General features: G+C 39.7%; 2 protein-coding genes across 4 annotated transcripts in view; one reads left to right on the top strand and one right to left on the bottom strand.

Moving 5' to 3' along the window:
* Nucleotides 1-26,773: 26,773 nt before the first annotated feature.
* Nucleotides 26,774-51,486, bottom strand: LOC114654118 (uncharacterized). 2 transcript variants are annotated; one of them, XM_028804537.2, is made up of 6 exons: nucleotides 51,269-51,486; nucleotides 50,972-51,121; nucleotides 49,446-49,718; nucleotides 45,451-45,571; nucleotides 39,887-39,991; nucleotides 26,774-27,163 (listed from the first exon to the last, which is right to left on the bottom strand). In XM_028804537.2, the coding sequence occupies exons 1-6, from the start codon at nucleotides 51,339-51,341 to the stop codon at nucleotides 27,028-27,030; spliced, it is 858 nt and encodes a 285-aa protein (XP_028660370.2). In that variant the 5' UTR covers nucleotides 51,342-51,486; the 3' UTR covers nucleotides 26,774-27,027. The 2 variants fall into 2 exon arrangements, with proteins under 2 accessions (XP_028660370.2, XP_051785798.1); XM_051929838.1 differs by lacking the exon at nucleotides 39,887-39,991.
* A 4,766-nt stretch (nucleotides 51,487-56,252) lies between these two features.
* The window catches only part of LOC114654536 (5,6-dihydroxyindole-2-carboxylic acid oxidase-like), a 16,493-nt gene continuing 851 nt past the window's right edge, over nucleotides 56,253-71,894 (top strand). The window contains exons 1-8 of one of the 2 annotated variants that reach the window (XM_028805148.2): nucleotides 56,253-56,384; nucleotides 56,467-56,598; nucleotides 56,689-56,802; nucleotides 57,659-58,017; nucleotides 58,938-59,257; nucleotides 59,392-59,596; nucleotides 61,843-62,010; nucleotides 65,992-66,171. In XM_028805148.2, coding sequence (XP_028660981.1) covers nucleotides 57,663-58,017; nucleotides 58,938-59,257; nucleotides 59,392-59,596; nucleotides 61,843-62,010; nucleotides 65,992-66,171 — 1,228 coding nt within the window. In that variant the 5' untranslated portion in view covers nucleotides 56,253-56,384; nucleotides 56,467-56,598; nucleotides 56,689-56,802; nucleotides 57,659-57,662. The remainder of the gene's footprint in view (nucleotides 56,385-56,466; nucleotides 56,599-56,688; nucleotides 56,803-57,658; nucleotides 58,018-58,937; nucleotides 59,258-59,391; nucleotides 59,597-61,842; nucleotides 62,011-65,991; nucleotides 66,172-71,894) is intronic. The other variant, XM_028805149.2, reaches the window with a different exon arrangement.

Below are 71,894 nucleotides of genomic sequence, written 5' to 3' on the forward strand. Positions count from 1 at the left end.
TTAATTCACGACGGAAAAAATCAAGTGAAAAAGAAGGGTTAATTCAGGAGAGCAAAAATCATGTGATTTAAAAAAGGGTTAATTGACAATGGAAAAAATCAACTGAAAAAGAAGGGTTAATTCAGGAGAGCAATAATCAAGTGAAAAAGAAGGGTTAATTCACGACGGAAAAAATCAATTGAAAAAGAAGGGTTATTTCAGGAGAGCAAAAATCATGTGATTTAAAAAAGGGTTAATTCACAATGGAAAAAATCAACTGAAAAAGAAGGGTTAATTCAGGAGAGCAAAAATCAAGTGAAAAAGAAGGGTTAATTCACGACGGAAAAAATCAAGTGAAAAAGAAGGGTTAATTCAGGAGAGCAAAAATCAAGTGAAAAAGAAGGGTTAATTCATGACGGCAAAAATCAAGTGAAAAAGAAGGGTTAATTCACGACGGCAAAAATCAAGTGAAAAAGAAGGGTTAATTCAGGAGAGCAAAAATCAAGTGAAAAAGAAGGGTTAATTCACGACGGAAAAAATCAACTGAAAAAGAAGGGTTAATTCAGGACAGCAAAAATCAAGTGAAAAAGAAGGGTTAATTCACGACGGAAAAAATCAAGTGAAAAAGAAGGGTTATTTCAGGAGAGCAAAAATCATGTGATTTAAAAAAGGGTTAATTCACAATGGAAAAAATCAACTGAAAAAGAAGGGTTAATTCAGGAGAGCAAAAATCAAGTGAAAAAGAAGGGTTAATTCACGAAGGAAAAAATCAAGTGAAAAAGAAGGGTTAATTCACGACGGCAAAAATCAAGTGAAAAAGAAGGGTTAATTCACGACGGCAAAATTCAAGTGAAAAAGAAGGGTAAATTCAGGAGAGCAAAAATCAAGTGAAAAAGAAGGGTTAATTCACGACGGAAAAAATCAAGTGAAAAAGAAGGGTTAATTCAGGAGAGGAAAAATCATGTGATTTGAAAAAGGGTTAATTCACAATGGAAAAAATCAACTGAAAAAGAAGGGTTAATTCAGGAGAGCAAAAATCAAGTGAAAAAGAAGGGTTAATTCACGACGGAAAAAATCAAGTGAAAAAGAAGGGTTAATTCACGACGGAAAAAATCAAGTGAAAAAGAAGGGTTAATTCAGGACGGCAAAAATCATGTGAAAAAAAGGGTTAATTCAGGAGAGAAAAAATCAACTGAAAAAGAAGGGTTAATTCAGGAGAGCAAAAATCAAGTGAAAAAGAAGGGTTAATTCACGACGGAAAAAATCAAGTGAAAAAGAAGGGTTAATTCAGGAGAGCAAAAATCAAGTGAAAAAGAAGGGTTAATTCAGGACGGAAAAAATCAAGTGAAAAAGAAGGGTTAATTCAGGAGAGGAAAAATCAAGTGAAAAAAAGGGTTAATTCATGACGGAAAAAATCAAGTGAAAAAGAAGGGTTAATTCAGGACGGCAAAAATCAAGTGAAAAAGAAGGGTTAATTCAGGAGAGAAAAAATCAAGTGAAAAAGAAGGGTTAATTCACGACGGAAAAAATCAAGTGAAAAAGAAGGGTTAATTCAGGAGAGGAAAAATCATGTGATAAAAAAGGGTTAATTCACAATGGAAAAAATCAAGTGAAAAAGAAGGGTTAATTCAGGAGAGCAAAAATCAAGTGAAAAAGAAGGGTTAATTCACGAAGGAAAAAATCAAGTGAAAAAGAAGGGTTAATTCAGGAGAGCAAAAATCAAGTGAAAAAGAAGGGTTAATTCACGACGGAAAAAATCAACTGAAAAAGAAGGGTTAATTCAGGAGAGCAAAAATCAAGTGAAAAAGAAGGGTTAATTCACGACGGAAAAAATCAAGTGAAAAAGAAGGGTTAATTCAGGAGAGCAAAAATCATGTGATTTAAAAAAGGGTTAATTCACAATGGAAAAAATCAAGTGAAAAAGAAGGGTTAATTCAGGAGAGCAAAAATCAAGTGAAAAAGAAGGGTTAATTCACGACGGAAAAAATCAAGTGAAAAAGAAGGGTTAATTCAGGACGGCAAAAATCAAGTGAAAAAGAAGGGTTAATTCACGACGGCAAAAATCAAGTGAAAAAGAAGGGTTAATTCAGGAGAGCAAAAATCAAGTGAAAAAGAAGGGTTAATTCACGACGGAAAAAATCAAGTGAAAAAGAAGGGTTAATTCAGGAGAGGAAAAATCATGTGAAAAAAAGGGTTAATTCACAATGGAAAAAATCAAGTGAAAAAGAAGGGTTAATTCAGGACGGCAAAAATCAAGTGAAAAAGAAGGGTTAATTCACGACGGAAAAAATCAAGTGAAAAAGAAGGGTTAATTCAGGACGGCAAAAATCAAGTGAAAAAGAAGGGTTAATTCAGGAGAGCAAAAATCATGTGATTTAAAAAAGGGTTAATTCACAATGGAAAAAATCAAGTGAAAAAGAAGGGTTAATTCAGGAGAGCAAAAATCAAGTGAAAAAGAAGGGTTAATTCACGACGGAAAAAATCAAGTGAAAAAGAAGGGTTAATTCAGGACAGCAAAAATCAAGTAAAAAAGAAGGGTTAATTCATGACGGCAAAAATCAAGTGAAAAGGAAGGTTTAATTCACGACGGCAAAAATCAAGTGAAAAAGAAGGGTTAATTCAGGAGAGCAAAAATCATGTGAAAAAGAAGGGTTAATTCACAATGGAAAAAATCAAGTGAAAAAGAAGGGTTAATTCAGGAGAGCAAAAATCAAGTGAAAAAGAAGGGTTAATTCAGGACGGAAAAAATCAAGTGAAAAAGAAGGGTTATTTCAGGACAGCAAAAATCATGTGATTTAAAAAAGGGTTAATTCACAATGGAAAAAATCAAGTGAAAAAGAAGGGTTAATTCATGACAGCAAAAATCAAGTGAAAAAGAAGGGTTAATTCACGACGGCAAAAATCAAGTGAAAAAGAAGGGTTAATTCAGGAGAGTAAAAATCAAGTGAAAAAGAAGGGTTAATTCACGACGGAAAAAATCAAGTGAAAAAGACTTGTTAATTCAGGAGAGCAAAAATCATGTGATTTAAAAAAGGGTTAATTGACAATGGAAAAAATCAACTGAAAAAGAAGGGTTAATTCAGGAGAGCAATAATCAAGTGAAAAAGAAGGGTTAATTCACGACGGAAAAAATCAAGTGAAAAAGAAGGGTTATTTCAGGAGAGCAAAAATCATGTGATTTAAAAAAGGGTTAATTCACAATGGAAAAAATCAACTGAAAAAGAAGGGTTAATTCAGGAGAGCAAAAATCAAGTGAAAAAGAAGGGTTAATTCACGACGGAAAAAATCAAGTGAAAAAGAAGGGTTAATTCAGGAGAGCAAAAATCAAGTGAAAAAGAAGGGTTAATTCATGACGGCAAAAATCAAGTGAAAAAGAAGGGTTAATTCACGACGGAAAAAATCAAGTGAAAAGAAGGGTTAATTCAGGACGGCAAAAATCAAGTGAAAAAGAAGGGTTAATTCACGACGGCAAAAATCAAGTGAAAAAGAAGGGTTAATTCAGGAGAGTAAAAATCAAGTGAAAAAGAAGGGTTAATTCACGACGGAAAAAATCAAGTGAAAAAGAAGGGTTAATTCAGGAGAGCAAAAATCATGTGATTTAAAAAAGGGTTAATTCACAATGGAAAAAATCAACTGAAAAAGAAGGGTTAATTCAGGAGAGCAATAATCAAGTGAAAAAGAAGGGTTAATTCACGACGGAAAAAATCAAGTGAAAAAGAAGGGTTATTTCAGGAGAGCAAAAATCATGTGATTTAAAAAAGGGTTAATTCACAATGGAAAAAATCAACTGAAAAAGAAGGGTTAATTCAGGAGAGCAAAAATCAAGTGAAAAAGAAGGGTTAATTCACGACGGAAAAAATCAAGTGAAAAAGAAGGGTTAATTCAGGAGAGCAAAAATCAAGTGAAAAAGAAGGGTTAATTCATGACGGCAAAAATCAAGTGAAAAAGAAGGGTTAATTCACGACGGCAAAAATCAAGTGAAAAAGAAGGGTTAATTCAGGAGAGCAAAAATCAAGTGAAAAAGAAGGGTTAATTCACGACGGAAAAAATCAACTGAAAAAGAAGGGTTAATTCAGGAGAGCAAAAATCAAGTGAAAAAGAAGGGTTAATTCACGACGGAAAAAATCAAGTGAAAAAGAAGGGTTATTTCAGGAGAGCAAAAATCATGTGATTTAAAAAAGGGTTAATTCACAATGGAAAAAATCAACTGAAAAAGAAGGGTTAATTCAGGAGAGCAAAAATCAAGTGAAAAAGAAGGGTTAATTCACGACGGAAAAAATCAAGTGAAAAAGAAGGGTTAATTCACGACGGCAAAAATCAAGTGAAAAAGAAGGGTTAATTCACGACGGCAAAATTCAAGTGAAAAAGAAGGGTTAATTCAGGAGAGCAAAAATCAAGTGAAAAAGAAGGGTTAATTCACGACGGAAAAAATCAAGTGAAAAAGAAGGGTTAATTCAGGAGAGGAAAAATCATGTGATTTGAAAAAGGGTTAATTCACAATGGAAAAAATCAACTGAAAAAGAAGGGTTAATTCAGGAGAGCAAAAATCAAGTGAAAAAGAAGGGTTAATTCACGACGGAAAAAATCAAGTGAAAAAGAAGGGTTAATTCAGGAGAGAAAAAATCAAGTGAAAAAGAAGGGTTAATTCAGGAGAGCAAAAATCATGTGATTTAAAAAAGGGTTAATTCAGGAGAGAAAAAATCAAGTGAAAAAGAAGGGTTAATTCAGGAGTGCAAAAATCAAGTGAAAAAGAAGGGTTAATTCACGACAGAAAAAATCAAGTGAAAAAGAAGGGTTAATTCACGACGGAAAAAATCAAGTGAAAAAGAAGGGTTAATTCAGGAGAGCAAAAATCATGTGAAAAAAAGGGTTAATTCACAATGGAAAAAATCAAGTGAAAAAGAAGGGTTAATTCAGGAGAGCAAAAATCAAGTGAAAAAAAAGGGTTAATTCACGACGGAAAAAATCAAGTGAAAAAGAAGGGTTAATTCAGGAGAGCAAAAATCAAGTGAAAAAGAAGGGTTAATTCAGGAGTGCAAAAATCAAGTGAAAAAGAAGGGTTAATTCACGACAGCAAAAATCAAGTGAAAAAGAAGGGTTAATTCATGACGGAAAAAATCAAGTGAAAAGAAGGGTTAATTCATGACGGAAAAAATCAACTGAAAAAGAAGGGTTAATTCAGGAGAGCAAAAATCAAGTGAAAAAGAAGGGTTAATTCACGACGGAAAAAATCAAGTGAAAAAGAAGGGTTAATTCAGGAGAGCAAAAATCATGTGATTTAAAAAAGGGTTAATTCACAATGGAAAAAATCAAGTGAAAAAGAAGGGTTAATTCAGGAGTGCAAAAATCAAGTGAAAAAGAAGGGTTAATTCAGGACGGAAAAAATCAAGTGAAAAAGAAGGGTTAATTCACGACGGCAAAAATCAAGTGAAAAAGAAGGGTTAATTCAGGACGGCAAAAAAGGGTTAATTCACAATGGAAAAAATCAAGTGAAAAAGAAGGGTTAATTCAGGAGAGCAAAAATCAAGTGAAAAAGAAGGGTTAATTCACGACGGAAAAAATCAAGTGAAAAAGAAGGGTTAATTCAGGAGAGGAAAAATCATGTGATTTAAAAAAGGGTTAATTCACAATGGAAAAAATCAACTGAAAAAGAAGGGTTAATTCAGGAGAGCAAAAATCAAGTGAAAAAGAAGGGTTAACTCAGGAGTGTAAAAATCAAGTGAAAAAGAAGGGTTAATTCACGACAGCAAAAATCAAGTGAAAAAGAAGGGTTAATTCACGACGGAAAAAATCAACTGAAAAAGAAGGGTTAATTCACGAGAGCAAAAATCAAGTGAAAAAGAAGGGTTAATTCAGGAGAGCAAAAATCATGTGATTTAAAAAAGGGTTAATTCACAATGGAAAAAAAAAAGTGAAAAAGAAGGGTTAATTCAGGAGAGCAATAATCAAGTGAAAAAGAAGGGTTAATTCACGACGGAAAAAATCAAGTGAAAAAGAAGGGTTAATTCAGGAGAGCAAAAATCATGTGATTTAAAAAAGGGTTAATTCACAATGGAAAAAATCAACTGAAAAAGAAGGGTTAATTCAGGAGAGCAAAAATCAAGTGAAAAAGAAGGGTTAATTCACGACGGAAAAAATCAAGTGAATAAGAAGGGTTAATTCAGGAGAGCAAAAATCAAGTGAAAAAGAAGGGTTAATTCATGACGGCAAAAATCAAGTGAAAAAGAAGGGTTAATTCACGACTGCAAAAATCAAGTGAATAAGAAGGGTTAATTCAGGAGAGCAAAAATCAAGTGAAAAAGAAGGATTAATTCACGACGGAAAAAATCACCTGAAAAAGAAGGGTTAATTCAGGACAGCAAAAATCAAGTGAAAAAGAAGGGTTAATTCACGACGGAAAAAATCAAGTGAAAAAGAAGGGTTATTTCAGGAGAGCAAAAATCATGTGATTTAAAAAAGGGTTAATTCACATTGGAAAAAATCAACTGAAAAAGAAGGGTTAATTCAGGAGAGCAAAAATCAAGTGAAAAAGAAGGGTTAATTCACGAAGGAAAAAATCAAGTGAAAAAGAAGGGTTAATTCACGACGGCAAAAATCAAGTGAAAAAGAAGGGTTAATTCACGACGGCAAAATTCAAGTGAAAAAGAAGGGTAAATTCAGGAGAGCAAAAATCAAGTGAAAAAGAAGGGTTAATTCACGACGGAAAAAATCAAGTGAAAAAGAAGGGTTAATTCAGGAGAGGAAAAATCATGTGATTTGAAAAAGGGTTAATTCACAATGGAAAAAATCAACTTAAAAAGAAGGGTTAATTCAGGAGAGCAAAAATCAAGTGAAAAAGAAGGGTTAATTCACGACGGAAAAAATCAAGTGAAAAAGAAGGGTTAATTCAGGAGAGCAAAAATCATGTGATTTAAAAAAGGGTTAATTCACAATGGAAAAAATCAACTGAAAAAGAAGGGTTAATTCAGGAGAGCAAAAATCAAGTGAAAAAGAAGGGTTAACTCAGGAGTGTAAAAATCAAGTGAAAAAGAAGGGTTAATTCACGACAGCAAAAATCAAGTGAAAAAGAAGGGTTAATTCACGACGGAAAAAATCAAGTGAAAAGAAGGGTTAATTCATGACGGCAAAAATCAAGTGAAAAAGAAGGGTTAATTCACGACGGCAAAAATTAAGTGAAAAAGAAGGGTTAATTCATGACGGCAAAAATCAAGTGAAAAAGAAGGGTTAATTCATGACGGCAAAAATCAAGTGAAAAAGAAGGGTTAATTCAGGAGAGCAAAAATCAAGTGAAAAAGAAGGGTTAATTCACGACGGAAAAAATCAAGTGAAAAAGAAGGGTTAATTCACGATGGCAAAAATCAAGTGAAAAAGAAGGGTTAATTCACGACGGCAAAAATCAAGTGAAAAAGAAGGGTTAATTCATGACGGCAAAAATCAAGTGAAAAAGAAGGGTTAATTCACGACGGCAAAAATCAAGTGAAAAAGAAGGGTTAATTCAGGAGAGCAAAAATCAAGTGATAAAGAAGGGTTAATTCACGACGGAAAAAATCAAGTGAAAAAGAAGGGTTAATTCACTACGGCAAAAATCAAGTGAAAAAGAAGGGTTAATTCACGACGGAAAAAATCAAGTGAAAAAGAAGGGTTAATTCACGACGGCAAAAATCAAGTGAAAAAGAAGGGTTAATTCACGACGGTAAAAATCAAGTGAAAAAGAAGGGTTAATTCAGGAGAGCAAAAATCAAGTGAAAAAGAAGGGTTAATTCACGAAGGAAAAAATCAAGTGAAAAAGAAGGGTTAATTCAGGACGGCAAAAATCAAGTGAAAAAGAAGGGTTAATTCACGACAGAAAAAATCAAGTGAAAAAGAAGGGTTAATTCACGACGGCAAAAATCAAGTGAAAAAGAAGGGTTAATTCACGACGGTAAAAATCAAGTGAAAAAGAAGGGTTAATTCAGGAGAGCAAAAATCATGTGAAAAAAAGGGTTAATTCACAATGGAAAAAATCAAGTGAAAAAGAAGGGTTAATTCAGGACGGCAAAAATCAAGTGAAAAAGAAGGGTTAATTCACGACAGCAAAAATCAAGTGAAAAAGAAGGGTTAATTCAGGAGAGAAAAAATCAAGTGAAAAAGAAGGGTTAATTCAGGAGAGAAAAAATCAAGTGAAAAAGAAGGGTTAATTCAGGAGAGAAAAAATCAAGTGAAAAAAAGGGTTAATTCAGGAGAGGAAAAATCAACTGAAAAAGAAGGGTTAATTCAGGAGTGCAAAAATCATGTGAAAAAGAAGGGTTAATTCTGGACAGCAAAAATGAACTGAAAAAGAAGGGTTAATTCAGGAGAGAAAAAATCATGTGAAAAAGAAGGGTTAATTCAGGACGGCAAAAATCATTTGAAAAAGAAGGGTTAATTCAGGAGAGAAAATATCAACCGCAAAAAAAGGGTTAATTCAGGAGAGGAAAAATCAACTGAAAAAGAAGGGTTAATTCAGGAGAGCAAAAATCATGTGAAAAAGAAGGGTTAATTCTGGAGAGAAAAAATCAAGTAAAAAAGAAGGGTTAATTCAGGAGAGCAAAAATCATGTGAAAAAGAAGGGTTAATTCAGGAGAGCAAAAATCATGTGAAAAAGAAGGGTTAATTCAGGAGAGAAAAATCATGTGAAAAAGAAGGGTTAATTCAGGAAGGCAAAAATCAGGTGAAAAAGAAGGGTTAATTCAGGGGAGCAAAAATCAACTGAAAAAGAAGGGTTAATTCTGGAGAGCAAAAATCAAGTAAAAAAGAAGGGTTAATTCAGGAGAGAAAAAATCAAGTGAAAAAGAAGGGTTAATTCACGACGGAAAAAATCAAGTGAAAAAGAAGGGTTAATTCAGGAGAGCAAAAATCATGTGATTTAAAAAAGGGTTAATTCACAATGGAAAAAATCAAGTGAAAAAGAAGGGTTAATTCAGGAGAGCAAAAATCAAGTGAAAAAGAAGGGTTAATTCACGACGGAAAAAATCAAGTGAAAAAGAAGGGTTATTTCAGGAGAGCAAAAATCATGTGATTTAAAAAAGGGTTAATTCACAATGGAAAAAATCAACTGAAAAAGAAGGGTTAATTCAGGAGAGCAAAAATCAAGTGAAAAAGAAGGGTTAATTCACGACGGAAAAAATCAAGTGAATAAGAAGGGTTAATTCAGGAGAGCAAAAATCAAGTGAAAAAGAAGGGTTAATTCATGACGGCAAAAATCAAGTGAAAAAGAAGGGTTAATTCACGACGGCAAAAATCAAGTGAATAAGAAGGGTTAATTCAGGAGAGCAAAAATCAAGTGAAAAAGAAGGGTTAATTCACGACGGAAAAAATCAACTGAAAAAGAAGGGTTAATTCAGGAGAGCAAAAATCAAGTGAAAAAGAAGGGTTAATTCACGACGGAAAAAATCAAGTGAAAAAGAAGGGTTATTTCAGGAGAGCAAAAATCATGTGATTTAAAAAAGGGTTAATTCACAATGGAAAAAATCAACTGAAAAAGAAGGGTTAATTCAGGAGAGCAAAAATCAAGTGAAAAAGAAGGGTTAATTCACGAAGGAAAAAATCAAGTGAAAAAGAAGGGTTAATTCACGACGGCAAAAATCAAGTGAAAAAGAAGGGTTAATTCACGACGGCAAAATTCAAGTGAAAAAGAAGGGTAAATTCAGGAGAGCAAAAATCAAGTGAAAAAGAAGGGTTAATTCACGACGGAAAAAATCAAGTGAAAAAGAAGGGTTAATTCAGGAGAGGAAAAATCATGTGATTTGAAAAAGGGTTAATTCACAATGGAAAAAATCAACTGAAAAAGAAGGGTTAATTCAGGAGAGCAAAAATCAAGTGAAAAAGAAGGGTTAATTCACGACGGAAAAAATCAAGTGAAAAAGAAGGGTTAATTCAGGAGAGCAAAAATCATGTGATTTAAAAAAGGGTTAATTCACAATGGAAAAAATCAACTGAAAAAGAAGGGTTAATTCAGGAGAGCAAAAATCAAGTGAAAAAGAAGGGTTAACTCAGGAGTGTAAAAATCAAGTGAAAAAGAAGGGTTAATTCACGACAGCAAAAATCAAGTGAAAAAGAAGGGTTAATTCACGACGGAAAAAATCAAGTGAAAAGAAGGGTTAATTCATGACGGCAAAAATCAAGTGAAAAAGAAGGGTTAATTCAGGACGGCAAAAATCAAGTGAAAAAGAAGGGTTAATTCATGACGGCAAAAATCAAGTGAAAAAGAAGGGTTAATTCAGGACGGCAAAAATCAAGTGAAAAAGAAGGGTTAATTCAGGAGAGCAAAAATCAAGTGAAAAAGAAGGGTTAATTCACGACGGAAAAAATCAAGTGAAAAAGAAGGGTTAATTCACGACGGCAAAAATCAAGTGAAAAAGAAGGGTTAATTCACGACGGAAAAAATCAAGTGAAAAAGAAGGGTTAATTCAGGACGGCAAAAATCAAGTGAAAAAGAAGGGTTAATTCACGACGGTAAAAATCAAGTGAAAAAGAAGGGTTAATTCAGGAGAGCAAAAATCATGTGATTTAAAAAAGGGTTAATTCACAATGGAAAAAATCAAGTGAAAAAGAAGGGTTAATTCAGGAGAGCAAAAATCATTTGAAAAAGAAGGGTTAATTCACGACAGAAAAAATCAAGTGAAAAAGAAGGGTTAATTCACGACGGAAAAAATCAAGTGAAAAAGAAGGGTTAATTCACGACGGCAAAAATCAAGTGAAAAAGAAGGGTTAATTCAGGAGAGCAAAAATCAAGTGAAAAAGAAGGGTTAATTCACGACGGAAAAAATCAAGTGAAAAAGAAGGGTTAATTCACGACGGCAAAAATCAAGTGAAAAAGAAGGGTTAATTCACGACGGAAAAAATCAAGTGAAAAAGAAGGGTTAATTCAGGACGGCAAAAATCAAGTGAAAAAGAAGGGTTAATTCACGACGGAAAAAATCAAGTGAAAAAGAAGGGTTAATTCAGGAGAGCAAAAATCATGTGATTTAAAAAAGTGTTAATTCACAATGGAAAAAATCAAGTGAAAAAGAAGGGTTAATTCAGGAGAGCAAAAATCATTTGAAAAAGAAGGGTTAATTCAGGAGTGCAAAAATCAAGTGAAAAAGAAGGGTTAATTCACGACAGAAAAAATCAAGTGAAAAAGAAGGGTTAATTCAGGAGTGTAAAAATCAAGTGAAAAAGAAGGGTTAATTCAGGATAGAAATTATCAACCGCAAAAAAAGGGTTAATTCAGGAGAGGAAAAATCAACTGAAAAAGAAGGGTTAATTCAGGAGGGAAAAAATCATGTGAAAAAGAAGGGTTAATTCAGGAGAGAAAAAATCAAGTGAAAAAGAAGGGTTAATTCAGGAGAGAAAAAATCATGTGAAAAAGAAGGGTTAATTCAGGAGAGCAAAAATCATTTGAAAAAGAAGGGTTAATTCAGGAGAGAAAAAATCAAGTGAAAAAGAAGGGTTAATTCAGGACGGCAAAAATCAACTGAAAAAGAAGGGTTAATTCAGGAGAGCAAAAATCATGTGAAAAAGAAGGGTTAATTCTGGAGAGAAAAAATGAACTAAAAAAGAAGGGTTAATTCTGGAGAGAAAAATCATGTGAAAAAGAAGGGTTAATTCAGGAGAGAAATAATCATGTGAAAAAGAAGGGTTAATTCAGGAGAGAAATAATCATGTGAAAAAGAAGGGTTAATTCAGGATGGCAAAAATCAGGTTGTAAATAAAGGGGAGCAAAAATCAACTGAAAAAGAAGGGTTAATTCTGGAGAGAAAAAATGAACTAAAAAAGAAGGGTTAATTCTGGAGAGAAAAAATCATGTGAAAAAGAAGGGTTAATTCAGGAGAGAAATAATCATGTGAAAAAGAAGGGTTAATTCAGGATGGCAAAAATCAGGTTGTAAATAAAGGGGAGCAAAAATCAACTGAAAAAGAAGGGTTATTTCAGGACAGCAAAATTATTGCGAACAAGAACATTTATTTGTGGAACATGTGCATTTTATCCCAGTTGTTCAATTCGCCAACAGTGTCTTCTGTCTTCTGTGATTTAATTCAAAACAGATTAGGATACAATCCGAGTCATCCACATGAGCCATACAGTTTATTTTTGTATAGCCTAAAATCACACAGAAGTGCTGCAATGGGCTTTACCAGACCCTGCCTCTTGACAGCCCCCCAGCCTTGACTCTCTAAGACGACAAGGGAAAAACTCCCAAAGAAAAAAACCTTGTTGGGATAAAATGGAAGAAACCTCAGGAAAAGAGAGACCCCTTTCCAGGTAGGTTGGGCGTGCAGTTGGCGTCAAGGAGAAGGGGGTAAATACAATACAATACACAGAACTGAACAAATCCTCAATACAGAATAAAAATATGTAGAAGAATTTAACAGTAGATGACATCCCATAAGAAGATTTGGATATATTTAGAGTCATCCATCAAGTTGCCTCCCCCATTTGCCAATTCCATGGTTGAAACAGCGCTGGACCAGCCACTCCGATGAAAGGACCCCTCTTTCTCACGATTCCTGCGATCCTCCATTAGGGATGACTTTACTTTAGGCAGGCAAAACAACTTGGCAGGATGCTCGTGGCACATTTAAGTACAGAGAAGAGAAACAGAATAGGTGAGAGTTAGTATCCAATTGTAACGGTTGTCGCATATTATTTTTATTGTGTGCTTTTAACTTTTTTCTGCCGCTTGCCCTTTAGAGTTGATGTCCAATGCAATAGTCTGTGGGATATCTCTTTAAGGGGAGTAGGGGTCCAAATAATGCCTGGGGGTCCTTGCCAAAATGAACTGGGGTGTAACGTAAGAGGAAAAACCCTCTTTAAAAGGCGAGGAGGCACGTATTGAAAAAAAAAAAAAAGGAAGGAGTTCGAGAGAGTTTAAAGGAAGAGGAGAGGAGCGTGAGGAAAGTCGATTTAAGGAAGGACCTGGGAAAGTGACTTGGTAAAGAAGTTAACGGTAAAAGCTTGTTAGGCTCCATTGTAATACCGGTTGGACTCAATGAAAAGGAGCTCTTGCTAATCGGTAAGGATCTTGGAGTTCACGGCTTCACCTTACATTTGTGCTGCGGGCGGCGGCCATTAACCCTTTAACCGCCAACTCCCTAAATATTCCCCACGCCAGGCGAAATCTGAACAATTTTTGTTTTTTTACTTTTTTACATTTTTTTTACATTTTTTACATTTATTCAAGCAGTATTGACCACTAAATGTTGTGCAAGTTGCCAGTGTATACACGAAATCTATAAATGTAACCTGAATTCTCAGCTAAGCAAAACATCTTGATACCAAACCGTGCCCTTTTCAATGGTAGATACTGTCGAAACTGTAAGCGGCCCTTCCACGACAATAAACTTTCATCAACTGCAACTGACGGTCCTGGCATGTAGGGCAACTGAAATGCTTCAAATAAATGATCAATCAAAGGACGTAGCTTGAACAAGTGGTCGCGGTTTGGATCTTTCTTATCTGGCTCGTTTCTGTTGTCATTCAAATGAAAGAATTTCAGCAGCAAAGAGAATCAGTTACGTGTCATGACAGCTGCAAAAATAGGTGTTGCATACATAGGATCTGTAGACCAGTACATCTCAATATCTGGTTTTCTGATTATTCCCATCAACATCAAAATCCCAATGAATTTTTTCATTTCGTTTTCATCAGTGTCAAACCAAGCACGAACACGGGAATGTGGAGGTAAATTGGGATTTTTCTCAATAAACTGTGCTGCATACAGATTTGTCTGATGAACAAAATGTCTGATCAAATCAGGTGACACAAACAGCTCAGAAAACTGCTCAGCAGTGTAATTGTTTACATCAACAATAAAGCCACACGTTCCCTCAAACGAATGCAGAAAAGGTAGTTCACCACGGGCAGCAGCCCAGCTCAGATGCTGGGGATACACCCACTCAGCGCCGTCATCCGATGCGTCTTCATTCACAATATCATGCAGCGCACGTTGCTGCTCATCACTGTCACTAAAATCTTCTTCAGAACTGCTACAATCATGATCAGAACTGTCCAAAATCGCCTGCAAAGCCTCACTTGAAGTCAGTTTACGTTTCGCCATATTCACAGCTGTTACATGCGAATCACGTCACATGACCGGCCAAAACAACCACAGACTTGTCGAAATACAACGTAGTAATAATACCCACGCCAAACCGTCAGTTATACTACTTGCCAGGCATTCATATAACCACAGGCAAATGTGCCGGATAATTCCGGCAGTATGGTGTTAGCATTAAAACAACGGTGCCGGATATATCCGGCAGAGGGCGGTGAAGGGGTTAAAGGACGCTAACGCTGAAACAACCGGGTGCTACGGATTTCAGCTTGTGACAAGGAATCGTTCGCCAGACCGGTAAGATTGCTTCTAATTACCTTTTAATACAGTATACGAGTCAGCGAAGGTTAACTGACTGGATTGCTGGATTTGTCACAGACTTCCCAGGCCGGGTGGATTAAGACTTTATCGACAATATAATATAAAAGGGACTGGGGATCACGGGTGGATTGTGTGAGCGGGTGTCTAATTTATATTTGTATATATGTGTATTTAGTCGGTTATGTTCTGTGAATTAGTTGGGGGTGTTGATAAGTAGGTTATATTTCTGTTTCTCTTCCTGGGTTTTCTTTTTCTGCGTTTTCTTGCTTTCTTTCTGTATATTATAGAAGGGTAAAAGGGGGACTTATTAATTAGGATTTATTTGACTTATAAATATTCTTTTGTTTTTTAAAATACTTGTTGGGGTGATTATTTTTCCTTTTTGTATAAATTCTTAAAAACAACTCCTTCTGGGGACTTCAAATAGGTGCTCAGGTTCTGTCTATCATGTTAATTATGTTTAAGTGCTAATGACTAACAATAGAGATGCAGTCTGTACAGTTAATCAGCAGCTCTAGTCAGGGTGTGCTAAACTGAAGTAGTGAGTCTTCAGTTGGGATTTAAAAGCTGAGACCGAAGGGGCATCTCTAATAGTATCAGGCAGACCACCCCACAGTTTAGGGGTCCTGTAACTGAAAGCTCGATCTCCCACTGTTTTTTTATTAATCCTTGGAATTATAAGTAGGCCGGCATCTTGAGATCTTAATGTGCGCTCTAGTTTGTAATACATGATAAGTTCAGACAAGTAAGCCGGACCTTGGCCATTTAATGCTTTATATGTTAAAAGGAGGATTTTGAAATCCGCCCTGAACTTAACCGGGAGCCAGTGTAAGGATTTAACAACTGGAGTTATGTGTTCGTATTTTGTTGTTCTTGTAATAATTCTTGCAGCCGCATTTTTGATTAATTGGAGGCTGTATAAAGAACAGTTTGGACATCCAGTGAACACTGCATTGCAGCAGTCAATCCTACTAGAAATAAATGCATGAATTAATTTCTCAGAATCCTGTTTATTTAGCAGGAGCCTTCATTTCCTAACATTTTTAAGATGGAAGAAACATGTTTTGGACAACTTTGCAATATGCACTTTAAATGACCATCTATAGTCAAAGATAACTCCTAGATTGCAGGCTGATTCGGTGAAATTAATGGGGATTCCAACTGAGTTAAATGATTACAAAATATTGTTGTGGTCAGCGTCATTCCCTCCAATAATTAACATCTCTGTTTTTTCTGTATTTAAAGACAAGTAGTTCTCATTCATCCACTCCTTTAATTCACTAACACAACTAATTAAAGACAACATCGGAGAAACTTCATTTGATTTAAATGAAAGGTATAACTGGGTGTCATCTGCATACGAGTGAAAATGAACATGAAGTGTCCTAATGAGAGATCCCAGTGGAAGTGTGTAAAGTGAAAACAGTAAAGGTCCGAGTACTGAGCCCTGCCGGATACTATATTGAACTTCTGTGTATAATGATGGAGTCCTTTCAGCAGTTTTCTGTATGTATTGGAATCGATTTGATAAATAAGAACTAAACCAAGTGTGCACAGTGCCTTTAAGCGAAACATCATTTTCTAGCCTGTGCAGTAAAATAGAATGGTCGATGGTGTCAAATGCTGTGCTTAAGTCCAACAACATAATTACAGTGGAGTTTCCTTCATCAGGGGATATCAAAATGTCGTTTACAACCTAACCCGTCTTAGTGCCGTTTCTATAGTATGACCAGTGCGGAAACCAGACTGGAATTTCTCAAATAAATTGTAATGTGGGCTTCAAAAAGTAGTGGTCTTGTTTTTAGAAATTAAAGTTAAGACTTCCTGCTCAGTTACAGGATTAAAATTACTAAAGTGCTGAATGCGATGTGAGACGGGGTCTGCTAAGCTAGTATTTGGTTTGTACTGTGATGCAGAGATCTGGGATCTTATATTTTTATTTTTCTCATTGAAGAAGTTCATAAAGTCTGTACTTCTAATATCTGTTGGTGTTTTGCAATGTTGATCTGAATTTCCATTTGTTAATTTAGCCACCGTTCTAAACAGTACCCGAGAATTTTTATTATTGCTATCTATTAATGTAGAATAGTATTCTGAGCGAGGTTTAAAGAGGGCTTTTTTATATTTATTAACACTCTCTGTCCATGAAATTTGAAAGACCTGTAGCTTTGTTGTTCTCCATCTGCGCTCCAGTTTTCGACACTCTAATTTAACAGCTTGAGTGTTTTTATTAAACCGGGAGAGTTTCTATGTGCTTTGATCACTTTTGTTTTAAGGTGAGCCACTGTGTCCACAGCATCTCTCAAGGTCACATTATAATGTGATGTCAGCTGATCTGAAGTTGATGTTAACTGATCTAAATGGTTTTCCACAATAATTCAACTTACTCAAAGTATCTAAAAATTTTGAAGTGAAATTACAATCTCGATATCACACTGTCTTTTTTTTTAATCTGTGAGTATGTTGGCAAGGGCAGGACTAAATCAAATGTAATTAAGTAGTGATCGGAAATAACTTTATTTAATGAAAAAATATATACATTTTTAATTTCAACTTTGAAAGTTATCTTCATAAGCTAATCCCTGGGAGAGATAAAGACAGGAGTGCCTACAGGGGCCTCATCTGACTCCAGAGGAAGAGGAAGATTTTGTGCTTGTTAGGGATCCACTAATACAAGACCCCATACTGGTACCATTTTTGATGTAAGGGTCACTTGCACAAAGGAGGAAGTGAGTCCAGGTTCCCAAAAAATTAAGTTTTATTGTTGTGAAGACAGGAACATTACCAAAGCATTTATACTAATTTATATTCTAAATTGTCTATACCACATATTTTCTCTTTTAATTTCATGTAACAGAATGTAACAGACCCAGATCAAAGTTTGTTCCAAGTACTGAAAGTTGCTTTCATTATTATTGTTGAGGATTATGTTGCCATGGGCCACTCCAACCCCAATATTGTCAGCTCGGGCATTGTTCTGGAGGAGCAGATTGAGCTGGATGATCTGAGTGATCTGCCCAATGCATTTGCACTCCTGTTTAGCTTACTCTGTGGCCTAAATATTGACTATCCCAGACAACTAAAATGTACCTTTGAGGTGAGCCATATGGTCTTTATTCACTTTGGATCCCAGTGCCCAGTGATTCCAAACTTCTGCAATAATTACTGAGATGTCTTAATGTTTTTCATTTTTAGTTTAGTTTTTTCCAGACTTGTTTCCATTTTGTTTCTTTTTTTGTTTTTATTCTTAAAGTTATGTTTGCATAAGTGAAAACATTGCATCTGCCTTACAGGTAGTGGGTTTATTCCTGCTGAAAAGAAGCATTTATCAAGTTTGAGAAAGATTACGGAAGAAGCAGGTATATTATTTATGAACTGATAATGACTCAAAGGCCGTATCTTGTTCTCTCTTTCTTCTCCTTTCAGCAGGGAAGAACTCCCTTGTTTCTCATGTGTTGTGAAAGGGTGGCAAGAGGTTGGAAAGACAGGGGACCACTAGGATGGTACTGGGCAGCATTTCACGCCTGTGCAAGGCCTTCAGAAAAGATAGAGAACCACATGAGCAAAAACAGAGACCCGCTACCTGCTCATACAGGGGTGACAGATTGTTAATGCCAAGAGGATGCTATTGCAAAGTGAATGAGTGAATCAGTGAGACTTGGCACAAGGCTGGAGGACAGTACAGTTCTTTCCTTTCATCAGCAGGTTTCATGTAATTGTGCCGTTAAGGAAATGAGCATCTAACGGGGTGTCAGTTGTCTCGGTATCAGAGAACTTGGCTCCAGCTAGTGACTTCATGTTAACCACTCTCAGGTGATTCTACAACTTCATGCCTGCTTTACCAGGCATTCACAATTTTCCTTTCTGAACATCAGGCCTCCATGTCATGGGTCTAGGTGAACAAGGCTCATATTAGATGTTTGTCCATCCTACTGAAATGAGCCACAATCACCGGAGTGGTATGTTCAAGTCCTCTACTGCCGGTTTGGTTCTCCCTCTCTTCTTCAAAGTATATGCAGGCATTACAGTTTTACTGAACCCGTTTAGAGGTGCCCATGTTCCTGACAAGCCCTTCCCAGCATGGCACCCCTTCACTTTGTTCAAAACTGTATATGATATTTTTACATCACATTACTCATTTAATGGGTGTAGACGAACAGCATTGACCAAATTTTAATTTTGTTTGTGTAATCTGGGAATGAAAACTTTACTTAAATTCCTTTTAATTGAAGGATTTCAGTGTTCTGACCTGTCACACCAAAAGATGCACTAATATACTTCTATACTTTTATACTATTATAATACACTAACATAGGCGGAGTGTTAACTCTGAGGCTAGGGATCAGCACAAGGCCCTTAATCTACAATTCTTGAGTTCTTTGAGTAGTGAGAAAGCGCTATATAAATGTAAAGAATTATTATTATTATTATACTTCAGAAGCTGAGAATGTTTAAAATGATAGAATATTCAAAAACTTAAATGAAAAGCGATTCAACATAAAATCATTTACACTGTGTATGTGTGCTTTTGTTTAAGCCCCAATCTCATGGATACACATACTTTTTCCAAAAGAGAATTTCTGGTATTGATTTTTAAAACAACAGAAATGTGCCTGTATATAAAATTATTTGCAATCTTGTTGACTTAACAAAGTATTTTTTTAAAACATTTTGTCTTTTTATTTTTATTGGACTTCTTAAGACAATTATAATTAACTAGTTATCATAAATGCAGAAATGTAATTTAAAAAAAAGTTCAAAATTGAAAAATTAAGCAACTGAATGCATTTTTTTTTTCGAGCGCATTCAACTAATGGGCACTGAATTTGAACTGCTACTAATTATTAATTTAATTTATCTAGTAATTTGACATTCATACTTTACTGTCCTGCGTTGGGCTGGCGCCCCTGCCTGGGGTTTGTTTCTTGCTTTGTGCTCTGTGCTGACTGGGATTGGCTCCAGCAGACCCCTGTGACCCTTTGTTAGGATACAGCGGGCTGGATAATAGATGGATGGATGGATGAATACTTTACTGTCACTTCAAACTTTAGACTTTCTAAACGACAGGATGTAAGTAGGATTGATATAAATTAAAAGTACCTTGGACAACAGCAGACAAGTTTACTGAACTTAAAATTTCAATTTGATTGAACCTTCATATTACTTTTAAATTTAAGTTTATGTGACCAATTTGCCTCAAAGTTCAGAAAACTTAAAAATGAAATGCAGCTGCTTGCTTTACTTCAATTTTTTTTCAATTTTTTTGCAGTGTGGTATTAAAATTTAAGAAAAGGGTAAAATCACCACATTATTCAAATATAAGATTCCAATTTGTAAATGTAAAAGAATTTCTCCTTACTGACTAAACACTGAACAGATACAAGGCATTTCCATGTGATTTGTATGTCATACCACATCTGATGCAGAGACAAAATAATGAAGGCTTTGTTTTCAAGCCTTTAAAGAATACAGCTACTGTAAGGAGAAATTAGTGAACTTAAGGCCCTGCTACTTGAATTTCTTATCTTGCTAAACTGCTCAGCAGATGGCAATCTCTGCATGGGCATCAGCATAAGAGCACAACAAAGGGCACTGATGTATAACCCTGGCATACAAAGGGTGAACTTTAGTTGAAACACAAGAATGCAGCTTCTCATATCACAAGGCCTGCAGATAAGAGAGATCACATTTGGAAGGTCTAAGTCAAAGTTAACATACCCTTGAAAGTTGAACAAATTTTGAATACAATCATTTAAAAATGTTTATGATTACAGGGCTGCAACAGGTGTTTTGACTTTGTGATGGAGCTTATCTCAGCTAGCATAAGCTGCAAGACAGCAAGAAACCCTGGAGATGGCACCAGTCCATTGCAGGGCAAACACAAAATAGGGCCAATCTAGTGTCACCAAATTGTAGTATGTCACCTGCATGCAGACTCCATGCTGGGAGGACCTAGAAAGTGACCCCTGGTCTCCTTACCGCAAGGCAATAGAGCTACCAGTGCCTGCTGTCTCTGAGGATGAAGTGATCTGTTGGATAGGACTGTTTCAAAAGGGACTTTTATTTTGGAAATAAAGTGTTGTTCATTCAAGTTGTATACTAGACCTTGAAGTACAATACAATACAATTTATTTTTGTATTGCCCAAAATATAAGTATAAAGGCCAGAGACCCCCACCTCCTACAACAGAGAAAGGTAAGGTAAAGAAAGTAGGAACCTTGCCAGAGTATTTGATTAGTTATAAGTATTGCCAATGACAAAGCATAATTAATTAACCAAGTTAAATATTTCTTTTTCAAATCCTTTGTTAATACAATATCCCCCTTGTCTGGATGTCTTATTGATTATTAATCTTCAAAATTCTTACACTACAAAGTGGGAATATTCTTGATACAGATTGCTATTCACACACATTTTTTTAAAACTGTCCTTTAATTTAACCTGAGGCTGTGAGTTCAAGTACTCTTTTTTGAAAGAAGAATTAGACCTCATTAGGTGAGCATCCTACAGGAAAATCCTGCTAATGAACAGCAATGTCATAATTCTGGACACGTATACAAAAAAAAAAAATAGACAAAGTGTGTCCTTCTGTAATATCAGAACATAAAACTTGATTTGTAGCTGTGCTTAAATATTTTTAGAGGTCTAGAAAAAGCTCAAAACAACTGAGACCATAAGCAACATCACAAATATAAAGAACACTTCTGCAGTACCAGAACTTCCAGCTTTCAGTATCTCATAGAATTAAATTGGACTCTGTGTTTAAACATTCAGTTCTGGACTCAACAGATGTGTTAGGGATGCTATATTTTACTTGAAAATAACTCCACTTGCATTAACAACTTACGTTCAGATTATTTAATAACGCGGAATGGAGAAGCAGACAGAGCTGTCTATTGCCACTATTTTGCATTTTCTACTGAAGTCCTTAAAGCTTTCAACACCCTCAAAAAAAGAGAAAAGGAATTAAAAGGCAATAACTTGAATTAAATATACAGTATTTTATTGGCTTGATGTCATAGTACACTATTTTACTCTTTTGTTCCCGTTACTGGCACACATATTTAATAAATTGAATGATCCCTCCTAGGATTTTTGGGTTCAAAATTAAGTTGAATAAAACTCAATTAACCTGCACGTCAGACTAGGCGATGTAACTTTTTATTTTTTGTCAGTTCAAATATCAAGAAGTTGTACTTAATATCTTTTCAAATTTTAAATGTTGATTTCTGATTGAAATTATGAAACACAACATTAACAGACTGTTAAATTGTTATCTCTTCATCTCACAACATATAGGAGAATTTAATCTTATTGAAATTAATGTTCTTTCAATGACGATGTTTTTCCGGTTCCCCATATATGCTGTTGCACGGCTGCACTCAGATCTCAATCCATGCGGTGTGTGTGGCAACGCTCTGTAATCAGCGCATGCTCCCAACCTCCTCCTCCTCGTCTTATATATAAAAATTAGCAGAAAATAGGAAGATATGAAATGCAATTCTTACTTATTTCATCTACAAATCAAGTCTATTAGTAAAAAATATAACTTTGCAATGATTAAGAAAGAAAGTATTTTGTGTCCTAACTTACAATTTTATCACTGGGTCGTGACTGGCAAGAGAGAATTTAAAGCAAAAATGTAACACTCAACTGATCCCAAGCTCCCAAGTGGATTGAACCTTTCAACTGCAATCTCCAATAAAAACTGAATTTAGCCATTCATAAGATACAGTCCTCATCAATCAATGCAAAATATAATCAAATTCAGTCAAAAAAGAAAGAAATAGTATGCTTTAAAAATGTACTTAAACTAGAATAATGTTAAATAAATGGGAAACAAGATCCAAACTGTCAAATGGCACCTGTCGCATTAAGACATTGTAAAGGTGATTGAGGTCAGGGCCTGGATCAACAGGTGCATACACATATCCCGGACAGGAGCCCACCCTAAACCTGCCCTGGCAGGGATACAAGCTGGAGATGCAATCAAACTCATGGGATATAAAAACAGCATATGGACAGTGGGGAGGGCACAATACAAGAGTTCACACTCCCCAGCCCTGTAACTGCTTGCAGCAGGAGGCTGCTAATGAGGCCCCTGCAAGCTTGGCCGGCACTTTTATGAGACAGGGTCCAGCAGTAGGGCAGGGACACCAGAGCTAGCTGTTCAGTTCTGTTCAGACAAGCCCCGGTGCTTTGTAGTGTTACACGTAACCCAGAGATACATTGGATGGAGAGGAGAAGTGACCTCAGAAGTCGTACAGGGATAGGGTATAAAACAGGTCAGTGGGCACTACTTCGGAGAACTTGGAATTGGGCGGAGTGTGGATGAGAGACCCACATAAGCTACAATATATATTTTGGCAATGTCTGCTATTCAGATAAATTCTGAGAACTATATTTGCTTTTTCTCAGATAGTTTTGGATTTACAATTACTTGCCATTCCTCTAATAGCATTATTTGGAGTAACACAAGATGGGACAACATTAAACAAAGCCAAATCTGTTTGAATATCTTTCACCACATTGTTCAGCATATTTGGTATTTCACTCACTTGGAAGAATCCTCATCCACAATCCTTTGGTCAGTGGGAAAGGGTGTTTTTTTCATTTTAATTTAATAAAATATTTATTTATGATGAATGATGCAAAGCTTCGCAGAGTCTGGCAACAGTTAATTATATTCTAAAAGAAATCTGGAACATTTTTGATGTCTTATTGTATATGAAGAATTACATTATGTTATGCTTTCTCTCCACGTAACTCTACAAATTGGGTAGAGTTGGTTGTTGGGTTTGATTTATATTAAATATACCAGATTGAGTTGTAGATTTGATTGTACATTAAGTTGCTCTGTAACTTTTGTCCACTGTGCCCATAAATATCAACATGTAAAGTATATTTTATTTGCCACTCTGATACATGTATAATACATATTTACTCTTCAAAATTGAATAAATTACATTCATTTAATGTTTTTCTTAAATACATTAATCTACATAACCTAGAATGAATGCTTCTTTTAATTTAAGCAACACTGTTCTTTTAAAGTTTGCTTCTGCAGTTTAAAAGGCCCTTCTGGCATAAATCAACAGGATACACGAGCAAGCATCTGAATGCCCACAAGCAATATTCACAAAAAACGTTTGTTCTTACAAAGCTATTTTCTCTTGTAAATGTCATCACCTAAGACTGTCACATGTACACTTATGATGCATATTGTTACACCATAAAGGTAATACAATTATTTCAGAATGTAGTTTATGTTGAACATTCAAAGTAAAACTATTCACAATACATGGCGATTCTAAATTGGCCCTAGTGTGTGCTTGGTGTGTGGGTGTGTTTGTGTGTGTGTCCTGCGGTGGGTTGGCACCCTGCCTGGGATTGGTTCCTGCCTTGTGCCCTGTGTTGGCTGGGATTGGCTCCAGCAGACCCCCGTGACCCTGTAGTTAGGAATATAGCGGGTTGGAAAATGGATGGATGGATGGATGATTTGTATATACAGTACTATATAAACATAAAACAGTATTATTTAATAAAGCTTACTTAAATGCATCGTCCAAGGAATGAATGCCAATGCAAGGTCAAATATTCCAAGAGAATTCCAAGAGAGTCCTCCATGTCACTGTTTTGTCCAACCCTGAACTTGTCTTTCTTTCCAGATTCTTCTCATTATTATTGTTATTTTTTGGTAGCACAAACTCAACCCTCTTATTCCTGATTGCCTGTTACACATTCCTCTTAAGCCAGTAGAACAGAGGTGAAAAAATAGCAGTTGAAGTCCCCAAATACAATTGCGTGATCCTCAGGCACAGGAATCTTTAAACCCCAGGCATACTTATTTTCATGGCAATTCATTGAAACTACTTTTGGGTCTATGAAAAGGTAAAGGTCACACAAACAAAATTGCCTTTGACGGAAATTGGAAAAGCTGCTTCCCTGACCGCTATTTCAAATAATGGAACCATCTTTAAGATAGCACACTTTCAGACGGTCAAAGGTATTTGTGCAGGTGCTGTAGGTCACCACAGCATGAAGAAAACACTTGTAATGGGGTGCATTGCATTGCAGAGCGCACTTCAAACCAGGCCAAAAGTGAGCCACAGAATAACTTTGTTACTAATCATTTGGTCCTTTGAGGGAACACTAAGGTACTGCTGTAGGTAAACCTACAAAGATACAGAGAGAGTGTGCAAGCTCCGTAAAGCTTTGACTTCTAGAGCTGTGGTACAATGGTGTAAAAATCTACATGCCACCCAATTAAAGAGGGAGTACCCCATAAATATTAAAATAGGATGCAAACTCTTTCTGGGAATGTCAGCTTAGCAGTAGCTGCCTTTAATACATGCATATGGGAGTTTTATATAGTTACAGGAGACTTCCTGTCCCTTAATGTCCCCTGATTCCTACTTCATTTGCTACTATGAAATTCTTCTTCCATGCCAAATGGATTTATGGCACTGCAGAGTGAAAGATTTTAGAGTGGTAAATGAGCGAAAACTTAAACCAGCTGTGCGCAACCTGCGGCCGTACGGCCGCATGCGGCCGTGGGCAAGGACTTTGGCGGCCGTGGACGTGTATATTAAAGTGTACGTAATGGCGGCCGTGCAGGTGTAGGGTCTCTGGACTCCAGCGAGTAAGGGGTCTCAACGCCGCGGAATCTTTGTCGGCCGGGTCGGTATGGTGACGCCGAAAGCCGATTTGCTTACTTGAATATTAAGTTCGGTTGAAATGGGCTGACACCCAGGAGTACATGTGAAGTCACGTGACTAGCGGCTAGCCAATATGGAACTGAGAAGGAAATGGGAGTGTACGCCTGTACGGCCTTGTGGCTAAGTCCATACACTGCCTATCGCCATTAGCAAACGGTCATCATATGTGCGAAGCAGCGTTTTCCAGAATGAAATATCTGAAAAACAAGTACCGAACCCGATTGGTAGACAGCAATCTAGAGTCTGGAATACGGCTAATGGTCTCCAGCGAGTCCCCTGACTTTGCAAGTCTGTCTGCAAACATGCAAGAGCAAGGAAGCCATTAATGGCGATGTTTTCCAAACTTCCTGAAACAATTGCTGTAAAGGTTTTTTGTCCTATATGACGTTTCGTAGACATTTTTTTACATATGTAGACCAGTAAATTGAATATTGTCAGATATATCATACTCTGTTTTAATGTGTAATCTGTAAATTTTTACATAAATCATAAAACATTATTAAGTTTACTTGGACTTACTGGCGGCCGTTATTAAAGTAAAAAGTCTGTAGTGCGGCCGTTATTAAAGTAAAAAGTCTGTAGTGCGGCCGTCAATAGCGGAAAGGTTGCGTATGCCTGACTTAAACACTGCACTAATGACGTTACAGGGGTCAACCACACTAAGCATTTTACTGCTTTAATGTAAGAGTCTGTGAAGTGGTAGAGGAGACAAGAATCATCTCAATGATCCTCCACAGAAGACAGTAAGAGAGAGAGAGAGAGAGAGACTCATACTACATCTGCTCTCAGGTGTGATTTGAAAATCATTTTCTATATCATACATATATATTGCAGTATTAATGAAAAACGCTTCAAGAAATATGTTACAGTAAAGGCTCAAATTAAAAAAAAAAAATGAAAAAAAAAAACCCAGAACTTAGTAGCAAAGTATTTTCAATAGGTGTTGTTCAAAAAAGCTCTTGCAAGTATAATCAGAAATTCTAAAAATGACCTTAAAATATTTTATTGATGAGAGTTTACACTCCTCAGTCAGTACACTTGAAAAATGGCCACAGAAAACAGAAATCTGGTGAATTTCTTTTCTTCACCACAGCAAAAGGTGCTTCACTATTGGAGGAGCATGAGATGTTTCTTCAACCACTTCCAGCGCTGTAGTTTCCTTTAAGGGTATAATCTTAGTTTGATTAAATTTTGTGGCCTTTGTACCAAAATTATAAAACAAGGCAATTAAAATTAAAATGCTTACTTTTTAACAAGCTAAATAAACATTTTACATAAAAATATATAACATTACTCAGTATCATAAGAAACATTTAAAAAGGCTTTGATGCAAACTCCACCATTTCAAACCTTTGATGTTAGACAACTTTGCACCGCAAGGTGCTATTCCTGAAGCTTCACCATCAACTATGTAATATTTAACTTAATTTATACGTCATGAAGCACCAACTCCACGTAAATGTAAAGTGGACATTATGAATGGTCATATAAAAGCTCATTTGATTCGCTCATTGGACTTCACATTTAAAGATGGTTAGAGCAGTGTCATGCAAAAGAGCAACAGAGATTTAAAAAAATTAAATGCATCTTTTTTTTTGATTTTAACCAGCCTTTGTCATGGTCATCCTATAAATACTCATTTGAAAATATCAAATGACTGAACTTTTCTACCAGTACCATTTTGTAACTGATTAAATCTATAAAATAGATTTGATTTACAATAAAACAAAAGCAGATTTGGCTATGACTTTTTTGGATTTCAAATGCCTACATGTTGTATTGTGCTCATTTGTTTAAAATGGCTACAGCTTAAGGTGCATTTAGTGATTCTTCTAAAATTAAAGCTGCTGGACAAGATCAATGCACGAATAATTGTATGAAACATTCCATTAGGTATGATATCTCTCATGTGCATGCTAAATATGCATCTCGATTAAAAACTCATTTGCTTTTCTAAACTCCACTGGATTTGAGGCTGTTTGAGAGGTTGTTCACATCGCCAGCTCTGACAAGGTGTCTCTCTGCGGTCTGTTCAGACACTTCAGTTCCATTAGACTGATGCTGCACTGGACTTTCACCGTCAGTAACCCTGAAAACAAACAAAACAATGTCAGACGTCAACATGAAACCAAATCTGAGTTAAAAGCTTTGAGCTTCTTCATTTTTTTTGTGATCACATTTCTAGGACTCAAATGGATAGTCAGTGTTCTGTTTAATTCATATTGCACACAAGATTTATGCTTTGTGATACTTCTCATTCTGAAGAGCACCTCTTAAATATTACATCAGACTACACAGACCAATCCCAGAATTACAAGGTGCTGCCTTAAAATGAGTTGATATACTTACTATAACAGACTGAGACAACCTACTGAAAAAGGGGACATTGGAAATTAAATTGGATGTAAATATTACCATTTCATTTTTTTAGTACTATGGTAAATTAAAAATAAACATCACATCAGTTAAGCCATTTTGAATTTCAGTTTCTTTTGTCCTGTTTGCTTTACACTGAATTTGATGAAACTAAAGCTCATAAACGCTCTTAACATACTGTGCCATTTCCCATATTTGTAAAATTTCTCTTTTTCTTCTTTGTTTTACATATGAGAAACCAAAAACGTGTCTCTGTACAAATTCACATAATGGGCATAGGTTCTTGCAGTTTGAAAGTAAAAACTTCCTATATTTTCACATTTAAAAACCCTAACCCCCAAGACTTCCATACATGAGGTGAAGACATTAATCGTTGAAAGTCTCCCTATTGGTTTTAGTTTTTCAAATTCTAATAATGATGAGAAAGGTCATGATCCTAGAAGCTCTGTTGTCTGGGGCTTTATGCCCCTGGTAGGGCCACCCAAGGCAAACTGGTCCTAGGTGAGGGATGAGACAAAGTACGGTTCAAAACAACCTTCTATGATGAATAAAAAATTTGGACGCCGTTTTCCCTCGCCCGGACGCGGGTCACCGGGGCCTCCCTATGGAACCAGGCCTGGAGGTGGGGCTTGATGGTGAGCGCCTGGTGGCCGGGCTTGCACCCATGGGGCTCAGCCGGGCACAGCCCGAAGAGGCAATGTGGGTCCCCCTTCCCATAGGCTCACCACCTATGGGAGGGGCCAAGGAGGTCGGGTGCAGTGTGAGTTGGGTGGTGGCCGAAGGCGGGGACCTTGGCGGTCCGATCCTCGGCTACAGAAGCTGGCTCTTGGGACGTGGAATGTCACCTCTCTGAAGGGGAAGGAGCCTGAGCTTGTGCACGAGGTTGAGAGGTTCCGGCTAGATATAGTCGGACTCACCTCGACACACAGCTTGGACTCTGGAACCAATCTCCTTGAGAGGGGCTGGACTCTGTACCACTCTGTAGTTGCCCCCGGTGAGAGGCGCCGAGCGGGTGTGGGCATACTTATTGCCCCCCGACTTGGAGCCTGTACATTGGGGTTTACCCCGGTGGATGAGAGGGTAGCCTCCCTCCGCCTTCGGGTGGGGGGACGGGTCCTAACTGTTGTTTGTGCGTATGCACCGAACAGCATTTCGGAGTACCCACCCTTTAAGGAGTCACTAGAGGGGGTGCTAGAGGGCATACCTTCTGGGGACTCCCTCGTACTGCTGGGAGACTTCAATGCTCACGTGGGCAATGACAGTGAAACCTGGAAGGGCATGATTGGGAGGAATAGCCCCCCCGACCTGAACCCGAGTGGTGTTTTGTTATTGGACTTCTGTGCTCATCACGGATTGTCCATAACGAACACCATGTTCAAGTATAGGGGTGTTCATATGTGCACTTGGCACCAGGACACCGTAGGCCTCAGTTCGATGATCAACTTCGTGGTCGTGTCGTCGGACTTGCGGCCACATGTCTTGGACACTCGGGTGAAAAGTGGGGCGGAGCTGTCAACTGATCACCACCTGGTGGTGAGTTGGCTTCGATGGTGGGGGAGGATGCTGGTCAGGCATGGTAGGCCCAAACGTGTTGTGAGGGTCTGCTGGGAACCTAACCCTAACCCTAAACCCTGTCAGAAGTAGCTTCAACTCACACCTCCGGCAGAACTTCGACCACGTCCCAGGGGACATTGAGTCCAAATGGGCCATGTTCCGTGCCTCTATTTTTGAGGCGGCTGACCGGAGCTGTGGTCGTAAGGTGGTTGGTGCCTGTCGTGGCGGCAATCCCTGAACCCGTTGGTGGACTCCGGCAGTGAGGGATGCTGTCAAGCTGAAGAAGGAGTCCTACCGGTCCCTTTTGTCCTGTGGGACTCTGGAGGCAGCTGATAGGTACCGGCAGGCCAAGTGGAATGCGGCTTCGTGGTTGCTGAGGCAAAAACTCGGGCATGGGAGGAGTTTGGGGAGGCCATGGAGAACGACTTTCGGACGGCTTCGAGGAGATTCTGGTCCACCGTCCGGCGTCTCAGGAGGGGGAAGCAGTGCAGTGTCAACACTGTGTATGGTGGGGATGGTGCGCTGCTGACCTCGACTCAGGACGTTGTGGGTCAGTGGGGGGAGTACTTTGAAGACCTCCTCAATCCCACTAGCATGCCTTCCAATGAGGAAGCAGAGCCTGAGGTCACCGAGGTGGTCAAAAAACTCTTTGGTGGCAGGGCCCCGGGGGTGGATGAGATATGCCCGGAGTTCCTCAAGTCTCTGGATGTTGTAGGGCTGTCTTGGTTGACACATCTCTGCAACATTGCATGGACATCAGGGACAGTGCCTCTGGATTGGCAGACCGGGGTGGTGGTCCCCCTCTTTAAGAAAGGGGACCGGAGGGTGTGTTCCAACTACAGAGGGATCACACTCCTCAAACTCCCTGGAAAAGTCTATTCGGGGGTTCTGGAGAGGAGGGTCAGTCGGATAGTTGAACCTCGGATTCAGGAGGAACAGTGTGGTTTCCTGGTTGCGGAACAGTGGACCAGCTCTACACCCTTAGCAGAATCCTGGAGGGTGCATGGGAGTTCGCCCAACCAGTCTACATGTGTTTTGTGGACTTGGAAAAGGCGTTCGACCGTGTCCCTCGGGGAATCCTGTGGGGGGTGCTCCGGGAGTATGGGTTACTGGACCCCCTGATAAGGGCTGTTCAGTCCCTGTACGATCGGTGTCAGAGCTTGGTCCACATTGCCGGCAGTAAGTCAAACCCGTTCCCAGTGAGAATTGGACTCTGCCAGGGCTGCCCTTTTGTCACCCATGTTCTTCATAACTTTTATGGACAGAATTTCTAGGCACAACCAAGGTGTTGAGGGGGTCCGGTTTGGTGGACTCAGGATTGGGTCACTGCTTTTTGCAGATGATGTTGCCCTGTTTGCTTCATCAGGCCGTGATCTTCAGCTCTCTCTGGATTGGTTCGCAGCTGAGTGTGAAGCGGCTGGGATTGGAATCAGCACCTCCAAATCCGAGACCATGGTCCTCAGCCGGAAAAGGGTGGACTGCCCTCTGAGGGTTGGGAGCAAGATCCTGCCTCAAGAGGAGGAGTTCAAGTATCTCGGGGTCTTGTTCACGAGTGAGGGAAGAATGGAGCGTGAGATCAACAGGCGGATCGGTGCGGGCTCTGCATCGGTCTGTCGTGGTGAAAAAGGAGCTGAGCCATAAGGCAAAGCTCTCAATTTACCAGTCGATCTATGTTCCTACCCTCACCTATGGTCATGAGCTATGGGTAGTGACCGAAAGAACGAGAGCGCGAATACAAGCGGCTGAAATGAGTTTCCTCCGCAGGGTGTCTGGGCTCTCCCTTAAAGATAGGGTGAGAAGCTCAGTCATCCGGGAGGGGCTCAGAGTAGAGCTGCTGCTCCTCCGCATCGAGAGGAGTCAGATGAGGTGGCTTGGGCAATTGATCAGGATGCCTCCTGGACGCCTCCCTGGTGAGGTGTTCCGGGCATGTCCAACCGGGAGGAGGCCCCAGGGAAGACCCAGGACACACTGGAGGGACTATGTCTGCTGGTTGGCCTGGGAACGCCTCAGGATTCTCCTGGAAGAGCTAGAAGAAGTGGCCGGGGAGAGGGAAGTCTGGGTATCTCTGCTCAAGCTGCTGCCTCCGCGACTCAACCTCGGATAAGCGGAAGAGGATGGATGGATGGATGGATGAGAAAGGTTTTTATCGTGTCTCCATCCCATAGATTTCTCTCATGTCATGATCTTTGAAAATAAGGCATACACTAAAATGATGCTGGCAGGTATCCATTCATTTCAGCTCCACACTACAATTATATCTTTGGACTTGTATACATGGATTTACATTTGAGCCTTTTGTTGAGTCCTTTTTTTAAGATCATTAGAACAATCCATACAAGAACAGGCCATTCAGCCCAACAAAGCTCGACAGTCCAGTCCGTTTAATTCTTACAAAATAACATCAACTGGAGGTTTGAAAGTCCCTAAAGTTCAACTGTCCACTGCTTGGTCACTTCTTCCATGTGTCTATGAAGAAAAACTTTCTAACATTTCTGTGAAATTTATCTTTAACAAATTTTCAACTATCCCCCTTTGTTCTTGATGAACTCATTTTAAGCGATAGCCTTTTGAGGGTAGAATATGACAGGAAAGGGTAAACAAATATTGACCTAACTTCATGGTAAATAACATTGAATTCATGTTGAATGTCAATACCTCAAATGGAGTTGGGTCCAAATATCAAAAAAACAAAATGCTCTGCGCTATGACGTCATTCTATCCAACAGTTTACTCAGAACATTTGCTTCTTAGGCTGACCCTTCATTTAAAGTGATGGCATGTAAAGTATATAAGGCAGTTCTCTAGCAAACACTGAAAGGTAAAGTGACATTCACAGGATTGCATGTTGCAGTGTAATGCCTCATTGCTAGGCCATGGGTGTCAAACTACTGATGTTGGAGGATGTTGTACTCTTCTAGTCTTAATTTTAACTAACTTGCTTTTAAAACTTGAGAAACTTTTATTTCTCCATTTAATCATCTGCCAAACAATAACATGCAAAGCAATGCAGAATGTCATCCAAGTGACCAGAGCAGATCAATATTTTATTAGATCATAACTAATGCACTTGTAGCACTTCATTAATAAAGTATTAACAAATTCTGTTATGCTACTTTACACCTTTATAAAAAAAATATTCATCAGTTATCGATCTTTTTGTGGAATCTAAAGAAAAAAAAAATTATAAAGGGTTAATAGTTTAAAAATGACAAAAATTAAAGCAATTATAAGCTGTTCCTAAATTTTTATATCGAGACAGATATTGTATGATGGACACATACTGTACAGTTGGTACAAATGGTATCAAGTTATCTGGTCACCTGTTGGTGTATTTTGCATCTCTTTCTTGTTTACCTGATGATTAAGGAGAAATTAAACAATTAAGGGCTCTGAATCTTTAAGAGCAAATTAATTCAATTGTCCCATTAGCAATAATAACTTGTGACATTTTATACATGTTTTACACCCATTTAACCTTACATTTTAGATAATCAAATGAAAATGTGTGGAGTATCCCTAACAAATGATGACTTGACTTTACTTAATTTCTCAGAACAGGCTGAATTTGAACATATAGATTAAAAATTATGGCACTTGGTGCTGGCATGTGCACAATGTAACTCGACTCAATTTAGTTTATTTTTGTAAAGCACTTTTCACTGAATATCAAATCTTAATTGCTTCTTTCAACTCATCTTATCGATGCTGAAACAACCCATGATGTGGGGACCCTTAAGGCTTCAGCTGTTAAGCGTAATTCACAACATCATTCCAGGAATTTCCTAGTCTTGTGGCACAGAGCATGATCAACCTGAAGATGTCTGTGCTCAGATTCACTGCTACCATGATCAAACTACCAAACTCAGATAGCTGTTGCCATGAAAATGTTCAATGTTTGTGTCAGTGTACACATGGTTTACTGACGCAGCCATTGCTACACTTAGGGTAAAATTGTCAAATGGGTGAACCCTAAAGGGTTTGCTTATGTATCATAAGCTAATGCCACCATGCTTGGCGCCCACTACCATGACATGCTAACAGCTACATTCATTTCTAGTCCGGCCTATTCTCCTTCTGACATGACAGCTTGTTGATGCAAGCCCACCTGCTTAAATTAGCATCCTCTGTTTACAGGAAAACATTAGTCCAAGAGAAGGAACTCACAGCCATCATGTTGCTGCCATGATCAGTCAGTCTGCATTTAATATCACATTTTATACACACTGACAAAGCAAAAAATGATTTCAAAGGTCTCAGGAGCTAAAGATATTGTACGGTATGTACTTTTTGAAAAATGGTAATATTCAATTGAAGTTTTACTCATTAAAATGATATCCAATATAAAGACACAGCAATTCTAATTAAAATGATGGCCAGCGATGATATCCCTTTTCAGTTTGCCAAAGTACAGCTCAGAAATAATTCAAGAGTTTAAAGGAAACCTGACCATGAGATGTCCTTGACCTTACCACTAGTTATGGAGTAGCAAATCCAACAATGCTTCTCAGGGTCAGGGGTGGGATCCATCAATCAGCAGCCCCTGACTTTTTGCAAAGTCAGGGAACATGAAGCCACTTTCACCACGGTTGCTAGACCCATGGGGACCAATATCATCCTCATAGCCACTCCTGTCTGTGGCAGTGGTTGCATTGAAGTCACCCATGACCAGAGGAGTGTCACTTAGCGGGCACCCATCAACCACCAAGTGAAGCTGCGATTAAAATGTCTCCCTCACCTAGACATTGTAGCAGTAGAGCATATTAGTGCACCCTTGAACCCTCAGGTACCACTCCAAACACCCGGTAAAAGTACAATTATTATTTATTATATAATAATAATGTGCACCAAGCACTCTACACTCCTCACTACACATATAAGTACACTACAATCAATAATAAAGCACAATAATAATCACTATACTAATCCTCCACTCCCAGACGCGTTGCCACCCTTCCTCCCAGCTCAGCTCAGTGTCTGGGCTTTCCCATAGTCCATTTATACTCTCCGACCCAGAAGTGGTTCCAGCCCAGCAGTCCATGAGTCCTTATCCCTTCCGGGTCCGATTAAAAGTCCTTTTCTTCAACCCGGAAACACGTCGTTCCTTCTGGTCATATGATCATGACGTGTTTCCGGGTTATAGGGCATGCATAAGTCCTTGAGCCTCCCTGCAGCGTACTCTGGTGGGCCCCACAGTGTCCAGCAGGGTTGGGAATAAAAACTCCACTGTCCATAATTCCCTGCTGGTCTTTGGGGCACTCCCACGCCACAGGGAGGGCTCCATCTAGCGGCCTGGGGGTGCTGTCCGGGATAAACAGCCGGCCATCTCTCACAACATCAGTAGAACACTGAGACAACAGAAAAGGCACCCATAGAATGCCTTCATCTGAGTCTCATAATACACTCGTTGAAAGGAGTGACATTGGACACCATTGGAAGGAGCCGATTAGCCACAGCAACAGCTACTCCCTGAGTAAGACAGCATCAGAGAGACCAGACCAATAAAAAGTGTACCCAACTGGCAGTCCCAGGTCTGCGCACCTCAGAGACTGCCACCACTGAAATGCAGTTTACACAGTTCCTCCAATAGCTGGGATAGATGGTCTTCATGCCAGAGAGACAAGACGTTCCACATGCCTACCCAGATGGGCCACCTGAAACTGGGAACTGAGTGCTGCCATGCAGCGGGTGACACCTCAGCACCACACCAATTCAGATCCCCAACAAGTCTGACCCCATTGGCATTCTGGTGGTTTCAATTCCTCTGTGGATGAGGCTCCCAAGGGCTTTCCCTCATCTCCTTTGTAAGGCGAGCAGCCTTCCTGTTGGCAGCTGCAGCAGAGCTACTGCTACGGAGAGCAGAAAGGAGTCCTGTCTGCCGTTTTAAGAGCTGTGTGATGTTTTTATGGTGGCTGGAGTGCCAATCCTGCCATCAACCCCCACATTTTTTGCAGGTCTGTATGCAGTTTAACATCACACCCAAAACAAGATATTTTCAAATTCAATAATTTACAGTATTTCTTGTTGAGCGTTTTGCTTGTGATAGGAAAACAGTAACTTCTTAACCCCTTTTAGAAAAACCTGAAGATGTGCATCCCAAATTCCTCTGTAAAATTGTTTTGAATGTGTTTCAGTACAGTAATTCTGTCAAGCAGACATTCACCTGAGAGCTGCAAACACAGAGGAGGTCAAAGCCAGCTGTGTTGGCCAATCATATCCCAGTATTAGCGATTTGGTTTTTGAATGTTACAGCCTGTCCTTGGTTATATAGCACTTGGTAAGGATATTGAACAGGACTTTGACTAATTTTTCAAAAGTGACAAATATAAAGTTGAAAAAGATAAAGTGAGATTCAGCATGTAGACCATCATTATGTTCACCCTAAACCTAGAAGGCACACATTCCCTGAGCCGTATTGTAGATGCAGCATTCCAAAAAACAGACTGGTCCATTTGGTGGTTATATCTGTGTTCTTATGTTATCACTCTGTGTGTTATCACTCTGTCCTATTATCTGTCCAGTCCCTGTGCTGTCTTGTTCCTGTACAATGCCATTAGTTTGGTCAGAACCAATGCAGGCAGCATTAAGCTCAAGGCAGAAACAAGTCCTGTATGGGATGCCAGGCCATTGCAGAGCACACTTTCATACAAACTCAAACTCACTCAGGAACTCTACAGTTGAAAATCGATACAATATGGTGTGAGAGAAAAACCCTGTGCAAGCACATATAAACCCCACAAAATCCACCGAGGGAAGTGTCAGGCTGGGCTCTCAGAACATAAGAAAATCATTGATGATAGCAGACCACCCAGCTCATCATAGCTTGTCTGTCCCTATTCATCTCAATTCTGCCAAATTGCTAACTTATTCACCAGACCTATGGTTATCTGTGAGAAGGAAAAACTTTCTAATATTTGTGCAAAATTGTCCATAAGCAGCTCCTGTTTGTGTCCCATCTTTTTTGTTCATTTTAAAGAAACTGTAATCACCATTTTAATCATTTTAAATATATCTATCATATCATGTTTACGTATTCTTTGCTTAAACAGAAAAAGTTTGATTCTTTTCATCTTTCTTTATAGCAGTGCTGAACAATATAACACAATTCAATTTAAAAATGAAAGTCTTTCCATTCAAAGTATGTGCCTGTGTGTATAAATCGTTCTGCATGTGAATCTTAAAATTGCAGGCATGGAGAAAATGGGATAAATGCCTTCTAACAAATGGCCGTTCTTTGTAGCACCAAATAGGACTTTGTGTCAGAGGCATATCAGATGGGACCTGGCTGCAGTTCTGAGGACAGTGACAGAGAAGAGCAACTGAGAAGTTCTGTGCAGCTGTTAAGCAGAACATCTACTGAGAAGGACACTTTATCAAATAAGGATTGAAATGGGGCAGCTGCTATAATGTCGTTGTTTTAAATTTTAAATTACTGTTGAAATTGTCAAAGTATATGAGCAAAATTTTCAGGCTAAAAACCAGATCAAGTTAATAATGGACTCTAATGCTTGAGGTCCAAAAAGAAATAAAACAGGCATAAAAATGTGTTATAGTAGTAGTAGTCATACTGTCCTGTGTATTTGTCTTGGAATCAGCCAATCAACACAAATGTAGACATCGATTCATCCATCCATTCACTTCCTGAACCGGCTTATGGTGAAATATTTAGAACAATACAAATTGATCAGTAATAGATTTTTGCCTAGTAAAAGCAAGAATAAAAAAAGGAAAATATACTTAAAATGTAAAGAGAGTGTGAATTTGTACTTTTAACATTTCATATGTACTTGCACTAGGATTAAAGGTGTGAGAATGTGGAAGTGTAATTAATAAAGATGACTGCTAAGTGTACTGACTGAGGGGCCCACACAGTCACAAGCAGAGCTTCATTTAAAGACTGAATGCAGAAAGAAATTTGACAGGAACTGCAAACAGGAATGATAGAAATAATTATTAAGTCAAGGTCATTCATTATTTGAAAGTGAAAGAGAAGGGCAGACTCTCTAATGGGGTTACAACACTCTTAAGTTTTATATTTTTACTTAATTCTGTGATAGATTATATATTCTTTTTTTTTGCTAGTAATGTGTTATTTACTGTCTTTTACACATATGCTTATATTATTCAGTGTTTTTATATTGTATTTTGATGCATGATTAAGTAAATTTAAATCATTAATTCTAGAATTACAGTACTTCTAAGTTTTTCTGGTCTCACAAGTTCAGGAAGGATGAGTCTGCCTAGCAGTTTAATTGAAGCGTAAATCAGGCAGCAAGGGCATTAAGTCTGCACAGGTCTGTCAAAACTGGGTAGGACCTCTGGACCAAATTGTATTTCCAGGAGCCAGGCCAAGATGTCCAGAAGTGCAGGAAGCACCTTAAGGGCCTTGAGGCCATTGCCAACTCCAGGTTTCGCACCCCTAGCTCTACAAAAGAGAGATGGGTGACCTGGGTGTCTCCCCAGGCCTGGTCTTAGATACAGCTTTAGATGAAAATGAGAACAATACAATCTGTTCATGTCTTTGTTTGAATCCTTTCAAATGTCAAATAATTGATAGCTATAAAGGCACAGATAGATAGATAGATAGATAGATAGATAGATAGATAGATAGATAGATAGATAGATAGATAGATAGATAGATAGATAGATAGATAGATAGATAGATAGATAGATAGATAGATAGATAGATAGATAGATCTTTATTTCTTTCACGGTTAAAATTGAATTTTTTTAAATAAAATATAGACAATATTTTAACAACAACCAACCCCCTCTAGCCATCAAACATGCACAAATAATTCTTGAGTAAAGATAAGAGAGCAGTCATAGTCACAATGGCACATTTTAATATTGCCGTAGGAAATATAGAGCCCTAGTGATGTTTCTTGACGTACTTCTGCTGAATAATTCATTGTTTGAAGGTTCTCAATGCTAGTGTGTGACAGAGAGGACACGCAATGTTGTTCATGATGGCCTTCAGTATTGTCTCTATTATCCAACTCTTTTTCATTAATTATTTGAGGCATGTTTCTGGGTGGGTGCACTTACAAAGTAACTTATGCACCAATAAGATAAAAAAATTCAGTCAAATGATATTTGCTCGTTTCATTTTTATGTTTATATCAGCCATGTCATGTGCTGAGATTCTGTCTCTTTTAATGAGCTTATGACAGGCGTTTAAGAACCAGTTACTTCATTAAAAATTCAGTTAAATGAAGACACACACTATGCTGATATACTAAACAAACTCTGAATATCGATTAACAAGTGTGTGTCTTCTAATCGACATTAGTAGTCCTTTATTAAGAGTCCACAAAGCCCACTTGACATGGGTGTTAGGGGGGCATTTTCTTCTTGCCTGCTACAGTATATGATTGTAGGGCTGTCTGGCTTCAGGGGAAAAGGGAGGTAAAAAAACAAAACTTCAACATGAATCAGCAGCTGGGCCATGTGGGAAATACTGTCTGGTTAGTTTGTGAGGCTGCATTAGCTGAAATTCAGGCTGATACAGCAGACAAGTCTCATGAAGATGGAAGTGACTTTTATCATAAATTCTACATCGCACCACAACAGCTCACTGGTGTGGTATTATAATGGGCAGCACAATGGCACAGAGGCGAACAACTCCAGGAATCTGTGCTCAGCCAGGCTGTCCAGAGGTTGTACCTTCTCTTTCTGCTCATATCTCCTTGGCATCGCTGCCCTACGATGGACAAGGCTATTGCCCAGGATGTGTGCTGGTCTTGAACCATCTACTGCTAGCTGTGTTGAGTAACAATATGAATGGATGATGTTGCAGATTTGGCTGTTCAGATCAAGTTTGGATGGCTTTTTAAACCGTATGCTGTTTTAAGTAGTTGGGGCGGAGTGGTGGCTCTGAGGCTAAGGATCTGTGCTGGTATCCAGAAGGTTGCCGGTTCGAATCACAATTACTGCCAAAAGAGATCCTACTTTGATGGGCCCTTGAGCAAGACCCTTAACCTGTACAGTGGCTGACCCTGCGTTCTGACCCCAGGGGGTATGCGAAAACTAACAAATTCCTAATACAAGAAATTGTATAAGGTGAAATAAAGAACAAAAAAAAAATAAAAAGAGCACTTGATAAAAAAGCTCACTTGATAGACTGTTCACAAAATTATTCTGATATTTACTTCAACTATGTTTGAACATGATTCTAATGATTATGTTTCACATAATGAAAATATTTACGTTGGGCACAGTACATTCAAAATATTCTGAATTTTTCATTAATAATTAATATTTTTTAAACCTTGTTCTGTAGTTCAGCTGTTTCATGACTGAGACAAATTTCATTCTACAACATCAATTTATCTCTTATATAACCCAAAAATCACACAAGGACTGCTTCAATGTACTTTAACAGGCCTCGCTTTCTGACAGGGCCTCGAGTCCTTAAGAAGACAAGAAAAAAAAACTTTGTAGGGAGAAAAAAAATGGAAGACATCTTGGGATAGAGACCCCTGTCCCCTGCCAGGTAGGTTGGGCATGCAATGGGTGTCTTTAAATGGGCCAAAACACAAGCAAGTAACCCTCTTCACAGAGCTAGACAGCCAATCTATCATGTCTGCCTCAGAAATAAACACAACAGTACAAACGACTCTTCACCGAGTGCTCACTAAATACAAAACTATCACATATAAAAGATACAAATTTGTTTAAATACATCAAAATCGAAGTAGAAACTAACTAAATTAATAAACAACATTTTCTGTCCATCAGCTGATTCTAGATGCATTGTGAAAGAGGAATTGGACTCCAAACCTCTCAGTTTCAGGCTTCATGTGAATCTGAAATGAAAACTCAGCCCTGCTTTGAACAAACAACGGGCACTAAACTTTAATTCTCAAAAGGCTTCTTGTCATACCGATTATCTGCCAAGTCACGGCCAGTAACTGTGTTTTCATTGGATTCTTCATGCATCGTCTCACCAGCCTCACTGTCTTCGCAGACTTGAACTGCTATTAATCTTCTGGGAATAAAAACATTACAAACAGTACTTATGTCTGTCAATGGCCACACCATCTTTTTACACTGAGCCAGGATTAGAATTAAACTAATACTCTAAGTAACAAAAATTTCATCCTGAAAAGTTAATTTGCTACTTGTGAAAGTGCATCATTATGGAAAAGTTCATTACTGCCGATATGCAATCAGCATCCGGTCCTTTCCTCCATCTTTATTAATTGAAATTTTGATCTACTGTTAGTAAAGTGAAGAAATATCTGAAGAAGAATCTTTGACTAGCTTTAATTACTTAATCCAACTGTTCAATGTATCTGCAAAAAATTAGGAACAGCAATAAAAAACAAAAGTGATAAGACAATTAAACATAACTTACTTTTCAAAAAAGTACAAAGATTTTGAAAAAATAAAATCAAAATAGAGGGAATAAAAAAAATTATAAACAGAAGTAAGCAGTGAATTAGGAGTTTAGCAGCTGAAATGGAAATGTTCTCATTGTGGAAGAAGTGACTGGAGGAGGTCCCAGCACCACAGATACCCCTGGCCCTAAATAAGTACACCAAGGTAATATGGAGTTAGACTGCAGCCAACAGTCCGTATGTGAGCAGCATGCATTTTGTTAGCACGAGTTACATTTTGAGCGCGTATGCGAAGTTGGTTTTTTTTTTGGTCACATGATTTTTGGCAGGATTCTTGGACTTTACTGCCAAAATGATTTTGGTGCAGACACCGCAAAGCATGATCAAAGCATGTTCTCTTATCTACTAGGAGAAGTCAGTGCTAACCATCCAATCACAATGCACACCTCCTTCCTCACCTTCAAACGGGAATGTACATAATTAACTCCATGGCCCAGGACTCAGGGCTTATCCATCCCTCATCCTCATTTGTACTCTCCAAATGAAAGGGTCAGAACTAAACTAACCACTAGCTTCATTGACATTGTGCAGGTTTTTATTTTGGAATGCATATATTACGTCAGCTTGTCACTTCTAAGACTGACCCATCCATCCACCCATTTTTTTTTACACCTGTTTATCCAGAGCCAGGAAGTGGGAACCTATCAGTGCAAGCACTGGGCACAAAGTAGGAACAATCCCTGGACAAGGTGCCAGTCGTGACTCTTAATTTCTCCTTTCTGTTGTGAATTACTAACTATTCACAGTAGGCTGCACAATTAATTACATTTCAGCAAGGTTGTGTGGGACTGGAGCCTATTCGTGCAAGCACTGGGCAAAAAGCAGGAACGGACGGGACACCAGTCACTCTCAGGGTGAACACACTCACACACACAAACACACACCACACTAGGGCCAATTTAGCATTGCCATTCCACCCAGTTTGCACATCTTTGAACTAAGGGAAGAAATCTGGAGCACCTGGAGAAAACCCACATGCAGAACCTTCGCATGGAGGACCCAGGACATGAAACATGGTCTCCTTACTGTGAGGCAGCAGTGCCAGCACTGCACCACAATGCCACCCTTATGTCATCTCAATTACCAAATTCTGTTCCTATAGATGCTGTGCAGTGAATTACATCAGATTCCCTTTCCAGCAGATGCAAATACAGTGCAGCACAAAGAGCTGATGATTAACCTTCAACACTTGGCACAAGCTAGAAATCAGTCCTGGACATGGGGTCAGTTCATCACAGGGCACCTTCACACACCTGTGCTCGTTCTCATGGGGCCAATTTAGAGCAGCCAGATAGGCAGGAAACAGCCCTTCACAAGGTGCCTGCTTTCTCAAAGTGATTTGTTTTCAGGTTGTTTGATATCTTTCATTAGCCATTAAATCTTCTGCAAGTTAAGCTAATCCGCTAATCCATTTTCTTACTTTGTTTATCAAGGGTAGGGTCACAAGGCAGCTGGAGTCGATCTCTGCAATCATTGCCCTCATGACAGGAACGAGATCTGGACAAGGCAGCAGTCCATTTCAGTGTGAACACACACACACTTATTAAACTTGTTTTGTGGAAACCAAGATTGCACGTGATGCTGTAGATGAGGCTTCACTGGTGTGGTTGGACATTCACTTTTATGAGAACAGCCATTCAGTCCAGTTAGCTTACCAATCCTATTCATCATGATTCTCGAAAATAATGTTGAGTCGAGATCTGAAGGTCTATACAGTTTTACTGACAACTACACTACTTGGTCACTTACTCCATTGTGTTAATGGTTCTTTGGGTGAAGGAAAACTTTGCCACAGGTAACTTTTGGAGAAATGTAATCAATTTTTACCTTTGTCTGTATGTCCTTGTTAATTTATTTTAAAGCAAGGAAGTAACAGCAGAGATCCACTGTAGTAATTCCCTTTATAGTTCTGAACACTCCAGTCATGTCACCTCTTAATCTGCAGGTTCATTTCCCTCTGCCTTTCCTAGAAGTCCAAGGCACAGACCTCTCACTCTGAAATCACCCTACTTGTTCTTTGCTGGACTTTCTCTAGCGCTGCTATGTCTTTTTTTATAATATGGAGCCATAGTCCTCCGGGTGCAACCTCAATTAGTGTATTATATAAAATTAAGCATATCCTCCATTTACTTATACTTTACTCATCATGCTGAATAGCAAAACATTCTATTAAAATTCTTGATCATTTTCTGTCCACTGTCTTGATGTAGACAGTGAGGACTCCTCAGTGATTCCCAGTTACTTTTCATATTGTGTTCACACCTTCCATTATGGATTTAAAGCACCTTTTCCTACATTTACTTACATTAAATATCGCCATCCACAAAACTGCGTGCTGCCCAAGTCCCCCTGTAATAATTCTGCATTACCTGCCCTTCAGCCTTGTTGGTTTCACCTGCAAACTTAACCAGCTTGTTCTTTATATTTTTCACCAGGTAGCTTGTGAATTTGAAAAAGAACAGCGGCCCCAGCACTGACCTCTGCTGGACACCATGTTTACCATCACCTCATTGTGAAGAGGTCAACCTCTCCATAAATCTTTGCTCTGGTGTTTAAGTGTCTTTTGTACCCACCTGCAACTCTACCCTGAATCCAAACTTCTTTTAGCTTGATCCCTAACCTCTCCTGTGGTATCTTAGAAAAAGCCTCCTGAAAATCAAGGTAAATAAATTCATATTGTTGTGGCGTCTGTGCGGTGTGGGTAAAAAAACTGGTCCACAACAAAGATATCCATCAGGAAGCCTTTAATAATTAACTAAATGTTATCCAGAATTATTCAGCAATACATTTGCATTGAATTTAATGAAAAAGATGCTGCTTAACGAGTCATTGCTCCAGCTCAGAGTACGGAGCGCTTTTAGTGTGTGTCCATACACCAAGCCTGTGAGCAAACAACAACCAAAAAAACGCTCACTTTTCCTGTGCAGAACAACCAAGATAACTCACAAGATAAGTCATCCTGAACTTTAGAGCCATTAAAACAACAGCCCTGAACTTTTTCTGGTCAAACATGATGGGACACAGAAATTAGATTCCTGCCATTGTATATAAACAGAGGACAACCCCCAAGTCACATGATAACAACTAAACAGGTAAGCTAGCAACTATGAACAAAATGGCATTGGGCATAAAAAAATAAAAAATAAATAAAACAAACACACACACAGAAAATGGTGGTGACCAAAACTAAACACTAAGACGTGGTGTGAAAATGTCATATTGAGAATAAATTAATGACCAAGTCAGACGGTTCAAATGAATTAAAAAAAAAAAAAAACGTGGCAAATAACTTGTTGGAGAGGATACAATTTCAAGTCACCATCTAATTACAGTTTGTTAGATCTGCTCCTGTCCACGCTCGCAAATTGACTCAGTAAAAACAGAGTGATTCACTAATATGACAAGTAATTGTGACATTATTCTTAAGATGATTAGCATTCAACTGTGACAGGATTACAACTTATTTCTAAAACAGACTTTGGCTGCAGCAGATCCTACAAAAATGAAACAGCCAGAGAACAAAGAGACTCATCATTGCTCAAAAGTGCATCACTGTTTGCACACATAATGCCATTTTAACATAATTACATGGCAGAAGATTCAGCCATGGACGTTTAAAGGAAAAGAACATCCTAACCCTTAGAACAAATTCCCACTCTGATTAGCAGGAAACGTATTGAACATGCTTGCATATTCTATTTTAATGAGATTACCATATTGATGACATTATTCCTATTTTAGCCAATCATTTGTTCTTCTTCTCCAGAACACTGACAGCCTCTTTCATATAAAATAAGAAAACAAAGAGATGAACACAAAAATGGTAGAGCGAAGACTGCATCTCCTTCTAAGTTTATCCTTCCTTAACCCATCAGAAATGATATGCTGTCTTAACAGTTTCACCCAAAAACACACAGGAACACTAAACCGGCCAAGCACGGGATTTGTATCATCATGGATTCCAACTACTGCTAACATATGAGCAGAAAGGCTGCACTGCCCTTTGACCTTCTCTTAACATGGACTTACCATAATGACAAAATGTGACTTGAATTGCTATTGCAATGTTCTTGGATAGTGTCCTCTGTACTTTTGTCGCAAGCTGTTTGGACTTTCATGAATTAAATGATTTCTCCTTTGGTCTTCCTATAAGGAGCAACCTCCATCATCATCACTCTTAACACTTACAATTTTATGCTCATATTCTGAGTAGCTTTACAAAAACTGATGCACATTTCACAAAGAAGACATCAATACACAAATGTACAAATAGTAAAAGGAGATGATGGATTTCCAAGAGAATTCTTGTAAATATGAAGTATGGTGTTCACCTTCTAAATGAAAATGACATGCAGCTAGAGAAGTTTGTCTGAGTGAGCATTTATCTTTTTTCAACAGCATTATTGAAGTCTTCTAAAGGAAATCGCAATGTGAAATTGAAAAGAAAAAAAAGAACTAAGATAGCCGTGCATCAAAGAAGAGGACCGTCACACTTATGGCGAATAACAAGTTGGTCTGTCTGACTGCTCTTCTGTACTTTACATTGCTTTTCAGAATTCTATGTCTGTTGCATTTTGCTAAATTTCTCTATTTTTAATTTTTTTCTGAGAAATCAATCAGGAATCAAACTTCAAAATATTGATTACACATGACAGGAAACACTTAGCCAACACTGGCTTGGTCATTCTCCATATTCCAGTGGCCCATTTCTTCATCTCTCTGTCTACTCTCAAATGTCTGACTGTGTGTGTAAGCAGGCATCCCATCGAGGGGGATTACTGCTGTGCGTCCAATGCTGCCAGGATAAACTAGAAATCTCCACAACCCTACAATATAATTTGTAGATTCAGAAAATTGATAAATTGATCAAATGCTGACAGCTAGTACCCACAATAATCTGCTGCATTCACATGTCAAACATAAGACAAATCTTAAGCATTTGTGGCTCTGTTTTGCCCACGTTTTAGCATCTCACTCTCAGTCAGCCAATTTCAGTTATTCTTATTAAATTTGCTTGAGAATCAGACACCTGTTTAAAGGTACATACTTGCTGTTTTTTTTCTTGCTCTTCAAACAGTAGGCAGCCATAGCAAACGTGCCAACAGCTAACAGCACCGCCATAGAAATGAGTCCTGCCTTCCACGTATCCATTCCATAGGCAAACTTTTCTAAAAACGAAGAAAACAAAAAAAGGACAACCAGGTTTGCATGTCTCTCCATTACATGTGCCATTTCTTGGTTCCAAAGAGTGTCATTCACAATGGGAAGAGTCATCTGCTATTCACTGAATGTGCCATGCAAAGACTTGAACTTGACATTCCAACTTTTTTAAATTAGTTGTTTTATTTTCATGCTGCCCTTACAAAGCAATTCTTATTCACACATACATTAAGCCAAGCAAACAAACATACAACACATGTAACATGACGTCCAAAAGCACCCTGAATGACTCATGAGATTGAGACAGTGGAGATAAGTGGATTGTCAGTCACCAGAGGTGGTGTAGTCTCCAAGTAGGGACCTTCCAGGGTAAGTTAAAGTATAACAACTTGGTGGAGGTAACCACATTGGGCAGGGGTTCTCAGAGTCCAGGAACATCTGAGACTACCACAGAACATTTTAGATGGATGGGATTTGAAGACTCTAAGGCTATTTCTGTGTGTAGACATTATCAGTGTTACATGTTAAGGAATTCTTCATGGTGACATCAAAAGGACCATCTGGTCAGTGTAGAGAAAACTTAGGATTCAGAAGGTCTATTGAAAGCAAGAACACAAGTAAACAGAAGAAGAGAAACCAGATGTACAGTATTTTTAATAGTAATAGGAGGTGACAGAACGAGTGATCTGTGTATTACTGTGGCGTCAAAGTGCACAAGCCTCACTATTCATACTCTAAGATGGGCTGAAAATACAGGAGGTGAATCCAATGGAGCAGCAGGCTCTCTTTTCTTCTACAGTATATGCTGCATTTATCCTTGTGTTTTATCCTCCAGTTGTTCTCCTTTTTTAAAAAAAAAATATCTTTTATATACTCTTTTGGTTTACTAACCATTATTGGGATTTGAATAGTTCAAGAATGCCCTGTATCTTTCATAACAGTAATTCATGAGGTGGCAGATTATTCAGGAGTATTGACTGTAGAGCTATGCTTAAGTAAGGTTCAAGGCCAGAACATAGGCTCGCATGCAGTTCTGTGGTAAGATGGAAGTTAACTCGTGAAAAGGAAAAGAGAAAAGGATCAGGGGCCTCATGCATAACACCATGTGTAGAATTCACACTAAAACATGGCGTATGGACAAAAGCGGAAATATTCGTACGCACAAAAAAATCCAGATGCATAAATCTGTGCAAACGCCAACTTCCACGTTCTTCCACTACATAAATCTCGGTCAGCATGAAAAGTAACGCACATGCATGCGCCTGCTGTCCCGCCCCAACTCCTCCCAGAATTATGCCTCTTTGAATATGCAAATCAACATAAATAGCCCTTAAGCGCAGCCTTCTGTGAAAAAACAATGGCAAAAGCACGGGGGAAATAGAAGAATTTCAGCGAATACCAAGTGGAGGCAAAGGAAAAACGTACTATTTGTTGGTTTAAAAAGTGGGATAATCAACAAAAGGAAGTTGATTGAGTGACATAACGTGTCAGAGGGGAAAAAGCACGAAATGTCAACATTAATCTCAAAATTTCCACTTTAATCACATAATTTATTTTGTCATTAAAGTAGAGCATCATAAAATTCATCTTAAAATTGTTTAATTTACTAGTTTCTCAAATCCCATCGTAACTAAAGTAGCACATTAAATGCTTTGTTTTGTATTTGATCTTCTATGTGCTCTATGTGTGTGAATCACTACGTGCTCTTCCTCCGACAGGACACAGAATCCATTACATTCGTAATATTACAGCTCTCTGAATAATTCAAAAACTGAGATGTATACGTGATATCATTTTCATGATGACAGAAGTTAAACAATGTTATTAAACATGGGAACACGGTAGCGCAGTGATCATTCATGTCTCACACAAGATGCTTGCTGCGCCGTGCACGACCTTTGATGAAATACTTTATTGTAGCAGTATGGTCTCTTTCAATGTACTAACCTCCAATTCCTGTTCTTACTTTTCTTTCTCCAAATACCCAATTGCCACACAATCAGCTCTGTAATAGACGTTAAGCCATCTGTAAGCTTAGAATGCCGATTCTTCAAAACTTTTAAGGAACATTGAAATACCTTCGTAGTACGTGTTTAATTATTCTATCCATCTATCCATCCAGTGTCGCGTCAGCACCAGCAAGAATACAGCTAGAGGCAGGAACAATCCGTGAATGGAGCACCAGCGGCTCGTTAGCGCTGTTGCACCGTGTCCTCACATGTTTAACTATTAACAATATAGATTATTTAAATGAAGTTAAAGTTTTATCTGTCTAATATAATAAACATATTTTGCTACATTTCATCTTAAAAATGATATCGTCAACATATGTAAATATGCGCTTTATAAAGTGGCTCAGGTTGTGCAATATTATAAGTATCGCAAGTTTACAGTGAGGTAATTGTACTTATAAGTCCAAACAGTTGATTGAGTGTGTTTAGGGTTCTTGGGATGAAACTGTTTCTGAACAGCGAGGTCCATACAGGAAAGGCTCTGAAGCGTTTGCCATGTGAGAGCAGTTCAATAGATAGCATGGCTGAGGCAGCGTGTGCTTGATGCTGTATACTGATAATTCTCTTTCCAATCAGCTGCTGTACTGCTGTGATTCCCCACTCAGATACAGTGATATTAATACACCGAGTGGTGCAGTGAGAGTAATATGGAAAAAGATGATCTGCTGTGGCAACCCCTAACAGGAGCAGCTGAAAGAAGAAAAAGAAGGTGCAGTGAGAGTAACAACGCTAAAGCAGCTATGGTAATTAGAATAGTTTGACCATTCTGTGGACATTTATATTGTTACAGGTTAATTACAATGAGATGCCTTAAACAATATGCGGTTTATTTCAGTGTATATGATAAAGCTGCGTCAGGGATGTGGATCTAAAAAAGAAAGGGTAACCACACTGGAACAGCACTGCTTTGATGCTGGGTGACACCAGTTTGCAAAACCGAGCGGAGAACTTGTGTACGCCAGGGTTGGAACTACCGTGGAAATGTGCGTGGCTTTACTCCAAGTTTAAGTTTTATACATCGCAATTTGAGTGTGGAAACGTTCGTACGCAACATTTTTTTGCATACGCATCATTTATACATGAGGCCCCAGGAGAGGTTTGTAAAACCGGAAACTAGAAGGGGCCAAAACCGGCAGCACAAGAATAAGTGTGAGACAAAATGTAATTTGTGAAGCAAGAATTAAAGCTGAAGGAACCCAGCAGGTAGTTGTTAACCTGAAAGACTACTGGGTTTAGATGCACATGTTAAAGAATGGATGTTGTCCCTAGCGTGGGGAACATCACAATGAGCAACAAATGGAACAATGCCCGACACAACGACTCACTACACCATGGCAGTGCCTGTAGGAAATAAAAGTTTGGAAACAAGTCTAAAGGCAGGTACACATGCAGCAGCATTCTACAAGCCAACACAATTTAGGAAATTGTTTTTGTCTTTCACCTGCATATTTCCTTTTTAAATTCTTTTATCACACACAGTCTCTGTCTGAGCTCCATCTGGCCTGCTAGCTTGTGTCTGCTCTGACCACACATTATCTGTTCCACACCATGCCAACAAAATCAAAAATACAGAAGAAATAACAAGGAACAGAGCTATAACACCTAAATATGGTAGGCCAGCTTTCATCTCATAAAACTTTAGGAATTTATTTTTTGTTTATTTGTTTTTTTAGCAACATTCAGAACAAAATAGCAAGTAAGTGTATTATGATTAGAGCAGGAGAACAAAAAACAGCACTACAGCTATTACTTCATATGCCAGCCTCCACTCTCTGAGCAGCTGCCCGTCGGTTACTTCTGCTTACCATACCTGCCCTGAAACACATCATTAATGACAAAGCAACAAAGAAACATGAAGTTTTGTTTTCACCTGTGGCATTCAATGGACTTTGTGAAGCTGTGACGATCTTTAGATCGCTGGTTGAATTAGAAGCATCCAAGCCTGCTGCCGCCATTCTGTTCACAAAATTCACTAGAGGAGGCTCAGAAGTTTCTTGGTATCCATCCAAAGGAGATTCTTCTGGTGTTATAATTTCATTAAAGCTGTTGGATTCTTCACTGATTTCCTCATTCATCTTATTACTTTCTTCTTGTAAATGAAAGATTACAGGGACATGGGCATCTGTAGTGGGTGAAGTGCCACCTGGAACGAGAAATATCATTACAAAAATTGGTCAAAGGAGATGAAGATCCACTGCCACTAAAGAAGCAGATTTGCATCCTTGAAGAAACTGTCATAAAAGAAAAACATGAATGGACTTCAAAGGTCAATTTGCATGATGAGTGTAGTTTAATATCATTTACCTATTGATTTGTATAAAATGAAAGGGCATGTTTATTTCATTAATAATAAGACTAGGTGAAGAAGTCCTTCACTTGGACCCAATGGATGCAAGCGTCTGAACAGAAGCTGTGCTGGAGTGAGAGGGACTCATTGTACGGTTGTCAGCCGACTAGCTGCAATGGTGACACCACCTGTTACTGACTGTGGCCATCATCCAGAAGAGTGAGACCTGAAAGGGTTAAGTGTGTCAGCTGTGCATGTGCCACGTTAAACAGCAACTTTAAAGTGACCAGGTGTGGTCGAGTGGAGTTGTGCGCATGAATATTCTGTGCGGTGGAAGACATTAATTCATGCCTTCTTTTCAGTCCTGCTGTGATCTTTTTGCTCCTCTAAACTCCATAATGGAAAAAGTTCATAAAATAAATGGTTTGCTGATTCTTAATGTCCTCCACATATGTGAGTGTGCCCTACAATACAAATCCCATTCAGGGTTGATTCTTCCCTTGCATCATCCATTGTTGCTGGGACAGGCACCAGCAACCCACAACACTAAACTTAATCAGCAGGTTAGAAAATGGACAGAAGGGTGGACAGATGGAGTCCAATTAACATGTCAAGTATGAAGGTCACAACAGCGTTTCTTACTCATTTAACCCTTTGGAAAGCTTCTGACGGCTGCCATTTCTCTGTATCTTAAAATCCTGCCATTCAACATTTTAGTGGAGCTCATCATGCAGCTCTGAGGAGGCTCACCTGATGCTGTGCTGCATCCTTGACTGACTATGTCTACACGGAACTGCATCAAAGAGGAGTCTCATCTGCTACCTAGTGGAGTTTGTTCTTACAGGTGCCATATAAAATAACAATTGACTATGTATGAGAGATGAGCAGCCAGATGTGAACCAGACAATGCATTTGTGTTCATTCTCATTCAAGGGTGTGTCTCATTAACATCAAAGACAAACTCCTTTCCACCCAGAATTGTTTCACCTAAAATGCATTACGTTTACTTTGTGATACAAAGTGCTGGGATCCAAAAGCACAGTGTAGTAGTACAGCATAAAATGTAAAACACATACATACTGTTAGGTGCATGTGGCACAGCACCGTACCTCTCTGCAGGGCATCAGACTCCGCCGATGTCACGCTGAACTGTTCTTGAGTGTTTAAAGTAGCCTCCGTTTTGGATTGCCTTATCACCATCGTAGCTGCAGTTGTCCAAGTAGATTCCATAGAAAGTTCAGAAGTTATATTTTCTGAGGCTACAACAAATGATAAGAATATGTAATCCACCTGATTAAGTGGTGGCAGGGAATATGAAATAAAAAGAGCCAATAAAAGACATGCCAAAAAATAAAGTCATAGAAAAGTAATAAAGCATGCATGGCAGGCTCAGCATTAGTACTTACATTCTGAATTGCATAAAGTAAAAACTGAGATGCACGCAAGCACATAAATATAAAAGAGCTTCCTTGTCTCCATATTCACTCCGGATCGATTCTTCGACCAGTGTCCCTTTGAAAGAAACAAGAAGACACGGATATCAGGGCGGCAGAAAGATGAAACCTGACTCCTGTGCAAATTGGGTACTCCAATATAGCAAGTAAGAGACGCTTTAGAAAAGTCACAGCTTTGTGTCAAATGGTTCACCAAGAGTCATAAGCAGGTCAGAAGAAGGTCACTGGTATGTCACAAGCACACTTCAAATCTTTTAATAGCAATTACACATAAACTTTTGACAAAATTCTGCAGTTAACATGCTAAATTGGGCAACAGCAACAGAAGCGTTGGAGCCATGACAAAGGGAGCCCAAATCACAAATGTGTGGGGAGAGGGTCAGCAGTCCTCAGGTGTCAACTCTGTAAAGTACTAACAGCCTGGTGCGAGCTCAGCTGACAGGTTAGAGTGGTCGGTCCAGCTGGGTGTTAGAAGCACATCATGCGCTCCAGGCCGTAGTGGTGCGAGGCCACTTAAGTAAATGTGCGAGTCATTCGCAGGCCACAGCTCTGAAGGCGTTTTAAAATGATCTCCTACTCGGTCAGTTTAAAGGGTCAATAACCTCCTGATGTCCTCCCTGGGCAGCGTCTACCTGCTGTCTCACTAATTCTAACATGACAATCTGATTTTCACTGACTGATATTCACAAACACAAAGCTCGTTGTTCCAAACAGACCCATCAGTGAAAGACTCGGTACGCTAACACAAATGCAGAACAGAAGCAGCACAGACGTCTCCTCTGTGACCAGCGTGCTGCCGCATTGTCAGGAATGCTTTGGAAGGCACTTCACGCTGGGCTTGTGTCTGGTTACATAATTCAGTATGTAAAAAGCACAGGTAACACTTTATAAAAAAGTGACTTTCCTAATAAATCATGGACAAATATTATAGAACATTGAACAGATTGTTACCTCATGTAGATCATCAAATGATAATTTAAATATTAATAATAAAGTATTCAGGGACACGTTATTCAGATTAAGAAGTCATGCGTTAATGTCTAACTACTCGGTGACAAAAGCTGTTAATGTCCAGTTACACCAGCGAGGTTATCACATACCAGCTGGCCGTTCCTAAGCTGCAAATTCGGAGGAGGCGCCTGGCCCACATTTCTGTCTGCTTTGTAACACTCCAAGAGAGTTTAGGCAGACTTTTCCACTTCACATGTTTGCAGATCATTTACTTCTTCTATGCAGCTAATCCAAAGTTAAGACTAGTCAACTGTAAAGGCGCAGCAATGAGAGGTATCAGAGAGAGAGAGAGTTCCCCAAGTCCGTACCTATCGCATTGACCGTCAGCTCCCTCAGGGATAAGGACTGTTTGTGTGCACGAGTGCAATCCGATGGTTCAGTTGTCCGCACCACTGCCTCACCGCTCCAGCAAACTGGGCATAAATGTCCACAGCATCACTGTTTGGGTGTCATTGTTATGTCACCATGCTGGTGAGAGTTGCTCTATCAGTAATGAAGTTCTCACCCACATCCCATAGGTAGGCACAGTTGAATGGCAATCTTAAACTGGCCAAGTTTTAGTGGGTAAGTGTAGTGTGCGTACATAAATGTCCCATAATGACCTGCAGCCCTGTCTACAGAAAGACTAAAACTGCATTAGCATTGCCACTTTATGTGAAGGCTTTTTATAAAACAAGCAGTAACCAAATACAAACCAGCACAGCACAGTCAGGTAAGCCATCTTTCTCAGGCTCAAGAGAAATGACATTTGAATGCCTGAGATTCTGGGCTGGACCCTTCAACATCAAGCCAGAGTTAAAAATGATGCCCTAAATGTCTATGAAGAGAGCAGAATGGATGTCATTTTCAGACAACATGAGGTCATTTTAGAGAGGCTGAATTAGGGTTAGGGTTAGGATCATGATCGTCCATCTGTCTGTCTGTCTGTCTGTCTAGCCATATGCTGTTCACACCAACTCGGATTACAACTCACCCCTTGGTTGACAGTTTCCATCCATATGTTTGTGCTGTCCTGTGCCTGGCTGTCTGTGTGACTTTGTGTAGACTGGATACGTCTTTGTCTGGGGGGCACTCCCAATCCCCTCACGCCGCATCAGGAGCTGGTAGGTCAAAACTTTACTTTCTTTTTGGAGAGATTTCTTCACAAGTTATTTTTTTTTTGCTGCCTATGCTACATTGGGTTGTGTTTTGGACAATGTTATTAGTTTTTATTGTTAAGCTTTTACTGTTGTTGAGCTACTTTAGAATTGCCATTGGGTGTCTGGAGAGGGTATTTGGCTTATGCATTTTTGTTATTATACCTTCTTATTTTCATTGATTTGATTCATATATCTCATTATTTTTTATTGATTTATTAGGCTTTTAACTGTGTCTCTGTAAGTGTGTGTGTGTGTGCCGGGTCAAGGCTGAGTGTTTTCCTGGAGTCCCCACCATAAAGTAATTAAATCACCACTCTTCTGACTGTAGCTCTTACCATCTAATCAGCCACTGCAAGCTGATAGACAGAGAACAGTGTCATCATTTGTAGTGTTAGACAAAGGGGTCAGCTACAAATGAATAAAATCCAGGAGGGCAGAACATCTATCGATGCCACTGGTCACCAGTCCCAGTTCTTTAAAATGTATGTCAAACAGTCCAAGCCCACAACAATGACAAAACTCTAAATCAGCAGAAAAACATGAAGAGCTTGCCTTCAGCTTCGGAAAGAAATCACAAGCTCCCTAAAGAATCACCCATGAAAAGAAAAATACAGAAATAAATAAATAAATAAGCCCACCATCCATCTGAAATCACAATGTGAGGCAAACCACTGTCATGTGAAGAAGAATGACACATGGAAGAAGAAAAGGAACAGAATGTTCTCAGCAATTTGAAATTATGATTTATCATCAGACACAAAAGACAGAATCAGGCCCCACTGGCGGAGGAGTTTTTCCACGCATGAAAGAGTGACAGAGTGATGTCACAAAAGAATGGCAAAGCTAGCAGGACAACAAGAGAGGTTTCCTTGTTGCAGTATAGGACTCTACATAAGACATCTGGTCCATTGAGCTCACCAGAAGACGCTCTGACCAATGAGGAGTTCAGTCCAGTGCTGGTGACAGAAAAGAATGGGAGAAGCTACCAGGATGAGTGAAAAGGCCTCAAGCAGGAAATCCCATACTAGACATTTACGTGCTGAATATACTTAGATAGATAGGCAAGTATTCAAAAAACAAAATGTATCCAGAACTAACCTTCCTTTAGACCATCTGTCTGAGACAAGAGGATATGCCAGAGACAAAGATGACAAGTAGGCAATCACCTTCATGAACCGACATCTGAAGTCTAGAAGAAGAAGATACATCCACTTAGTGTTAAGGATGAAATTTCACTTTGTTAGTAACTCACAGCCAAGTCAGAGAAATTCAATCAGAGCTAAAAGCAAAGAGCTTCCCTTACTTAACGAATACAGTGCAAGAATATCTTCAGAAGATGTTTAGGCCATCAAAAAGCTTATAGAGCAGAGGGGAAGCAAACACACTGTGATTGTTTAACAAATAGTAAATGGCCAGGAATACACTCAAGAACAGTTAGCAGAATTCACTCAATTAATTGACACCTCTGGATTAAAAAGAAATGTTACTGGACTTGAACCAGAACTTGCTGCCATAAAATCAACTCACTTGAGAAAGTTAAAGAGAGCAAACTGAAGAAGAGACCCAGCAATGTGAAAAGACCAATGGAGAGCCAACAATCAGGGGCTTCTGGCCTGCAAGTGCCTTACATTTAAAGTCACACCAATGACGAAAGCAGGCTATCATTCTGTATCTCTTCAAGACTGATCTTGGAATACATGGCCAAGTTGTCTTGATCTACGTAAATCGAAATGCACTTGCTAAAGTACTCAAACTTAAAGGTTAAATTCTGCAAAAGAGTGCGAGTTTTCACCAGGATAGTACTGACTTGACAACGTTAGAAAGCTGTTGGCGCTGAAGTCATTAGCAATCGAAAAGTGTTGATTTTTTTATTTACTGTGACAGGGCAAAGTCCTTGTGTGTTACTTTCAGCATAAGCCTGCATGACTTCATCGAAATGGCTGCTCGTTGTTGGGTTATAGAAAGATCCTGTAAATCAGAAATGGAGAACGGACTAGCGTTAATAAACTGACCTTTCCCTGGAGAAACCGGAGTGTTGCCCACTCTTCTTCAAGCTTTTCTTGCATCTCTTTACTGGCTTTGGCATTTCTATTAAAAAAAAAAAAGAAAAGAAAAACGCATAACATCTGTGAGCATCCCGGAGGATTTTACTGCGCTAGGATTCAAGTGTGCATGGACCGGGCTGAGCCATGGAGGAAATGCAGTGTAGAGACATTAGTTTCTAAATTGTAACCAAGTTATTCTTTTAAATGTAATTTATATAACTATCCATCCATTATCCAACCTGCTATATCCTAACTACAGGGTCATGGGGGTCTGCTTGAGCCAATCCCAGCCAACACAGGACGCAAGGTAGGAATTTATGTAACTAGCTAGTAAAATTATGTTCCAATAGTTTTAAGGATCGCTGTCAGCCCTTAGAATCGTCCTGACTCCCCAGACATTCCCTGTTACGGCGCCCATCTGGGGTCGCTCTGTGTCTGCAGAGTTGCGTTTTACAGCTTCACAGATCAGTGGGCCAGTGAACTGACTTCTGTTTAAGCAGTTAGTCTTTTTTTTGTTCTATTTTGACTTTAGCCGACTGTGCTAAAATGGTGTTTGCATGTAAAATAAATTCTGAAATGAAGTTTTGCCGTAGTTTTGAATGTTTAACTTCCTTTTAGCATGTTCTTTCCTATTTGTATCCAATTGACAATTAGTGCTGAGACAAACTCCGGTGTGCACTTTTCAGATTAAAATGAAAAGGGTGGAAAAACGGTACATTCAAATGACATCTTAAACTCGAGAATTGGGGTTAGAAGTTTCCGGGGATCGCCAGGCCGAAGTCTGACAGTCACCAGCCACCCTCTCCGGAGCTGAGGAGGACGAGCTGCCCGGCGGCAGCAGCAGCTCAATTATCTTCTAATTTCCTCCAATTGGTGAGTTTTGAAATGAATTTGATACACATTCGAGTGTTTTACTTTTTCCTTTTTAAGTTGTTTTCTTTTTTAACCGATTTAGTCTTACTTTACAAGGAATGTGATGGCGATCACGAGGAGATCAGCAATCCAGGCAGTCATGCGCTAATTAAGTATTTAAAGCAGGAAGACGCAGGAGCCGAGCAAGGGATTAGAGTGGGTCGTCTGGGTGGGTGTAAGTAAGCGTGTTGTACTTTTTCAGATTGTTACTTAACGTTGGGAGGTGAAGTTCTTTTCATTTAATTTTAGTTCTTCTATTTAACAGTGGCCTGTGGGGACCACGGATGCTGTCGCTGACATTTGCAGAAGGGCGCGCCGATTCTTTTGCGCTGTCACGATCGAGCTGACCGTCGGCCTTGCTGCTTTATCATTTCTCTTGGTAAGTCGTGCGTTACCGGTAAGCTGGTTTTGAACTCCTGTGTTTTACTGTCTTGGGGTCGAGCTTTCGTCTTTATTTTGATTGCCTCACGCGTGCAATTCGCGGCTATCACCTGAGCTCAACACTTGCGTTAAATTGCTCTCCGTCTGGGGCTGTTTGGAAACAAGTGTGACAGGACAAGAGAACAAAATTGATTCGCTCAAGTGGCTCGCTTAGAATAAAAAAAATTGCGAGTTATAGTTTCCAGAATTGCAGACTCTAACGGGTATCCGACAGAAATAGGCGATGGCGACCGCCTGCTGTTTCGATTCCAAACATCTCGAGTCTGTAAACGGATTTTTTGAATTCGTTTAACTGGAAAGTTCAAAGCCATAATAAATTCCCTTCTTTAAAGTGAGGCATCCCAGTGTGCATTTGCTCAAGTACAAGCGGACTTCAATAGGGCGACTAAGGGGGTGCATTTATTATATAAAGAGGAGCGGGCTGCGCTTAGTAATGTGGGCGGTCAGCTTTACGTTTAAATTCCGCTCTTTGCCGAGGTAACGGAGTAAAGGGTTTCATTCGAAACGGCCAAGTTTGCGCTCCGCACTTGTACGTGTAGAGGTTCCTGCTTTGCGTTAAGTGCTGACTGGGTTGGCAGCAACTCCTGCGCTCATGTGACAGTGAAAACAGACTCGGCATGTTGCTGGCTCGCATTTAGTAATCAAGTGGGTGTCACAAAAAGACTTTGTCACTTAATCGTTTTACGGGACTTTGATCGTTTAAGGGGCGCTTGTTTGGGTGATGCGCTTATATTTATGTGTACCTTATTTGATGTCCCCATCCCACACTTTTTGTTTTGCACGACTTCCCGCAGAGTCATGTGGACCCGAGGGCTGCTCGCGGCGCTCTTCGTGACTTTGGTTTCCAGCCAGTTTCCGCGTCAGTGCGCCACCCCAGACGCGCTAAGGAGTGGCGAATGCTGCCCGTCTCTTACTGGGGCGCCGTCGGACCGTTGCGGATCCTCTCTTGGACGAGGGCAGTGCGTCGACGTGGACGCAGATCGACATCCTCATGGGCCTCAGTATCCCCACGACGGAAGAGATGATCGAGAGCGCTGGCCGCTGGCCTTCTTCAATCAGACCTGCCAGTGCAATGGCAACTTCTCCGGGTTCAACTGTGGCGTCTGCAAACCGGGCTTCTCGGGCCCCAATTGTGATGAGCGGCTTGTAGTCGGTAAGTTGCTGGGTTCAGTCCTGCATCAAAACTCGTTACGAATGGCCACAGTCTCTAAACCGGAGCAGGTGTTCTCATCGAGCCGGAGTTCCAAATGTCCCCTCATAAGCCAGAGACCTGTTGGGGTCCTCTTTGATTCGCCATGTGACATTCTGATCCCTTATTTAACAAGGAATAGCTGTACAAGGGCACAGAGAGCAGTTAAACCAAGTATGTATCTACTGTATTTATTATTCTAGGTTACTAGGACAGATTCAAGGCACCGTGGGCATGCAGGTTAGAGGAATGGAAGGTCACACGCAGAGCTGAATGCTGGCATGGTGTTCAGGTGGCTTTGATGCTGTCCCAAGCCCTTAAAGCTGTTCCTCTGACAAAGCTCTGATGAATTACTTGGGCACCATCTCTGATTCTCAAAGAAATTCCCAGAGGTCACGGGTGCCTTTTAAAGGACCCTCACTGCATACAATCACAAGGCTACCTGGCAGGATTCAACGTTATGGAAACCTGCTCTCTGCCTGCCATGTGCTCAAAGATTTGTTTTGTCCAAATATTACCACACGAAATTTGGTCTTTGAAAAGGTTCCCAAGAACCACACAACCCAGAAAAGTGCCGTTAAAGAACCAGTCTTAAGAGGGCAGAGTGTCGACTCCACTTTCGTAACCCCAACATTTTCATGTTTTTGGGCTCAAAGTTGTCCTTGCAGTGTGGGGGGAAAAAAATGCCCTTTAGTGGGTGCAGGGTGGTTCTGGGTGGCAAGGCAAGCAGATGGTCATACATGACACATTCTTCATGTACCAGGCATGTGGCTTGTCAATATCTGACCACAAAGTTGCTCTTGTATATCTGAAGTGCCTGCGTTTGTGACTAATACGCCATGTTATCTGTGTGTGTCTTTCACTTTTATTCTTTTTAAATCCAGTCAGGCGCAATGTGATGGAGTTGAGTGCTGATGAGAAAAGGCGCTTTATCAATGTACTGGATCTTGCCAAACGCACAGTCCATCCAGATGTGGTCATTCTCACTCGCCGGCGATCACAGATCCTGGGCCCAGATGGAAACAGCCCACAATTTCAAAATATCTCCATCTACAACCTCTTTGTATGGACACACTACTATTCCGTTAGTAAAACCTTCCTTGGAGAAGAACAGAGTTTTGGAGGTGTGGATTTCTCGCATGAAGGCCCCGCGTTCCTCACCTGGCATCGGTACCATCTGATGCAGCTTGAAAGGGACATGCAGGTAACCCTGAAGCAGGCAGCAGAGAGAGTCTGGTGGGCTGTCATCACTTTGAGCTGACAATACGAGTAGTGCGAAAAGCGCTATATAAATGTAAAGAATTATTATTATTACAATATGCTTCTCTGTCCCCTTAGAATATGCTGCAGGATCCCACCTTTGCCTTGCCTTATTGGAATTTTGCCATTGGTGGGACTGTATGTGACATCTGCACTGATGACCTCTTTGGTGCCAAAAGCAACTTTGAGTTCAATGCTATTAGTCCCAACTCCATTTTCTCCAGGTGGAATGTTCTTTGTGAAAGTGTTCAAGATTATGATACACTCGGGACCATATGCAACAGTAAGTCCTTCTTGATCGCCTCCGGTCTTTCACCGCCAAAAAGTCAAGGGGTTTGGACACCAAGTCCTGTTTCTCATCTGTTCTCCCATTTAGCTGTGGTTTAACTGGAGCTTCCATGATAGTCCACAGTATAGGAAGACCTTTGCGGTGAATTTTGTCTCTTGATCGACAAACCCCTGTTGTCTGAGGGGGGAAAATGTTTAATCCTACTAGGCGGCTAATCCTGCAGCACATAATTGCTTCTGACAAGCTTCCCCCAGTAGCCTTGCATGCTAAAGTTAATTTATGAGCAAAATCTACAAAAATAAAGTCCAATTCGTAGATCAAAGGGATTAAGAAAGCATCTGAAGTGTAACATTAGTGTAAAACTCTAGATGTGGTGCTCAAAGGGGGGAACATCTGCACAGGTTTGCTGTACCCCTTTGGCTACAGTGGGCTTAAACTTTGATTTCAATCAACTGAGGTGACCGCTCAAGTGATCTTAGGAACAGATGTCAGCCCCTCCATTGTTGGCTCTTGGTTTACACTGATCTATAAAGGTGGAGAATCCTCCACAAACACAACCTCTTTATAATATTTGCAGTTTTTCACTTCCATCACCAATGGCCCGAGGAGGTGGTGTGCACCTCACCCCCTGCCTGCCAGCTTGTCGGTGTTTTTTTTTTTTTTTTTTTAACAAGAGGTGTCTAAAAGTGGTCACAACGGCCAATAACAAGGTCCACTTGTTCTTGATGATGGATTTCAACTTCTATTCCTGTGATGGTGGTGTAGCCGAGATTTGCAGACTTCAGTCTTTGACACTTTTGAACAAAGCTCTGGAACATTACTTTTTAACTCAAATTTTAATAATTTAGGAATCGACCATATTGAGAAGTCGGAGGAAGGTCTTTGACATTTGCAGGTCATGGAAAGCCGTAGAAGGACCTGCCATGTTGGTGAGCTGTAAGTTGTTCTTGTGAGGTTTCTGCCATTTCCTTAGGTTTTCTAGGAGACCCGTGAGTCCCACCCATGCTGTTGGGCTCATTTGGCAACACTGACTGCCATCAGTGCCAGGAGAATGTTCTCTCGGGGTCCATATCTAATTTGAGCAGCCTGACGTGATTCTGTTTAACCCAAGCGAGGAGTGATTTGGTGACGGAGTCCTTTTCATGGGTTTGTGCTTTTAGACTTTTTTCTTGTTGTAGAGTTTACTTTCTCTCATCCAAACTCTAAATACCTGACTGTTGTCCTCTTATGACAGTGCTGTCAGATTCACCATGTCAATTAATGCTTGGTTGAGGTTTCTTCTATTGTCCAGGGTTTTGAACATCTGGAAAATGGTTAGTTAGCAATGCCAATTGAAGTGCTTTGAGCCTGGGAAAGGTGCTGTAGAAATGTGGTGTTCAATGAGGGTAGGAAACGGTCCCACTTTTAGCCCCCATTAATGTACTTAAAGTGAGAGGACATTTTACTTCCAGTGAGATGTTTGTAGGGACTTAGAGAGAGTCCATGCACGGCATCAAGTGGTTGATCTGCTGGTTTGAGGTGTGTTTGTCTGTCCTGATCAATCTTTGAAAGTTTTTTTGTAAGTTGTTTAGGTTTCTGGTTCAAATTTTAAACGTGTGTGGGGTTGGTTGGTGGAACGGAGTTTCTTGGTTTACATTCAACCCATGAACAGAATGTCAAAATGGGCTTGGAGGCTAAAACTGTACACAGTAACTCAAATTTGCAGTTTGTTTGAATGTGAAGGCTTTGGGAAGCTGCTGGAGATGAGGGGCTGATTGAAAGGGGCTCCCCGTATTCTAAACCTCCCAAGGTCAAGTGACTGAGGGCCACGGTGATGTCAAAGCAGTCTGTTGGTGGTGTTACTATGTGGTCTGCTGCCTTGAAGATTCCTAAGAGTCCAGGACTGTCCTTCATGTTAAACTCGGTGGCCTATCCATAGCCCATGAGGGCAGGGCAGTTGCACTGGGGCCCATGAGGACTGTGGTTTCATGATGGCACTTCTCTTCTGGACATCCGAATGAAAAAAGCTAATGGTGGCCTTTTATAGTTCTGTAAAAGCTGACTATGACTATTGACCTTTTGATGTTGCTTGCTTATTTGACACAACATCCCATTCATAGTAAACGTTATTGAAATTACATGGGGTTTGGACAATGTTTCCCTTTCTTCACAAATCTGTGGTTACCGTGTGGGTGTGTGTGTGTGTATGTATTACTCTGTTGGAAAGACAAAATTGTAACTTTCTCTCCCAACTCTTGTAGACACGGAGACCAATTTTATCCTACGCAATCCTGGTGGGAATATTGGAAGACCAATGGTACAACGCCTCCCTGAGCCCCAAGATGTTGCAGAGTGTTTAGAAGTTGCGATTTTTGATACTCCACCTTTCTTCTCTACCTCCTCAATGAGCTTCCGTAATACAATTGAAGGTATAAATGCCAAAACATTTGTTTGCCATTTCTGCCAAGCCAGTTGCGTCGGACACCCCAACACTTCCAGTGTGTAATGGAATGGTAGCTGACATGGCTCTTCTATAGGAGTGGCCTCTCCACCCATTGAACATGAAGTCCCTTTTGATTTCCTCGGTCATCCCACATGCTGTTGAGACTGCAGTGCCTTTTTGTAGCATTTTATTTATTTTTTAAATGGAAATGAGCAAAACGTGAAGAGGAGCAGGGGTGTGTAAAGCTGAAAAGCAGACCATTTGTCTGCAAAGCTAAATGTCAATCCTTCAGAAGGACCAAAGCCATTTGGTTTCTGCAGGCCCACCAGGTGACTCCCACTGCCCATCTACAATCTTTGTGTACTGTATGGAGCGCAGCTCCATCACCAGGTGCCCCTGTTCTTTTGGCAATACAATACAATACAGTTTATTTTTGTGTAGCCCAAAATCACACAGGAAGTGCCGCAATGGGATTTAACAGGCCCTGCCTCTTGACAGCCCCCCAGCCTCGACTCTCTAAGAAGACAAGGAAAAACTCCCAAAAAAACCTTGTAGGGAAAAAATGGAAGAAACCTCGGGGAAAGACAGTTCAGAGAGAGACCCTTTTCCAGGTAGGTTGGGCGTGCAATGGGTGTCAAAAGAAGGGGGTCAATACAATACAATGCAGTACACAGAACAATTTCTCAATATAGTAAGAAATAAAAAATATAAATTTTAGAAGTACAGAGCAGAATTTAACAGTAAATGATATATCCCATAATAAGATTTGGATTGGTGTAGAGTCCTGGAGACCTCCATCCTTCAAGCTGCCTCCCCCATTTGGCCATTCCACGGCTGAAACAGTGCTGGGCCAGCCAATCCGATGAAAGGACCCCTCTTTCCCACGATTCCTGCAATCCTCCATCTGGGATGACTTTTCCTTAGGCAGGCAAAACAACTTGGCAGGTGGGCCGTGGCACCAAGTGCCGCATTTGAGTACCGAGAAGAAAAACAGAATAAGTGAGAGTTAGTATACAATTCTAACTGTCATGTTACTTATGTTTAAGTGCTAATAACTAACAACAGAGATGCAGTCTGTACAGTTAATCAGCAGCTCTAGTCAGGGTGTGCTAAACTGAAGTAGTGAGTCTTCAGCCGGGATTTAAAAGCTGAGACCGAAGGGGCATCTCTTATAGTAGCAGGCAGACCATTCCACAGTTTAGGGGCCCTGTAACTAAAAGCTCGACCTCCCACTGTTATTTTATTAATCCTTGGAATCATAAGCAGACCGGCATCTTGATCTTAATGTGCGTTCAGGTTTTTAAGTCATGATAAGTTCAGACAAGTAAGCCGGACCTCGACCATTTAATGCTTTATATGTTAAAAGAAGGATTTTGAAATCTGCCCTAAACTTAACCGCGAGCCAGTGTAAGGATTTAAGAACTGGAGTTGTGTGTTCATATTTTCTTGTTCTTGTAATAATTCTCGCAGCCGCATTTTGGATTAACTGGAGGCTGTATAAAGAACAGTTTGAACATCCAGTGAACACCGCATTGCAATAGTCAATCCTACTAGAGATAAATGCATGAATTAGTTTCTCAGAATCCTGTTTATTTAAAAAGCGCCTTAATTTCCTAACATTTTTAAGATGGAAGAAACATGTTTTGGACAACTTTGTAATATGCGCTTTAAATGACATGCTAGTCAAAGATAACTCCTAGATTGCGGGCTGATTCAGTAAAATTGACTGGGCACATTTGATGCCTTTCACTGGTCTCCCTACATAAACATTCACTCTCTGAAAGCTTTATTAATGTTTTTAGCTAGCTTCTGACATGTTGGACGACAACATCTGCAGGATCACAAAGGGGTATAGAGAGAAGTAAAATGCCTTGATGCTAAGGGAGTATTTGCATGGTTTTCTTATAAATCCGCAATGTCAGTTTGTGGATCCTCTGCATGCTAGTCAAATTATTAAATAAAGATGCCTGATCACCATTTCCTTTTGAATGGCCAATCCATCAGGTTTCTTGCTGCTTAACCAATTTGTTTGTAATTTGTCAAAAAGATTAATTTTTAGAGACCAGAGGCAACAGCAGTACAACAGGCATTAACGGGGCCAGTACTGTAAAAGTGCAAACCTTCTCAACATATCCATGCCTCTCATTCTGTGTGTTGCATAATTGACCTCTCAGTTATGTTTGTGATGTCCCAAATGGGCTCTCTCTCTCTCTCTCTCTCTCTCGCCCACCATCCCTATCAAAAGTGGTGTACACTGAAAGAAGACGGAGGTTTAGAATTCGACGCACCTCCTCTGCGTTGGTCAGTAGTTCTGCCCAGTAATCGCTCGTTGGCTATTGGCTTCATGTCACAGCAGTTTTTCAATGTCCTCTGCAGATTTAAGTACTGACCCACATGTGTCCTCTTGAGTTTTCTCCACTTCTGCCTTGGCCCAAATCAGGAAGTTCTTTGACCTTTGCATGAAGTTTTGCACCCTGGGTCTCTATTTCTTAGTTCAGCTTTCCATTGCGATTGAATATTTTATCTTGACAGATGGGCTCAAGCCAAACTAACTTGTTGTTTTTTAGATAATCCACAACAGCCCCTCAACCATTTCATTTCCTAATGTGGATAATTCAACATCCTTTATACCCACCTTTTAATTTTAAAGCAGCCTTTGTCATTTAGATGTCACATCTGCAGAACTAACTCTGATCTAACCCAAGGCTCACTAAACCTAAAGCGGGTCCAAATCCATCTGATCACCAGGATTAAGTGTTGCCGTGCATCATGCAATTCATATAATTATATGCTATTTGGTGTGGGATTTGTAAAAGCAAAGTTTTAGTGCATTATCTGTTGGAATGACAGTGACCAGACGGACATGCACTTATCCTTTTTAGTAAGGTGGATGATGCCAGTCTCTTGACACAGGCCTTTAAGTGAGTGTAGGCCAGTATGCCATTCTTCAAAACCTCTGCTTTAGACATATACAGATAATTAGCTAGGTTGGGGTTTGTCTTTCACTATTAATGTTGGTGTAGAGTTGGTCTTGTACCAACGCTTCTCATTAGAGTAATTGCCAACATAAACCTGTGCCACTCTATCCTAGTCTAAGGTTTGACTCTCCGCTGGCTTGGCTTGCAGTGTGGAGAGCCGGTCAGAGGAGACCATCTTATCTATTCAGCCTTTAGGCTTTTTGCTTGGCTCACATATTTAACCTCTTCACTTCATTAATGTTCACCTTGTGCACTGGACCCTCTCCAGCTCTCTAGGTGTGTTTTCACTAGCATAAAAAGATCTACCTGTGCGTGGTCCATCCACCTAATAAAGTCCTTTTTTGCTGTAATTTTCCATTATCTGGACAGACCCAGTAGGACAACCAGGAGGTTCAAGCTCCTGGCTCTGTGAGGTGCCCAAAACAGGGAATGGCTGACTTTCATTCTTGAGATGATTCTTGACACTGCCCCTACAGAAAGGTCCCCTGGTTCCCCACTGAGCTGAATATTGCATTAAACTTTGTGTCTTGTCCCTGCACAAATGTGGACTGCTTCATGCTTCTTCTCCTCTTCAGTTTTGGCTTCAGGCGTTCATTAAGTTTACTACCTCCACTTTTTGGAGAGCACTCTGACTAATGGGCTGTCATCCTGGGGACAGTTACGGCCAATTTGCTGTAATTAACACAAAATCTGCTTGTAGAGCTAGGAGCCCACAGGATGGTCTAAGGATGGCTCCAAAACAGGTCTCAAATAAGGCCAATTTACCAGTTTCTGAATTGTGGGGTTTCATCCAGAAGTACATGGGACATGTATTCAAACTTGCATAATATGCTCACTTTGCTTGTAGGCTTCATGGGAAGCAAACTGGTTTGGAGAAGCCCTTGCTATTGAGCAGGATGGATTGATCAGCCACTTGCACTTTTTATGCTTTTGAAGAACAATAGAACTTGTTAATTGTGTATGTGTTTTTTTGTCTTTCTCCCCCACAGGGTACAGTGAGCCCAGTGGAACGTATAATGCAACCGTCCGCAGTTTGCACAACCTCGCTCATCTGTTTTTGAATGGAACTGGAGGGCAAACTCACCTGTCTCCCAATGATCCCATTTTTGTCTTGCTACATGTTTATACAGATGCTATTTTTGATGAGTGGCTCCGAAGATACAGCCCAGGTAACTAAAGTATTGTCAGAAATGTGGCTTAGCTCGGGTTCTAGAATGCCTTACCTTTTATTGTAGGGGTCCGTCATGGAGGCAGAATGTCTACTGCATTCTAGAGATGAAAGTGTTTCAAATGGCAATCTGATGTGAAGTGATTACTGAAATTGGTATTGCTGTCATGAGTCAATAGCTTGACGTCAAACTTTTATTTAAATGGAACTTCAATTCAACAGCTGCCTCTGCGTTACCATGAGGCACAGCTAGGGATGGGAATTGATAAGATTGTCACGATTCCGATTTCCATTTTCGATTCTGTTTAACAATTCGATTCTTAATCGATTCTTATTTTTAAAAAAGGCGAACACACAGGTCGATTAGCTTAGAACTTTGTTTTATATCTTATCTTTGAACAAGATAGAAATTTAGGAGTAGCATGACCTTACAAACCCAACAGTGAGATGTTAAGAGATCCACAGCCTACGGCTCCTTGATGGGGTGCCACGGGGTCCCTAGAAAAAAATGTGTAAATGTAAAATAATAATAAATATTCTTCTGTAGCAACAACAAAGTATAACATAAATTATTCTGTGGCAATTACACAAGAATGTCCAGTAACATTTACACTCTCCTTTTTAAAAGTATATATGAGCTGAGCACTCAAAAATAAAACTACATCAGCCAGCAACAAATACAGTCAACTCAAGTCCAATGGAACTGTGCCCTGTGCAATTCTGCAACCATCAACTATTTTGACAGCTACATCCATGTTGGCCACATTATCAACAGTGGCGGCCACAACCTTGTCTTTGATGAGATCTTGGAGGAGTATGGTATCAATCTCCTCTGCTACAACTGTCCCTGGTACACTGGTTTGGTTTTGAGGACTTTTTCTTGAGCCTGGCCATTCCTGACATAATGCAGCGTTACTGTGAGGTAATGATCTTGACTAAAACTTGTCCATCCATCTGCAGTGACAGCTGCCTTCAACATAGGTTTCAGCTCAGAAATCAGATTTGCCTTTTCAACCGCATACCAAACCGGGATCAAGTGGTTGGTTAAACTGTCTCTGTTTGGGGCTTTGTACTTCGGGTTCAGAGTCTTTGTCATTTCTCTAAAAGAGATATAAATGGAAATGGATGAAACATCTGGTAAGAGGAGAACATGCAACTCTGCCATTCCCTGACTTAGCCTACAATTAAACACATTCACTTACCAAAAATTGGGGGCATCTACTGTGGCAAATGGGTGCAAGCCTTTTACCACAAACTTCGGTGACATTCGTCTATCCTGGCCTGTGTCATTTTACTTTTCCCCGCCTCAGTGAAAGGAGACGCTACCGGCAGACTGCAGCGAACTGCCAGCATCTGAGACAGCCAGACTCTGTCTGTCTGTCTCTCTCGTCATGGTCATCTAAATGCAATGCACAGTAATAGCAGGTTTTGCAATAAGGCAAATCGTGCTAACATAATATGCAATGTTAGTTGATTAGTTACCTGCCGTATTAACGGGAGAGGACGTGCAAACGTTACCTCTGCTGCTGGGTTGAGATTCACTAGTCCGGAGCGGATCAAAAACACGACATTCATTTAAGGTTATCGCATGTTTTGTGAGCAAATGCTTTTGCAAATTTGTAGGGTTTCCTCCCTTTGATGAAATATCTACTTTGCAAGTATTGCAAGTTGCCCTGTTGTCATCCTTTCTTGTAAAGTATAACCAAACTTTTGAGCGTTTGTGCCGCTAAGGCGCCATGTTTCCTGCTGGGTAAATGACGCTATGCAACGTGGTGACGTCATTCGAGGCGACTGGAATCGATAGGGGAATCGTTTGCAAAAATGGCAAACAATTCCAAGGAATTGAAACAGTGGGAACCGGTTCTCAACAAGAACCGGTTTTCGATTCCCATCCCTAGGCACAGCACTAGAAGCCAATGGCTTGTGAAGTTAAACTGCATTTGTAGAGGGTGCAAGAACTGAATGGAATTGAATGCCACATCTTCAAGGCTACTGTTCTTAAACCAGTCTGGAAAATCAAAAAGTGCTTCACACTTGGAGTCCAGTGGATTTATTGCAAGATTTGTGGTTCTCATAGGGGAAGACTTGTCATAGAGCAAATGGGGGGGGGGGGGGGGCTGTGCAGTGGATTGTTTGTGCCATGTCAAGTGCTTTTCAAAACTGATTTTTATTTGAAACACATTGGGAGTAATTGAAGATGCGAGTTCCAAAATCTGCTAATTACACCTTTTGGTAAAATTTACTGAACACGTGATTGTGACTTTTCATGCAGTTGGTCATGCGCCGAAAATATGTTTGAGCTTCAAAACCTGTTAATTGCAACAGTGCAGCACTATATAGTTTCAAAATCTGCTTATGGACCCAGATTTTCCTATTTATCTCCAAAATGTATCTTTTGTACTTAGCTGATTTTGGAACTGAGCTCTTCAATTGAGCTTTTTCTTATTATCATTTGACAGGCCAAATATTCCAATGAATGAGCCTCCTATGTTTTTAATATGACTCTGAATAGACCTCAATATTCTGCTGTTTGCTAACCCTAACCCTACCAAATGCTCAATTAAATTTGGCAAATCTGCTTTGTTGGCTTAAGAACTGGAGCCATCATCAACTGGTTAAACATGTGGTGTCTCGCTTTGTTGTCGGCCGATGCTCTAAGTGTTCAAGCCTTTGGTGGAACCCAAGCAGTAACCGTGGGTGACAATGCCACTCAAATTTGCTGAAACTCCACTTTGTGCAAAAGGCGGAATGAAATGAACTCCTCTGCTTTCATTACCTTGGCACCTAACGACTGATCTACTTCATGATGAGGAAAATTGGTTTCTCCATATACGTCCTGTCTACAAACAACACTAAATGGGAGACTGCCATGTGATTCAGTCAGATGACCAGGGAAGGCCACCATGGGTCATTGGACAAATGTTAGCTGGTATCCTCTAACCAGAATGCATTATTCTTTACATTTTATATAGTCCCTACTCAAAGTGCTTTAATGGGTGGGACTCCCTTCAACCACCAGCTAACAGTGTAGCATCCACCTGGATGATGCAATGGTAACCATTTTTGCACCATTACACTCCCCACACATTAGCTATAAGGTGCTAAGAGATGGAGCCAATTGGAGACGATGATTAGGCAATGGTGGGCAGTTTAGCCTGAATATTGGGATGCACCCTGCTGTTTTATCTTTTGTGACCACTAAGAATTGGGACCTTGGTCATCTGTCTCCTTCAAAGGACTCTGGCATTGGGATCCACATTCAGATCCAGGATAAGCATCCCCTGCTGATCTCGCCAACACCTTTTCCAGGAGCAACCTGAGGTTTTTATCCTGGCTGGGCCCAAATGGGCTTTGCTCCAGGTGGATGACCTCTTCTGCCAGCAAACTTTTGTCACAACATCCCCTCTAGTTTGGGAAAGGTTTAAACCTATTGCTGGGTTACTACTGCGTAAGACCTAAATTTTTTTCCTGGGTTAGAAGTGGCCTTGGACACTGCTAAAGCTACCTGTAGACCCAAACGCAAAGTGGGAAAAAATGTGACGGATTCCATTCTAGCTAAATTAACTACATCCTCATTAAGTGTATTTCAAAAGGACTGCATAATGCCAAGATTTCCCAAAAGCCTGATTGTTGTGTGAGAACATTGCTTTTATATATTAGGTCAGCTTTGTTTAGGGAATGACCAGCTTAATGCAGACATTGGCTGCTGAGAAGCACATTCTGTAAATGAATATATGGGATATTAATGCTGTACAGTAAAATAAATTAATCTAAATTACCAGAAATAAAACTGCACTTGAACATAGGGACATTTGTTTATAAAAAACAGAAATGGTGGTGAAGGTGCAGACTGCCTGTAGAAATGAACAAAATCTGTGAGTTAACATTTATGAAGTCATCTGGACATTGGTCCACAACAGGTTAACTTGAAATCGCAGTGTAAAGTTGCATGAATCGTGCCACAGTCCCTCCCCAAAAGTGAATGCATGCTCAATCCAGTTTTGTAGTAAAAGAAAAGTTGAAATTGGCTTTTAAATCAACCTGAAAGCTTTGCATTTGCACACTCCATCTATCTCCGTCACAGCACTCGACTCTGTCATCAACTCTCAATATACTTCAATGATCCCCACACTTTCTAAGCCTCCTTAGTGAACTGAAAAAACATTTGATGCTGGAAAGACTTGGAGAAGGGCTGGCTAGTGAGCGGCAAAGGCCAAAGGTGTCAAATAAGATGTGGCTAGGAATGGTAGCAGATGAGATCTGAGTGTTTAATACACCTAAAGATGCTCAAAACCATGTCAACCAAAGTAATCAAATTTAGGAGAACAACCAGGGGTGACAGGTAAAAATAAATGCACAAAATTAGCTTAGAAATCACAATCTTAAGTAATTATCTTGTATATAAAAGACACGTCGGTTTACTTCTACTTGGTATTTTGCCAGAGCAATCAAATTTATTATAGCAATATTTTTTTTTAAAAATGGCATGCAGGCCCTAAAATACAACTAAACCAACCTAATTGAACTAATTCCACAATCGCCACCTTCTTCCACTTTGCATGTTCTTGGGACCTCAGTGCTGGCGAACCTGCAGTTGTGGCCAAAAGTTTTGAGAATGTTTTGCTGCTTCAGTCTTTTTAGATCTTTTTGTCAGACATTTCTATGGTATATTGAAGTAAATTTACAAGCATTTCAGAAGTTTCAAAGGCTTTAATTGACAATGACATGACGTTTACACACAGAGTCCATATTTGCAGTGTTGGCCCGTCTTTCTTTTTTCAAGACCTCTGCAATTCACCCTGGCATGTTGGCAATCAACTTCTGAGCTCAATCCTGACTGATGGCAGCCCCTTCTTGCAGAATCAATGCTTGGCATTGGTCAGAATTGGTGGCTTTTTGTTTGACCACCCGCCTCTGGAGGATTGACCACAAGTTCCCAGTGGGATTAAAGGTCTGGGGAGTTTCCTGGCCATGGACCCCAAATGTTGATGTTTTGAAACCTCTGAACTGCATATAATTCTACTTCAGTATACCATAGAAACATCTGACAAAAAGATGTAAACAATGAAGCAGCAACCTTTGTGAAAACCAACACTTGGGTGAGAAGTTTGGAGAAGGACCCAACTGTACAGGGGAAAACTTAATTTGCCCACTACTTGTGTTTAGAGGCCTCGGGTGGGAGCAGTTCATAACCCATGTACAGTATTTAGGATACTGCTATCCAGAAGACCAAGGACTACTTTAAAACATAATCCATGAATCACATTTTTTTTTCTTTGTGTCCATGTCTAGGAATGCAGCAAATGCTGTTCTTGAGAAATCATTCAGTGTTTGAGAGTAGCACAGGGAGCATTGGTCTGCTGATGTTTTGAGATCATCCAGGCTAACACACGCCTTGGATATTCAGCTGTCACTGTTTGGCCTTTGATTCATTCAGCTAATGAAGTTTTTCTTCTGACTGATCATGACATTGGATCATATCATTGTTCTTTTATTCATAAACTGGTAATGCCAAGGTCTTCTTCCCCCAAATGAAATGTGGGACAGTTGGACACTGGGATGGTGCTTTTATGGCTTCTCATTGGGGTGGTGCAGTTTGCAAAGGACTCTTGGGCTTTTGCCACCACACACCACAAGGAAAGTGAATGTAAATGGTAGAGCGGATATGGCAAGTGAATCGATAGAACCGAACTGTGTGGTCTAGTCTGTTCTTAAACAAAATGG

Source organism: Erpetoichthys calabaricus, chromosome 7 (genome assembly GCF_900747795.2).
Source record: "Erpetoichthys calabaricus chromosome 7, fErpCal1.3, whole genome shotgun sequence".
NCBI classification, from domain to species: Eukaryota; Metazoa; Chordata; class Cladistia; order Polypteriformes; family Polypteridae; genus Erpetoichthys; species Erpetoichthys calabaricus.

Coding starts and splice junctions, on each gene's coding strand:
- LOC114654118 (XM_028804537.2), bottom strand. CDS start 51,341: ATGGAGACAAGGAAGCTCTTTTATATTTATGTGCTTGCGTGCATCTCA. Junction 51,122..51,268: donor TACTTTATGCAATTCAGAAT/GTAAGTACTAAT, acceptor CATTTGTTGTAG/CCTCAGAAAATATAACTTCT. Junction 39,992..45,450: donor AGCAAGAAAAAAAACAGCAA/GTATGTACCTTT, acceptor TTTTATTCCCAG/AAGATTAATAGCAGTTCAAG.